This window comes from Anguilla rostrata, chromosome 8, assembly GCF_018555375.3.
Source record: "Anguilla rostrata isolate EN2019 chromosome 8, ASM1855537v3, whole genome shotgun sequence".
Classification (NCBI taxonomy): Eukaryota; Metazoa; Chordata; class Actinopteri; order Anguilliformes; family Anguillidae; genus Anguilla; species Anguilla rostrata.
Genome location: NC_057940.1, coordinates 48,173,069 through 48,233,965, shown reverse-complemented (window position 1 = coordinate 48,233,965; position 60,897 = coordinate 48,173,069). Strand labels below are relative to the sequence as shown.

Genomic DNA, 60,897 nt, shown 5'->3' with positions numbered 1-60,897 from the left:
TTTTGGCTAAACCTTAAAATGTTGCAAAACTAGCAACATTAATGATAAAAAAAATTATAATAAATAAAACAATGGACCTCGAGCAGTTTCTGTTTAGTACTTGTTCATTTTATCACTCATTTTTTAAAAAGATGCTCAAAGTTGACAATAGCTTAGAAACCTTACATACTGTAGGTCAGTGGTAACCAACCATGTTCCTGGAGATCGACCATCTTGTAGGTTTTCAACAATTTGGCACACCTAACTCTACTAATTTGCAGCTCAATGCAGACCTTTAGCTCTTGAATGAGTGTGCTTTGTTAAAGTTGGAGTGAAATCCTGCAGGACGGCAGATCTCCAGGAACAGGCTTGGTTACCATTGCTGTAGGCTGTGTATGAGGGTTTGTACGATATTCTTCTACATATCCACAAGAGGGCAGCAATGTTTTGTTGGAAAGTTGTACTTGCTTTGGCTTTTTACAGTTCAGACATAGCTTAACCCAAAAAACCACAAACCCTCCCCAGTCCCAACACCTCAGACATTGGTAGCTCATTACAGTGTATGCAATATTGGACATAGAGAACATACAGAAGCACCAACTGGTCCTTCTGCTAGTATTTATTTATTTATTTATTTAGATTTTTGTAAACATATTTCCAATTCACAGTATTTACAATGCAATGTAACCAAGAGAGTTAGAGTACATTTAGTCCTCTGTCCTCCTACTGCACAATACATTACTGGGCACATTACAAATTTGAATCTGTAGATCTCTAATTCAACTTTGATTCTGCATAATTATAAGTATTTAATTGTATTAAATACAAAAATATAAAGCCCACACTAAATTCAGTCCGCTTGATTAGTAGTGGAGTGAACAGTCTCATCTGGCTGGTTGCTGTAGGTTGTGAGGTTGGGTGTGAACCAGCAGGAGTGTGAGTCATGGGTCTTATGACCAGATCTGAAAAATGATTGTCCTTGCCCTTATAATGGGTAATAAGGACCAATCCCCTGCTGACACATTCTAGATCTCCATAGCATCACAATAGAAGAACATAAGAACATTTAATGACGGCAACATTCCAAAAGGCCTCTTGTGAACCCAGGTGTGCCATTTGATGCTTGAATAACTCAGTTCAATTCAAATATGCTTCATTGGCATGCCCAGTTGCCACCACATCAACAAGGATTACCCTGACACAAAATGTAAACAAACCATAACAACATCAACAATACATTAAATGTTTTATACCTTTTAAGAGCCTTAGTAATGAACTAACTGTTGGGGTTCATATAAATGAAAGAAAAATGTTGTATCAGTGAAAAGTGTATGCTGAACTCATCTCTTCTTATTTTGTGAACAGAATTCTGAACATCATGAAACAAACAATAAACAAAATAAACAAACTGTTTAGGTCTGGATTTAATTGTCAAGTGTTTTTGTTTATCAATTTGTGATTAATATGGATTTGGGTTTAAATAGCCTGTTTAATTTGGTTCAAGAAAAATGGAGAATGAACAATCTGCTGGCATCTTGTAAAGAGACAATCAGGTGGAATATTACATGAACACAAGAACATTTTGTTCTCATGAATACTATAGCAGTATCATCACAATAAATACATACACAAGAAAAACACGTCAAAAAGCGGTAGGTCAATGAACAAACAATTTCCCAATTGTGGGCCCAACCCACATTGGAAACATTCCATACTTCAATAGATGGGATGGTGTTGGTTATTACATAGGGGTGTGTGGTTCTCAGTTTTGAAAATAAGGGAATTCCGGATAAACAGACAAAACCGGAACAGGCGACAGACGACGCCTTCCTTGGCATGCATCCCGTGGCCATGGTTTAACAGTCATCAGCATAGTCATTCTATTTCCATTTTACAGTCTGTTATGTAGCCTCTGCACCTCTCCCTCACTCATGACTTTACCCGTGGGAGACATATGTTTTTTATTTACTATGCCTACCCTCATGCAAACGGTCACTGCAATAATCATTACTAATGTAGGCCAAAGAGACAAAACACAATGCAAACATGCAGTTTTGGCTTCTATATGTGATTTTTTTTTGTTTCCCAAGAAGTCATCTTGAGCCCTGTAATCATTAGCAAAGCCGCTGTTACGTAGACATTTTTAAAAAAAATGACTGGTACACCATACAATATAGCTGTACAATGAGTAACTATTAATGTGTTCCTTAGCACCTGGCTATTCTTTAATGTAATAATGTTTGTCTGGTTTATTCTTTACCTGCCCAACAGGCCATGAAGAAAAAAGAGACAAAGTTTCTTAGCATCTGTTTTTGTCCAAGTCCATAATACTGAACTTTGGTGTCAGGCTTGTCATTTGTCACCATAAAATACACCAAAAAATTTAAACACCCCCCCCCCCCCACACATTTTTATTCATCACTGAAAACTGTACTTTTAAGGAGGCATATTTTAGTGACGCATTCACAACCTCGGTCCAATTCCCAAAAGAAAGTTTTTTGCAGAATAATACAATACATTAATACAGGTACTGGTATCATGTTTATGCCATCTACTTTGAGAAATATTTGGCTATTTGTATATGTTTCTTCTATCAGATTTTTCACTATTTAGACGTTTTTGAACAACCATGCTTTGCTTGTTGTAAGCGACTGATTCACAGCCTTTACAAAATTCATGCATATTTCCTTCAGAGTGGTGAATATGAATAATTACAAGATGTCAATTCTTCTTATACTTATTGTCCAGAATTTGTACAATCATACAAACAATCATATTTACAGTTAAATGCAAAAGGATCGGGACAGTGTTTGTTGTTTTGGCTCAGTACTCGAGCACACTAGATTTGAAATAAAACAATAAATATAAAGTTAAAGTGCAGACTGTCAGTTTTAGTTTGAGGGCATTTACATCCATATCGACCGATCGGCATAAGAATTACAGCCCTTTTTATACACATTACATTACATTACATTACAGGCATTTAGCTTATCCAGAGCGACGTACAACAAGTGCATCAGTTCAAGGTGCAGAGGTGCAGAAAAAACACACTAGAGTGAAGTAAAGATCGTAGTGCCAGAAGTGACCACATAGATCCGGACTCCAACCCTGTAGGGTAACCTGTTCAGCAAACAAACAAACAATCCTGCCAAGTACAAAACTAGCACTGAAATCACATTTGCCTAATCAGAATCAACAAAACAATCCTGCCAAATACAAAACTAACGAGATCGCATAAGCCTAACTAGGTACATTGAGCTAAACTAGAGGCTAGGGAGGGGTGAGGGAGAGGTGCAGCCTGAAGAGATGAGTCTTTAGTCTGCGCTTGAAGGTAGTCAGATTCTCTGCTGTTCTGACCGCCACGGGAAGGTCATTCCACCAGCGAGGGGCCAGGACAGACAGCAGACGCGAACAGGAAGTACAGACACGAAGAGGGGGAGGTGCCAAGCGTCCAGAGGTGGCAGAACGGAGAGGTCTGGCTGGTGTGTAGGGTCTGATGATCCTCTGGATGTATCCTGGTGCTGACCCCTTAGCTGCCTGGTATGCAAGAACCAAAGTCTTAAATTTGATGCGAGCCATAACAGGCAGTCAGTGGAGGTCAGTGAGCAGGGAAGGGGGGTGACATGGGAATGTCTGGGGAGGTTGTAGACCAGACGCGCTGCAGCATTCTGGATGAGCTGCAGGGGTCTGATGGCGGATGCTGGCAGACCAGCCAGCAGCGAGTTGCAGTAGTCCAGGCGGGACAGGACCATCTCTTGAACACAGTCTCCCCATTTTAGGTGAGCAAAACTAATGGGACAGTTGGATGTTCTTGGCCAGCTGTGTGTGTTTGCATCATTAGTTCAGGCACAAGAAAGCTAACCAAAGGTGTACAGTTGATTCTAGGTGTGGAATTTGCATTTGTAGTCTGTTGCTGTTTCTCAACATGAGGACCAAATGAGTGTCAGTTTCAGTATAGCAGGCCATCATGAACCTGAAAAATCCAAATAAATAGACTAGAGACATAGCCAAAAAACTGGATGTGTCAAAATGAAGGAATGAATAAATCAATTAATTTGTATAGCACTTTTCTATATACTCCAAGTGCTTTACAGTGTTGAGGGGGATCTCACCTTACCCTCCACCAATTTGTAGCACCCACCTGGGTGATGCACGGCAGCCATTTTGGGCCAGAACGCTCACCACACATCAATTAAGGTGGAGAGAGAAAGAACAATTTTTAGCCAATTAAAATCAACTGTCTGATACTTTGCTAGGAACCAAGAATGCACTGGTAAGCTCAGCAGTAGCAAACAACCTGTTAGACCACGGAAGACTGTAGTGGATGACCAAAGAATACATTCAGTTGTGAAGAAAAACCCATTTTCAGGTGTCAAACAGACCAAGAACACTGACCAGGATGTAGACATAGATGTGTCAAAGAATGCCATAAACAGAAGACTAGACCAGCATAACCTCAGAGGGTTCACCGTAAAGTGCAAACCACTGGAAAGCTGCAAAAACAGAGTGGCAAGGTTAGTCTGCTAAAAAAAAAAAAAAAAAAAAAAGTACATACAAAAAAAATTACCTTTGAGTTCTCTCTCATGGACAGATGAGATGAGTATTAATCTGCACCAGAGTGATGCAAAGGGAAAATAGTATGGTAGGAAAAGAAAGGCACTGCTCATGATCCAAAGAACCCCCTCGTGGTGGAGGTAGTGTTATTGCTTGGGCATGTATAGCTGCCACTGGAACTGGCACGCTTGTGTTCGTTAATCATATGACTTCTGACAGCAGCAGCAGCAGAATGAAACCTAAATGTAAAGAAACGTTTAAAATGCTCAGACCCAACCAAATGCCTCAAAACTCATTGGAAGGGGTGTAGCCTACAATCCAGAAAACCTCAAAATATTAAATTCAACTGGACGCAAGCAGATCGATAATACGGTAGGGTCGATTTACTGATCTCTCATTGGTTATTAGCACAGATGGTTTCTCGTTTCTTACTGGCCACTGTATTTGTCTCTCCCAACCTGGCGATCCCGCACAATGATGTCACCGTTGTCATTCGCCATTTTGGAAAAGAATAGAAATATTATAGAGGCGAACTGGGCGCAGGAGAGTGGGGTGATTACGTAAAAGCCCCCTTTTTCAGACGAGAAAAAGGCGCGTTACTATTTTGTATTGTGCTAACATGTCGTCAGAAAACCAAGAGTCGGAGGCTCATCTGGAGTCTGGCGAGGAAAAACAGGCAAGTTATATTTGATGATTTTGTGGATGATGTGTAGAAATTGTATCAACCTGCTAACTTTGTTGCATTCGCTGTATTGGTTTATGCTTTAAGTATATAAGTATGGCTAAGCGTTGGTCTCACAAGGTACCTAGCTAACCGCCCGCACAAACGCAAAAACGAATTGCAGGAATATTTAAAAATGCAGCCTACAATTTTCGAATGTCGTGTTCGACGTTTTGATCGTAAGGGATCTACAAGGAAGTCCCGCCTTCTGCACGGGTTATCCCAACTTTGATAGGTGTGTGGGTCCAGCAATCCAACAAACCCCTCTACCCCATTGGTCAATATTGTTTTCTGACTCCAAAGTGCTTTCCGGTTTTGGTTGTTAAAAATATTGTAGTTTGCTAACTTGCTAGCTATAATCGTCTGTTGTAGCGTTAAATGATAAAAAATCAGAAGCTGGTAGTTGGTAAAGCTAATGCCAAATGTTAATATTGTTTTAGCATGAGCTAATTGCCTACGTACTCAATAAAACAGTGCACCAAGCTTCAGCGCAGAATCCAGCAGCTAGCTGGTTATACCAACTCGTTTGCACACTGACTGTATTAACTAAGCCAATGTTACTGTCTTTAAAGCTGCGGTTTCATTGAATAGTACTTCGTAGTGCAAGCTGTATTGCCGAAGTTGCGTCTGCTGTACAGGTACCGCAGCCATATAGCGTCACTGGAAATACGGTTTTAGCTGTCAGACATTACAACACAGACTCCAGCCGATATTACGCGAGAGGCGCAACATGTACACCTAGACATGTAGCTTTCTATCCTGGGTGATGATTGGATATACAGCCTTGTTAAATTGTGATTTCTAAGCTATAGCTGCTATGAAATGATATTCTTTCAGGGCTCACCTTTCTGTCTGTCCTCATGAGGGTACTCATTTAAGCATCCTTGATGACCAATTAGGTACCTTTCTGGACCCCCTTCCTTGCAAGGTCATATTTTTACATTAGCAGTTAGCCTGGTAGGTGACCCATAATGATTGTATTCGTTCATGTCAGGCTTTTTTCGCAATAACTATGAAACGATAACGTTAAAGGTGCTCTTGGCACGACGCCGTGATTGCTCGGGATCTGGTGCAGTTTTTACTGTATGTAGAGAAAAAAATGAGTCATACCCTATGCTTTTTATTTTTCCGGTTTCTGCTAGAGGTGACGGAGTCCACTGGTCCGGGATTCACAGAACCACGTGGATTTCTATATAATCGATCTCAGCGAGCGGGTTTAGTGCAGTCATTTGGCTGAGTCGGCTCAATGTCGTCATTTCCCCGTCGTTGTGGTTCAATACAGCAGCTAATATTTATTTATTTTATTTTTTACAACGCCACCAAACCTGGGAAGCTCCTGTGGTGGATTATTAAGGGGTGTTTTACTTTAGGATGCTGAATCTTTTTCTCTTCTCAGCTCCTGTTGTTCGCTTTGGTTAAAAAATAAAGATTAGGACCAGGAAGTCATCAGTAGACTGCATTTTGCACCTGTGTTGGGGGTGGGGGGGTGATTGGCTGTGAGTCTCAGCGATTATTCAGGCATCGGAGGGCTTTGTGAAGGTTACCTGGATCAATGGCGCTGGCCTGGTCTGGTCAGGACGGGCCGAGGCAGGTGCTGTCAGAGCTGAATACTGATGTCTGAGTGGATTACCTTAATGGGCAAGGACACACTGAGCTGTCAGTCACTGGTATGAACCAATAACAAGAAATTTCACCCCACATGAAGAATGTGACTCTGCTTATATAGCTCCACCCACTTTGTGGGTTCATGAAGCCCTACTGTCCCAATGCCACGTGGGTATTGTGGGCACAGGGTGTTACAGCGGCCATGACAGTGTCCCCTGGCTCCAGTCATTCCAGCGCTTGGAATATATTAACCCGTGGGAAAAACTGGTATATATAAAATAAACCGTGCAGGTCACGTGATGCCACTGACAGTTATATGGCTAAAATATTACACTATGAAGACAATGACAGTGGAAATGAAGGGCAATGTTCATGCATAGTTGTATAGCAATTAATAATTAGCCCACGTTTTTGGCTTAGGCCTACATTCACAGTAGGTGGTGGCTAGTGTGCTTGGCCAAACTGCGCACCCCTGTTAGGAACTTGAGCCTTCGCTGAGATAATGTTCAATTGTGTGCTGCGGAGAAGGGACCTGGTGCTCATTTGTGTGTTGCAATGGTGGTTTACCAGATCACCTGCCCCTTTCCGTCATTTGGCTCTCCGCGGGAGCAAAAGCGGGCGGAGTCCGTCGGGGTTCATCGCGAGCGTTTCGCTAAAAGCGCGCGCTCGGTCGGTTTCGGGACGAGAGCGGCGCGTCTACGGCGTCCGGGTCGGCTTTGAGCTCGCGCTTCGTTCTTAAATCGGAATGGGCCGTCCGGCGGCGGGAGCCTCCTCCTCCTCCGCGCCCACATCCTGTCAACAGCGTACCGCAGGAGGAGCGCCGCTACCAAGGAAAGACAAACGCGCAGCCCAGAGTTTATTCTCGGCTTATTAAACGACTTCCTGTTTCAGAGGGAAAAAAAGTGACCTGATGTCCTTTCTCGTGAGCTGCGTTTGGGTTCAGATAGCAGAGAATCCCTGCCCCCCCCCCCCTCCCCCCCAGGGTCCCAGAATTGCTTGATTCGTAGCGCTGAGGCCTGGTCTGTGGGAACCCAAGGACCGTCTCATGTGGCGAAGCCGCACGTGTGCCAGAAACGTTCCGGAATGTTCCAGAACGCCTTCCTGTGGTTTGAGATTCTAGAATGGCCGTACACTTCAGTGCGCCTGAGCTACCTTTGCACTTGGGGAAGAGGGAAAGAAAAAGGAGAAGTTAAACAACAACAAAAGTCTTTCGTCAGCAGTTCACATCTACTCCCCCTCTCCTGTCCCTGGGGGAAATTTTTTCCTTGGCAAAGCGTCAAATATTTCTGCTCAGAGATAATTTATTAAGTGACTGAGGTGCGGTTGTGTAAGCGGGGTGTGTACGAATTCTCCAGGCTCATCAAATTTTTTTATAAAAATTTTTTTTTTTTTGCTGCACCGTGCTTCCAGTGAGTAAGAATTGTGTACGAACTGCACAGCCCCACTCATTGCAGATTGTAGAATTTGCTCAAATCCCATTTACTGTCTGTTTTCAGTCTCCATACCAGGCAAAGACTTATGAGCTCTGGAGACTCCTGCACCTCATCCAATCAGATAGCTTGATCTGTGGGAAGCTGGTGGGCTGTAATTCCTGAGAGGCTCTTCAGACCTGCTCTCGTCTCTGAGCTTTGTGCTCTTATAGTGCAGCGCGGAGCCTGCGTCTGGATTTTGGGTCAGAGGTAAAGGAGGATAAAGCACACATGCGCTCTCAGCCTCTCACCTGCCGGCTCCTGCATGATGGACATGTATAGGCAGATCAATCCCCTCTGGTTGGGGTGAGTCAGTCATAAGGCACGTTGTTGTGCCATGCCAGGATCTCCCTCTCCCTCTCTCTCTCTCTCTCTGTGTGCTCCTTGGCAAAAACGTTAGCATAGAGCCCTGCATTAGCCTACATTACAGGCATTTAACAGACGCTCTTATCCAGTGCAACTTGCACAACTTTTAACACAGCATTTACACTGCATCCATTTGCGCAGCTGGATATTAACTGAAGCAATGCAGGTTAAGTACTGCGGTCAGTGGTACAAGAGCAGGGGCCGGGCCTGAGAGTCGAACCTGCAGCCTTTGGGTTGCGGAGGTGGAATAGCCAGAGTCTTTTGTTGCTGTGCTTTGTAAAAACACGAGCCTCACTCATTATTCCAGGAAGTATTTAATCACGGGAGCGAAACTGACTCTTCGGGTCGAAACGGTGACCGTAGCATGACTGTATGATACGGATGACATTGCCTGCAACCTGAGAAGGGTTCGGCGATTCAAATGCACGGCGATTTGGTGCAACTCGATAAAAACCGGGAATGTGCTGCGGTCGGCCTTCACGACCGTGCCGCGTGCCGAACGGTGGCGAACGGGAGCAACGAGGGTCATTCGCGACGGACGTCGCATTCTCCTTCGTTTTTAAAAAATTAATTTGGTTCATTTAGTTTATGACCTAATTAACAGCAAGCAGATTTTTTCTGAAGGTCTCGCTCAAGATTAATGAAAAACACATGAAAATGAAATGGCAAACCCTTTACTTTTTATTGTTTTGTTAAAAAATAGGCCTTGTGTGTCCATACTGCTTTTGCTGTGATTGAAACATTAGCACCTGAATGTTTTTAAGGCAAAAAAAAGTATGTGTCCATACTGCTTTTGCTGTGATTGAAACATTAGCACCTGAATGTTTTTAAGGCAAAAATGAAGTTAATACTGATTGAATCCAGGCTAATGCTGAACGAGTCCATGAATCCTGACTAATGTTAAGGGATGATGCATATTGAATCCAGACTAATGTTCAGGACTAATGCGTGTTGAATCCAGGCTAATGTTCAGGACTAATGCGTGTTGAATCCAGACTACTGTTCAGGACTAATGCGGATTGAATCCAGGCTAATGTTCAGGACTAATGTGGACTGAATCCAGGCTAATGTTCAGGACTAATGTGGACTGAATCCAGGCTAATGTTCAGGACTAATGTGGACTGAATCCAGGCTAATGTTCAGGACTAATGTGGACTGAATCCAGGCTAATGTTCAGGACTAATGTGGACTGAATCCAGGCTAATGTTCAGGACTAATGTGGACTGAATCCAGGCTAATGTTCAGGACTAATGTGGACTGAATCCAGGCTAATGTTCAGGACTAATGTGGACTGAATCCAGGCTAATGTTCAGGATGAATGCTGATTGAATCCAGACTCCTGTCCCATTTTCTTGCCCTAATCAGTCCTCTCTTTGGGGAGCAGCAGCAGTGTGTGGGTTCAAGCCCTTTTTCTGCATGACTGTCGGGATTCCACGTTCCCTTGATTAAATCAGATTTGTGAAAACACGGGGCTTGTTCAGAGTTGAAAAGTCAAGACTTTTTTTTTTTCCTGCAGCAAGACTCTTTCTGCTGAGATTGATATGGAATGTGTTCACACACCCCAGCTCGTTAAAAACACTGCGAGTTCAGACACGTCATATTTTTTTCTCTGCTCGGGGATCCACAGGAGAAGAATGCGATGCAAGGAATCGAAAGCGTTCGATATCAAGAAGGATCAGGACGTGATTGAAAAGTTAGCAAAACAGACACAAGCTACCGGGTCACCGAGAAGGACAGGGCGTTGTATCGTACTGAAAGCCACCACAGGAAATAGCCTAAAGCTAACGCAGTCCTAGTTCGGTTATTGTTTTCTTAACTTACCACTGATTTGATTATTAGTTATTAGCCCAATTTAAACTCCGGCTCATAGAGTTACTAAAGGAGACGAAGTTAAGTGAAGTTAAGCTACAGTAACATTCACTCAGTCAGTTGAGAATTCTTAAGATTTATATCTCATTGTGATGTCATAATTTAGGATACGGACATTCCAAACGATGTCCATTGGCCATCTGTTTGTTTTATTTGAGCTTCTGTGTATCAGATAGGCATTACATTACATTACAGGCATTTAGCAGACGCTCTTATCCGGAGCGACTTACACAACTTTTACATAGCATTTTACATTGTATCCATTTATACAGCTGGATATATACTGAAGCAATTCCGGTTAAGTACCTTGCTCAAGGGTATAACGGCAGTGTCCTTACCCGGGAATCGAACCTGCAACCTTTTGGTTACAAGCCCAGTTCCTTACCCACTGTGCTTTTTTCTCGTTTTTTTTTTCTCTCCACCCTCTTCGTTCAGGACTCTCAGGAGAAGGACTCTAACCCACTGAAGTCGGAGGAGGCCAAGCTGAAAGCCAAGTACCCCAACTTGGGACAGAAGCCCGGGGGGTCAGACTTCCTGATGAAGAGGCTACAGAAAGGGGTATGTGGAGAGCCAGCATGGGGGACCGAGGTTCCATCGACCTCATTCAGTTGTGGAGCTAGAGTGAGCTGTCAATCTTTGGCTTGTTTGAAGCGATCATAAGATCTGTCTCTTCACAATGATTGGTTGAGTTCTGTGGGCCACTGATACGGCGTGGTAGCTCCGCCCATTTTTGTGTTTCATGGCGCCACGTTCTCTCATCAGTAGGTGCACAGCACCTGGGTTTGTCCCACGATGAGTAGCCGAAATGGTGAGAGAGCGCCACGTGTGCACCCCTGTCCCACTCACATAGCAACCCCCTGACTCTCTCTCTTTCTCTCCTTCTCTCTCTCTCTCTCTCTCTCTCCTTCCTTCCCTATCTCTCTCTCTCTCTCTCTCATACCCCTCAGCAAAAGTACTTTGACTCAGGCGACTACAACATGGCCAAGGCCAAGATGAAGAAGCAGCTGCCGTCGGCCGCCCCGGACAAGAACCTGGTGACGGGCGACCACATCCCCACGCCGCAGGACCTGCCACAGAGGAAGTCCTCGCTGGTCACCAGCAAGCTGGCGGGCTAGGGGGAGCCGCCCGACCATCGCCTAGCAACGACCCCACACCCCACACTCCACCCCCCCGCCCAAATCTACTCCTTCCCGCCCTGTTCTCCCCACCCCCCGCCCCATCATTTCCGCCAGGCTGCGCTTAGACATCCCGCTTCATTTTGGGGTTTTTTTTATTTTTATTTTTTTTATTATTGTGCAGCTCGCTCTCCAGACACCCAGCATTGGAGGTGGTGCTATAATGTACCAGTTCTGGAAAGTCTTGAAGGAGGGGGGGAATAGTCTTCCTCGTTGGTGACAGTTGGGTGAACTGGGGGTGCTCTATTTGACGGTTAGGGACGTATAATCACTGGATCGCTTGGGGAGGAAACCCAGCTTTTTGATGACCGCCATTTACAAGCCAAAGATTAGAGCAAGGGCAACAAAGAAATTCAAAAATTTGAATAATAATAATAATAATTACAGTCCTTATTTGTCATGTTCAGGACTAAATGATTCAGATACTTCAACAGTCGCACCTCTCTCTTTGGGGGGTTTGCCCAAGGAGTCCATCTCGATTTGGGTCGTTGACAAGCTTTATTTTCTGTTTTGAGCAAGGTGCATGCTTGCAGTTACTGTGTTTTTTCCAGATGTAGTGGGCTGTAGTTAGCGGCTCTAAAAAGGCACTTAATTTCTCCTGGTATCCTTCCACCTTAGTTTTTACCTGGTGGGCCCATCAGCCCCGCCCCTGTCCCCCTCATCCCAAGCCGGCCCCCCCATCCCGAGCCTGCCCCCCCCCCCCACGTACACCTGTACCCAACATCGCTGCATATGAGAAAACAAACAAAACAAAAAAAACTGCAATGACAAAACAGAACTGTATCTTGCCGTTATCTTATTGGCTGGGACAAAGTGGCATTCATTCTTATTAGTGCTTATATTATTGCTATGGGTAAACTGGGGATCCTTTTTTTGTTCTTTTTTTTTTGATGTCGGTTGTTACCAGAAACCGGTAGAGATGGCAACACTTGAGCGATGGAAGCACATCACGTGTAATCGCCGTGGTTACGCAGGGGAACGGGAGCAGCGGAACCTCCCCAGGTGTGTTGAGCGAGTGGAAGCCCAGACGGGCTGTTTGGTCTGCGTGCTCTCTGTCGTTTGGTCTGTGTGAAGCCTCCCACTTTCCGACTCGCATTTATGTTTTTGTTCTGAAAGGCCACGTAGACGTAACACTCCAGGGCCGTCAGGACGGGAGAAACTTGTGTGAATGAGGTGACATACGAGTGGGGAGGGGAGTGCTTTTGAGGGGGGGTAGATTTTTTTTTTTTTTTTTAAACTGCCTGTCTCATTTGCAGTTCCGTTCAATAGATCAAATGTCTCTGGCAAGTCACGCAGAGGGTCCTGTGTGTGTGTGTGTGTGTGTGTGTGAGAGTGAGAGTGTGAACTGACATAATTTGTGCTCTTTGCTGTTGTATTTTTTTTACGAGGCCAGCATTGTAGAACAATCCTGTGCGGAATTGTCAGAAATCTTCCCGGTCTCTCAGTTGGGTGTGCCGGTTCAGCCAAAAGGAAATGGGTGGTCCAGGAACCTGTTTGGGGGCCTGTGGCTCACCCTGGCCCCCTGGCCTCTGCTCAGATTCATGAGCGGGATCAGGCCGCTGCAAATGCTGTAGAATTAACTGTTAGGTAACGGCGTTCCGTGTGATCCCTTAATCCCCTCCTGTGTGCCATTTGCGCGCGCGTGCAGTAGGTGGCGCTGTGACGCTGGTTCTCGAGCTCGCCCGGGGAAAAGAAACGTAAGAACGCAGGAGTCCGATTGAGGACAGCGGGATGTTTTTGCAAGAAGAAGAAGAAAAAAAAACAAGATGGTGGTAGACCTTGCTAATCTGGGTCAGGTTTTAGGGCGAGTAGGAGAGTGGATGTGACTGGTGTTGTGGATGTGACTGGTGTTACGGATGTGGTGCGTTACTGATGTGACTGGTGTTACAGATGTGACTGCAGTTACGTACGTGGTGCGTTACTGATGTGACTGCCGTTACAGATGTGACTGCAGTTACGTACGTGGTGCGTTACTGATGTGACTGCCGTTACAGATGTGACTGGTATTACGGATGTGACGCGTTACTGATGTGACTGCCGTTACAGATGTGACTGGTATTACGGATGTGATGCGTTACTGATGTGACTGCCATTGCAGATGTGACTGTTGTTACAGATGTGACTGGTATTACGGATGTGACGCGTTACTGATGTGACTGCCGTTACAGATGTGACTGGTATTACGGATGTGACGCGTTACTGATGTGACTGCCGTACGATGTGACGGCGTTCGGATTGACGTCAAGGCTAACTGCGCCTAGCAGCCGCCGCTCGCTCCTCCAAGACAGCTAATGGGCTAATGTCAGCGGCCTTATGCGCCAGGGGCAAAGCCTCAGCTGGGTAATCCCCGCTCCCTATCTGGCTTTCTGGTGGCCGAGCTAATCTCGTAATGAGCCGAGTTCTTCCTGAGTTGTGTTGGGTCGGGTCGGGTCTGGTCAGGTCAGCGTACGTGGAAAGGGCGCACCTCCCACTTAGTTTCTAATTTAGTCCAAATGGTCAATGAAAAGCCACAGTTTGGGGGAAAATGGTGTACGTTGTGGTGCAAGACATTTATATGTTGATTGTAGGTCTTGGATCCGTATGTCTTGCATATTAAGCACTCCAGGGTATTTTTTATTATAATTTTTTGTTGACATTTTTATTGCAGATACCCTCTTTTTGGAGAGGGGTCAGTCTTTGTGTATTGGGGATGAATTGGAAAATGACCAGGTCATATCACATAGGCATTATAATTATCATTTAGTGTAATGGAGGTTTGTCAAGTGGCAAGATGTAGGTAGGCACTTAAGTGTTGTGTTTGGGGTGCAGAAAGAGCAGGGTAAGCTACTTCTACAGGCCAAATGTGACCCTGGGGGAGCAGATTAAACACGCCTCCCACAATGCCTTGCGGGTCTGTAATCGCTTGCCTAACGCCTTCCGCGTACAAACGCTTTTAGGGCTAATTCGTGTTAGCGTAGCCTGGCGGAGGTGGCCCGTACGGTGGCGGGATTGTGACTGCGCAGAGCCAGGAGACAGAATGGCGCTGCGGCGCAGGCGAAGGCAGGTGAAGGACTCCATGCGCGCGGAACGCGCTTCCTGTTCGCGGGCGGCTCGATGGCCAGTCGCTTTTTTTTACGGTCGGGAGAAACTCGCCGTGCACTGAAGTGTGCTGGAGGCCGGCAACTCCTTTATCTGGGGGTTCGGAGGAGCGCACCGACGATGTGCAGCCCGTGGGGAGCCCACCCCAGATGATGCGTTGTTGGGGTGAATTTTGCATCAAGGGGTCACGACGACTGCTCTCCGTCAGCACCTGTCGCTGAGACCGTTGCCGTAGTAACTGGCAGGGTAGGGTTAAAAGAAGCGAGAATATTCATTTTGCGTTTAGCCGCTGTCGTGGGCCTGCACCTGCCCAGTGCTCTTCTCTTGGGCGTATATTTCTCCACCTCAAAGCTTCTTTCGTTTTTGTATGACGCCGTGAGATAATCTGCTCCAGTCCCAGCCGAGTTTTGTACATAGACGTGTATTTATTTGGATTGTTTTTGTCTTTGAAATTGTTATGGATCCTCTTTAAACACTCTCTCGCTCCTGTTATGTGTATGAAAACACTTCTTCTGTCGGTTTTGTGTTTTGCTTTCTTTATTTCTCTTTGCTTTCTTCATTATTTATATTTTAAATTCTATCTCTTTTTTTTTTTTTTTTTTTTAATTCAATTTCTGCTGCACCGGTCTCACCAGCAGAACGAACACTACCGTTGCTGCCGGCCAGATTTCAGGAGACCGCGAGACCATGTATGTATAAATATAAATAAGTGAACGTGCTGCTCATTAGATAGCTGTAACTGACAAACGAGCCAATCGTCTGCGTGGCGCGTGGCCCCAGCGAGGGTACCTGTCCACCGGCAATTAGAGCGACAAACAGACCTCGTTCCCACAGCCCAGATCCCCCGTCGCCCTCCCACTCGCTCCCCCCCAAATTGGAAGTCATTTGAATTCGGTTCATTTTCTCACAGCTTTTCATATTTCACGAAGAAAGAGTGGCTTCCTGTCTGGCGACCTGCTTTGTTTTTCACTCCCAGACCGGTTGTTTCGGTTGCGCCCCGTCGGCGTTGCCGCTGGGGAAGTGAGCCGGCACCTCAGCTGTGAAGAAAGAGAAAACCTGCCTGCCTGCTGTTCGCTCTTCGGCCATCGGGGGGAGCCCGTGTTCCGCCTCTCTGGCGTAATGTTGAGTGACGCCGACGGCGGAAGCGTGCGGCTGTCCTCTGGACGTGCGCGCGTGCGTTTGTTGCAGAGCATCGTGGGTGGACGGTACCCTCGACCACTATATCACCGCCAAGATAAGCCTACGCCCGAATGTAAATCTGACGGAAAACCTGTATGACAACAGGTTGTCAAATTGTCTTGCTCTGCCAGCATAACCTCTTCAAATGACAACATTTCTCAAGTGTTTGTTTTGTCATTTTCCTGTGTAAAAGCTCCTTGTATTGTTAAAAGATTTTATCAAACACCCCCCCCCCCCTCCCTCTCTCTCCCCGACCCCCCCATCCCAAAGAACAAGTCAGGGATTGCGGGGGTGACCCTTGCTTCCCGTCAGTAGGGTTTACATGTCGAGTCAAAAGATGATTGTTTGAGACAAAGAGGGAGAAAAGGAACTGACAAAGAGGAAACACACCTGATAATTAAATGATCGCTTAAAAAAAATTGTACAGAGAATGTCTTGATTGTGTGGAAGAAGTGCAGAGAAGAGATTTTTTTTGTCAGTATTTGAAATAAAAATTTTACATGAACTTCGGGTGCTTTCTGTGGGGTTCTTCACCTTGTTATGTCTATGCACACCAGTGTTAAAGGATATTCGCTGTGTCAGAATTGAGCAATGTGGCACTAGAGGCCATGCTGTATCGTGGATACAGTCATGCCCACAGGGGTGTTGCTAGGCACAGCGCAAAAACGGTGTGTTTGCAAACCCCCTGTTGCCGTGACTATGCATGATACAGCACGGCCTTGGAGTGCCGTATTGCTTTTATGCAACTGTTACAACATACAGTAACAATAATTGATGATGCAGTATTACATACTTCGTAAGATTATTTGTAAATAACGGTTTGTGCAAGGAGCTGTTTCATTAACCATTACTGTATCGGATTTACAGTCACTGTAGAACGTCTCAGCCAATCACCATGGTGGTTAGGGTGGGGGGTTTCTTTGGCATACAAAAAAAAAGTGGATTTCAGGAATCCTGTGACACCTCAAGGGTGGACGTAGTATTTCCAAATTCAGTGTGACACCACTATTTTCGTCCCAATAATTCAACATATTTTATTGCTGAATTGAAGATCCTTATCTCTGCGTGAGTTTAAATAAGACTGACTGCAATGCCGGTGGGCAGTGGCCCTTTCTGGCAAAATCTGACATATTTGGATAAATATCTGGATAAAATGACACAGGAAGCATTTACTGGGGTTGTTGATTTGTTTCCTGTTCAGCACTGGTATGGCATGTTAGCGTATTTTTGGAAGATGACTTGTACAGTCCTGTCTTTTGGACTACTCTGTTAAAAAAATATATTTGATTTCAGGGTAATTGGCAATGCTGGCCACTAGGGGGCAGCAAAGGATCCCTCTAAAGGTTCCAAGCACTTCTGGAATTCTCTGCAGGTTTTTCCTTGCCAGGTGTGTTGATGGGGAATTTTCCACAGAACTTACCACCAGTGGAAAATCCAGATAGGTTCTGTTTCAGTAAAAGTCCTCCCCAGAATTTTGTTCCAAACGACTGGTTTTGCTAATTGGCACAATTCTGCAGCCAGGAGGTAGAACTGATTGGTGAAATTGGCTGGACGTGTGGGTGGAAGAAACGTACGCGTTTCATTTTCTTACCCCAGGACTTTCCACCTCTGGAACTTACCTTGATTTGTGTTTTTGGTAACTCATGGTAGTGGGCAGCATTCAAGATATTTGACCTGCCTAAATTTGATATTGTTTGCTGTTACCTGAAATGTAAAAAAAATTGATTTAGTAATGTCTGACACAAACACACCTTCTCTCTCTCTCTCTCTCTCTCTCTCACACACACGCACACACACACACAAGCACTCACAACCAGTTATAACAGGTAATCTAAAACTTTTGCATGTTAACAAATAAATATAAGTTTAAATATGTCTGCCTTGGGGTTTTTAAAAGTTGCTTTGGAAAGTTGCTTTCTGCATTTAAAAGTCTGGTTGATTTCCTCGCTGTGTATTTGGTTGTTTTAAGTGCCTCTGTCGAGCAGGTCCCAGAACTTTCCAGCCCTCCAAATACAGAAAAAAGTGCATTGGTACAGACTGTACCATTGCCTCCAGAAATGATGTCACTGGGCAGAATCGCAGCACTCCACCCTGCCTTATCAAACGCGGCCTGCGTGTAATCAAGTCGCAGTGTCCAATGAAATTCCTGAGTGAATGAACCATTGACTGATCAAAGACCCGGCACTGGGTATCTTATCTCAGTGTAAAGGGGGGGGGGGGCGGAGGCTGGAACGGGGACAGAGCTGGTTCAGCAGAAGCTGACAGCTGGTTTGTAGCTTGCAGACAGTACATGATGGCTCAGGGGGGGTCTGTGGAGCCCAGAAGAACAGACTTCTGAAGCCCACTTAGATAGGCATCTGCCCTGCCAAAGCACCCCCCCTTCAGAGGAGGCTGCTTTCAGCAGTCGTGGTATTCACCCAGTCGGCTGAAGGAGAGCAAACTTTCAGCCTGGAGTCCTGAAAGCTTGCTACCTGGAACAGTTAATCATGGAATCATTTATAATATTATTTGCAACAAACTGATGGCAAAAACCCAGTGCCTCACAATTATCATGAAAACTGAGCAAGATGTGAACGTAGCTTCGCAATTGATCCGTAAAACAAGTAATGAAACTGCCCTTCGTATATTAGTAGCTGAGAAACCAAATTATCAGAGAAAACGTCCAATCAGGACACGCGGCCTACGTCATGTTTGAACCCTAATAACGAGACGCTCAAGCCGGCATCGCACCATGAAGTGAATTGTTCAGTGATATTGATTCCTCGCGGTGATATAAAATATGTTAAACTCAAGATTTAGTGTCCAGTATTTACTCCCAGATCGTCTCCGAGGAGCTGTGTATCCTGACGTGTTTAAAAAGAAATAAGAACAAGTGGCAGTCTTGTTTCCCCTCAGCGTTAACAGTTTTGTGCCCTAAAGTGTAACAGTAGAATGATTTGTAAATCTCATCTCGTATTCGCGACGGTGAAACGCGACATTACATGGGGCCGCATCCACAGGGGTTAATTACTGACTCACCAACGTGACTGCTGGCTCGGGAGTTCACGCTGTGCCCTTTCACCTAGATGTAACGCCGGTCAGCCGGTCAGCCTCCCCTGTCACGACGATCTCCCACCCTTTCACAATAACAGTAGACCTCGTAATGCAGGGGAAAGGTGAAAGTAACTGTGTCACAACACGGTGGGGGCGAGTGACGCATTCCTCAGGATATATTTGTACAGTCGCGACATATACCGGTTTATTGTGGATTGATGACATAGGTGGCCACAGACAGGAACTGCCATTGAACGTTATCGGCTGAAAGTGCCCAACTGGACGAGGGCAGATAAGCAATTGAATTTCAACCATGTATGCTCCTCAAATGGAGAAACACTGTGAAAACGAAATCAACACAAGATAAAAACATGAACTAATTCACCCCACAAAAGAAAATTCATTCTAGGCTATTTCAAAATATTTAATATGAATACACCTACGTTCGTAATGTGTGGAAATGCAGTAATTATAGAACATAGATGATTATAGTTATGATGATGACGATTATTATTATTATTATTATCAATTCCATGTGATTTATTGCGTGCTGGGCAATGATGTTAGGACATGATTTAACATGACATGATAAAATGTATCTCACTGGAGTCACACGAATAAAAAAATAAACGTAGCAACCTGGAGCATCATCATGCTACCACCCATGCTAAATTCAAAGACTCGTATCCTCTCAACAGCGCATTAAGATCAAAAAGAATCTATGAACTGAAAAGAGGGCTAAAAGTACAGCAGTTGCTTTTCATCGCGCCTACAGCAATAAGCAAGGCAGCTACAGAAACGTCCAGGTTGCCACGTTTTGGCAAGGCTACCGCCTGTTGGCATATGAGGCATATAGTCCTCTCATTCGCTGACGTGAAAAGAAATTCATGCTCCCATTCTGGTGGAAATAATACGTTTTTGATTCCTTTTTCACCGAACCCTCAGCCATATCGATGTTGTTATGTTAGTTAAGGTGCATTCAGCGTCAATATGTTTATTTTTTACTTCCAAAAGTAAAAATTAAACTATAGGACTAACATGACAAGGTATCTGTAAATGTGAATATTATTCATTGAATTGAGAAACGAAATATTGTGCATTGAAAAGATACTGTAAATATGAATATTATTCATTGAATTGAGAAACGAAATATTGTGCATTGAACAGATACTGTAAATATGAACATTGTGCATTGAACAGATAACTGTGCTGTCTCTTTATTTGTGTGTATGTATGCACGTAGGCTACAGCCTGTCGTAACAGAAATTGCAAAAATAAATATGACAGTGAACAGTCTTACTCGTGGTAAGTGGGTTTTAATTGGAAGATATCGGAGTGGTAAATCTCGGCTTACATTTTGGAATAAAAAGTGATCTTGGGCTTGAAAAGATTAGTTACCACTGGTTTAGCTGATTACGTAGACAACTACGCAGTGTAGCCTACGAACATTCTGAATGAGTCACATAATCTGTTCATCCGTTTCTTAGTCTTGTTTAAATTTAAATTTGATCCCTTTATATTTGTAGCAGAATACATAATGCAATTTCAGATAGATCATGTCTATGTATATCATCATATCACGTATCAAGAGGTCAATGATTTCCCATAATTAGAAATCCCCTGCTGGGAATTGTTTAGGCTATTTGTATTTCCCCCAGTCAGACATAATCCGTTACATAACCTATAAATAAAACATTTGAAAAATGTTGAGTTTTTTCTTATTCCCACCCACGGAAGGAACCATATAAGGAAAATGGGCGTTACTCACAGGTTTCATATAGCACTCACCACCCTTCCCACAATCCACTTTCCTTCCGCACATAGGACAGACTTCATTAGAACGGAGTCGAGAGATCTAAGGAGACTAGTTTGTATTACTATCGCAGATTCTTGCAAATTTAAACCCGTTTTTATTGTGAGCTAGATCAGGTACCTGCTTTGTAAATATGAATCTGTCTGCGATGAACCGCGCTACGACGAGTGTCGTTAGCCTTCTCTCCCCTTATGGTCAAAATGGAGGCTCTGAGAATGGCATTTACTCCTGCACCATTTACCAGCATGGGGCCTCTAGAACGCCTATGGTCTCACCAAAACTGCAAATGGAGGACGAACTGGATAACTGGTCGGATGAGGTGGAGAGTCATCAAACGGTCGCCAAGCCTGTAAAAAATGGACAGAAGAATAGATTAAAGTTGGAAAGTCACTTCCTAACGAGTGGCAACGAGGACGGGTCCCTGCCATCTTCCCCGGACTCGCCGTCGGACTGCGTGAAATTGGCTGATTACCCTGTTGGCTATAACCGACTGGACTGCGAAACACGGGAACTACTTGGACATTTCTTTCGGATTTACACCGGACTCAGTCAGCCCGGGCGGAGCAGGAGCAAGGCTTTGCCGACGCTTACGCGAGTTGTGAACGATGTCATTGGAAAACATCAGATCGCTTACAATGGTAAATTATGTGGATGAATGCGGATCACTATAGCTAGGTTGCAAGAACGGTTAGCTAGCATTGCTACACTGGTTATGTCTATTCAAAATTGCTAGCAAATTGCAGAATTGCTTTATTTGTCCAGCATGAGTAGGGGAGCTCATTATTTATATTGCTCATTTATATTTCTGGGTCATGGTCGCTCTCTAGATTACCCTTTGTTGGTTAGATAATTTATCTGGTTTATTTAAAGGCTTCATTATATTACTTAAGTTATGGTGACTGCAACAAACTATTTTTAGTTTTGGTCGGTATAATCACTAAGAATGTCAATTGGCTGTTTCACTACCATGAATTTAGGAATAACTCGTAATGCATTTTAGTTGGCTAGCTATTTGATTTGCATAAATTCACACAAAAGAATCGCGTCACTTCCGCACCACCCGATGGCAATTAAAAAAAAAGAAATCGGTCAGTCGGCGAGTGCTATTTGCGAATCCGCTCGCAAATTCTGCATTTTGAACGAAAGCAGTCATTGTGAATCTCTGCTCAACTCACAAGAACATTCTAGAAAATGTGTTGCCAGACCAGTTGTGGCCACGCAGATCCACAGTTTAGGCCAGAATAGTGTTCATTGTTCTCGGCTAGAAATAGCTGTACAAAATAAGTATTGTACCTTACTGAACCCATGTTCAGCAGTTGTCTACGACCATGAAATGCACTTTTGTACGTCGCTTTGGATAAAAGCGTCTGCCAAATGAATGTAATGAATAATGAATGAACATAAAGCTGGGGTGCACGAAGCCACGTTTTGCAGCACTTGGTATGTGTTAGTTGCTCTTCAGTGTAAAAGACAACAAATAGAATTTTTTAAGTATTAGTGTACGTGCTTGCAGACACGCTCTGTCACGCCTTCGGCATCCACAACCCTGTTGGCTATATGGCAGGCTTTTAACTTTCAAATCAGTCTATCGCTTTTTTCTCTCAAGGTGACTGTGATAAGGCGTTTCGCACGTCACTGAAGCTGCCTGAGGCCTTCTGACAAACGAATGCTGGTATTTGGTTGTGACATTGACGTATCCATGCAATTTCCAGTTTTCGCTGACGTATTGCTCTAAAGTTACTTTAATAAAGTTGAACCACCATGGATTATGATTGACAGTTTGGTGTGCTGAAAACCACGATCGGGTATTCCTTATGGGGTTTGTGGAATCTTGGGCGGTATATAGACGATTGCCTAGTGAACCCCCGGAAGCGGAACTGTAACCAGAACTTAGACTATAAAGCTCTTTCCATAATAACAGTCGCAAGGCTTCCACGGAGTTGGAACTGTTGGCTTGTGTTGATGGTGCTTGTAATGGTAACCAATCTGATTCATATACGAGCGGACGTGTATATTTGTATTTTACCCCACCACTCATGGAATTCTTCTAAAACCAGACTTCCCTTTCGAGTCAACCGCAAGCATCTGCTTTGCGTTTTGTGGATTTTTTTTTATACCTCCCACCGCTTAACTTGGTACTCAACGGGCTATTCATTTTGTTGACCGTAGCGCTGCTTGGGATAGTACGGCTGTATTTTATTCCGGTGAAAACTAGCTTTTTTTCCACCCCGCTAACACCCGGGGACCAGGAAGCCTATCACTGGTGTGCATCTGAACGGTTCATCCGTGCGGTCATTCTCTTTCTCTGAAATCTGTATTTTTAGCTAGCCAGCCGAGCGGCCTCCTGTGCAGACCACAGTAACCAGCGCCCCCCTCAACAGTTTTCGGAAAGCGCTTCTCGGAAATCTGGGGCCTCCCCTAGTTCCGCTTAATTGGCTCGCTTATCAGTACCCACCAAGCTGCAGAGGCGGAACTAGCCGCAATGGGGGAGAGAAGCGCTTCACGCAGTTTTGAGATCACTAGCTCATCCATTCTTGGATTTAAAAAAAAAAAAAGAACTTCACGTTAGACCTTCAGATTTCAGGTGGCGTGCAGATACAAACACTGCTTTGTTTTTTGATCTGACTACACTGCAAGTGCCTGCCTCGTGGATCAAACTGGAAGGCGAATGGAAATAGCGAATGGCTTGTCCCGATTAAATTTATTTCCCCTTTTTGTTATCCCCATGCACCAAATAAGTGACAAAGTTGCATCTGTCTATATTTAGCTGTTGCAGATTATACATTGGCTTCCCCATAAAAAAAACATTCTGTTGCAAAATCTTGCAGAAATTTTAGACAGGACCAGCACACGCAAGACTTTGGCTGTGATAGTTATTTGCTGCCTTGGATCAGTTTCATAAAATTAAAAATTCAAAAAAGAATAAGTGTGGACTTTGTATCCCTCATCAGGCATCGTCTGCAGAGCCTGGGAACCCAGTAATGCAGTCAGAAAGAATTTGTATAAACTAATATGTGTATATTAGCATTGGGTCATTTGAATGTTTGAGTGAAATGTGGGTTTTATCTAGATGGCAACAGGGTTCTATTTACACAGAGTTAGTTTTGTTTCAGTTTCACATTGTGCTTTCAGGATGAAAGGGAAAAACAAACCAACAACACAAAAGAACGAAGTTTGACCATTTGAATATTTGCCCTTAGGAGCTGGTGGAATATTCAGACTTGTTCCCAAATTGTTCCCGAGGCGCACCAAAGCTTGAAATTGTGACAGTGGCTGGGTGGTTAGTTTGGTTGTAGCTCCTTGTCTCTTCCCCCATGGGGTTTGTTTTCTTTCTGCTAATGTTGATATTGGAAAAAGGGCCCGACCGGTGGCTAAGATGGAGGAAGGAAACAGGAGGTCAGAGATAGGGTTTTACAGACATGTGGTGTGGAGTGACGCTAGCAGTTTTATGCAGTGCTCCATATAAGCCTGTTCACTACATTTCTCTCTCTCCCTGCCCATTTCAGGCATGATCCAGAAGCTGTCTCTGGACCAGAGGGAGGATGACATGAGCTTTGTTACCACGGTGGCGGAGAACCTCTTCAGCGACGGCACCACCAACTGGGGCCGCGTGGCGAGCCTGGTGGCGTTCGGTGCCATGATCTGCAAGCGGCTGAAGGAGAACGGGCGCGACCGGTGCGTGGACACCGTCGCCGACCAGATCTCCTCTTACCTCCTCGCCAACAAGCAGGACTGGTTGCTAAGCAACAAAGGATGGGTGAGTACGGGAGTCCCTGAACGTGAATGGAAACGAAGCTTCTCGGGAGTTTGGCTCGCCTTAGCTGTGATTGCGAAGTGATTCTAAAGTGTTTTTTTTTTTGGTTCCGCAGGATGGATTTGTGGAGTTCTTCCACGTGGAGGACCCCGAGTCGGTGGTGCGGAACGCGCTCATGGCGTTTGCGGGCGTGGCCGGCATAGGGGCGGGGCTCGCCTTCCTGATCCGGTGAATCCGCCCAGCCAGATAGGGGCGCTGCCATTCAAATCTCCTTAGGGGGTGGTGTCTAAACGGCAGAGGCGGGACGGTCTGGGGGGGGGCGTCACGGCGCGTATGGAGTGAACGATGACCGCCGAACGGACCAGGACATCCCGCCAGAGCTTGTGGGATGTCGGGAAGTGTGGGAAGTGGGTTTCCATGGACTTCCGAAAACGCTGTGGACCCGCCGTGCCCCGCCCGCCGCTGATGGGACTGTGTGTGTGGCCGTTAGCTTGGGTGGTTATCTTAATGAAACTTTCTGAAAGGAGCATGATGTGGAAGCTTCCCAGGAGCTGCGGAGTCCTAATATGTTGATTAACAGAAGAGACTATGACTGTAATCATGACAATTTCATTGAATTTATTATTATTATTATTATTATTATTATTATTATTGTTGTTGATTTGATCGTATTAATACAAATGGCATTTTTATGATAACCACCCACTTATTTTTTTTTGTTGTTCAGCTAAAGCATCTCTGTAAATAAAAATAAATATTTATATTTTTTGGTGCTTTGCTTGATACAGGCCATCAGTCTTTTGGGACCCATTGCCCCTCAGAAGCCGTTTGCTTTTTGAATAAAAAAAAAATGACATCAAAATTAAATGTCTACTGGAATTTTCTTTTGGACAGGATGTGTGTGTGGGGGAGGGGGGGGGAGGGGGGGGAGCAAACCAATGCCTCAGTATTGGAGTTGGAGATCCATAACCTCTCGTCCTGACCCCCATAACATGGGTCAGGTATTTCAGTCGGTGGTAAGTCCTTGGAAGCGTGTGATTTGCCTTTGATGAATCGGAGAAGAGCTGAATTCATTTCCAGTCGTAGAACGATTCGCTACAAGCTCTCGAGTTGCACCAACCCGCCACAGTTGTGGCATTTTTGTCCTCCACAGAGTACATCAGTGCCCTACGTTTGTCCACCAGATCAGAAAATGACGTCCACGAAGGTTACGGGCACACTCCCTGTGACACGTTTATACACAAAAAAATGTGCCCGTCTTTGAAGGGTACTGTGGGATTGGGGACTCTATAAAAAAATTCTATGTATTAAAAAAAAAAATTAAACTCATTTTACTTCAGTCTAACAAGCGGCTTATGGTTCCGGTGGCCCATTTTGTCTTTGCACAGACTGAAGCAATTTCCTCCAAAGTTTTTAGACATTACAGGGATGGGGAAGGTCCGAAAAACAACCACGAAAATGGGCTGAAGTTTCAACATTGTACTGCTTGCTGCAACTGGAATGTGTGTGTGGTCCCGTGGTCCTTTGGCTCTTGTTGCGTTACCATGGCAACATTTGTGGGGGAAGTGAGGCAGCCGTTTATCCGAATGTTCCATTCCATTTGCATGCGATCATTATGACATCATCGGGGGCCCCTTTTCCTGTAACAGGCCCAGTCTCCATTCATAGCTCAGTGCAGACTCCAGACTCACGCCACCTCCCCCCCCCCCCCCCCTTATTTGAGTGTGGTTCCTGGGGAAACCGTAAACTGCTGTGGGTTGTGTTAAATATGTGACCCTCTGAACAAAAATGAGTCTCACCGAACAGCAACCAGGGCTTAGACTTCAGACAAAGAGACAATATCTGTGGTTCTTCTTCACAAGTCTTTACTGGTTACATTTTTACATATAATCCATTAAAACATTTGGGTGTGTGACTGAAGAAATTCAGGTTACGTACTTTACTCCAGGGTACAAATGCTGCGCCTCAGCAAGGAATCAAACTCACAACCTTTCAGATACAAGCGCAATTCCCGACCACATGCCCTTCCATTATCTTAACCCGGGCTTTAAACCAGTCTGGAAGTGGTGTGGGGAAAAATATGTTACAAATTACAAATGCCGATTTAAGCGAACCCTTGCGAAAGAGGTTTTCTTGCATTGCCCCTTTGAAGAGCAGGTTTTTTTGTAATGTTTTTCAAAATTCTAAGCTTTTTAGAACTCCATTTCTGTTAACTACCTGGCTTGTTACATCAGCGTTAGAATGTTTAGTTAAGAACATTCTAATCACATATTTGTGATATCACACCTTAAAGGGTTTAAATAAACAGTTCCAGATTAGTGGCCCCACAATCATCACTCATAAAATTTTGAGAATGTAAGAGGTATATGTAATGCTCAAGTAGATTCACTAGTAATGAGCTACTCTTCATACAGGACTTTACATAGATTATTCTACACCAGAGAAAACTACTAAAGATGAACCAATATGCCACAGGCTTGTGTTCAAAGCATTCTGACTAACAGGTCATTCATTTACCAGCTGTGGGTCTGCAAATATCTTCAACACCTATGGACAGTTATTGCTAAAAAGATACTGGATAATCTAATGGTACAGATCCCATTCACCACATTTGCACGTATCCTGGTTGATTTGTCAAGTTAAAAGGTCCCAGAGAAACAAAATAACTTTTGTTCCGTGTTGGCTCCTTACTTGTTTAAAGCGGCAGAGAAAGTCGACTCAGCCTTTGAGTTTGAAAAGTACAAATTGTTCTGTGTGTGTGTGTTGCTAATGAAACCTGGCGATCACATGAATGGAGTGTATTGAGGGAAAAGTGGAAAAATGTGACCCTGTCTCCTGTCCACATCAGAGCCTCACGTGCGTACCGACTGACGTCTTGCGACACTGTTGACGTTATTTCCAGTGGACAAACCCCCCCCCCCCCCGACAATCACCCGGATCCTAGCCAATCACAGTGCAGAACTGCCACGTGGCGGTGATTCACCCTCGCCTTGTCCAGTCAGGCGGGCCATTAAAACGAATGAACACTGAATTAAACTGTCCTAGGTATTATCATTTCCCACAATCCCTTTCACAACCTGGAAAGGGAATCCCAGAAGGATCCTCCTCCTGTCCGTTCCCCATTCAGGTGTTACTTATTCGTGAATAGGGGTCACTTTTTTGTTACCACTTTGGACTTTAGAATTAAACTGAAACTTTTTCCAGTTAATTTTCAGTTTTCTGGAAAGAATGGGAAGTATTTGAATACCATTTCCTTCTCTCGCCTCCCTCCCCTCCCTGCTTGGAGGTGTGACTGTGGTTGGTGTTAGGATGAGTTTGGGGATGTATCTTCGGAATCGGTAGAAGGAGACAGCAGCCTCCGAGGGCCAACCTCCGCTCTTCCCCCCCAAAATAAATAAAACAAAATACACTTAAGTTCTTGGTCTTTGCTGATTCAGGGACCACAGATGCAACGCATATCATTTTCGATCAGCTCTTGCAGTTGCACAAGTTAAGGCTTACCGTAAAGCGACAATCTTACACCACACAAGCTGCAATCAAGATGTTTTGAAAGTCAAAAAAAGACCAGACCAGACTTCTGCATCACTGAACTCAGCCTGCTCTGAGAAATTTTTTTTTTTTTAAATCCATGGTGCCGTGGCTACCAGCTGATTCGAGTTTTTGGATCTTGTCGTCATATTCATGTCAAAATTTACTTCCTGTTCTTTTTCGCTCAGATGAAATAAGGACGTTAAGCAAATGTGTTTGTGTTCTGACATGACCCCAGGTGCTACAGTTGTGTGTTTTTCTTTTTAATCGTTGACAACACAAGCAAGAAGCAACTGCAATTATAGTTTTTTTCAGTGAAAAGGTTTACTGTACTTGCCTGGTGCACTAGCTTTGATGTGATCAACATGGTCTTCATGCAAACTGATTCAGGTTGAAAACAAGGGCCCAGCGATTCGGATGTGCATGCTATACAGCGTCGACGTCGAGGTTGCTGTTCTGCATGCGCGTCCGTTTATGTGCTTAGTGCGCTCTTTTTTTAACCAGAAAAATTCTTTCCGTTCAAGTTTACCGTGTCAGCGTTCCTCGGTCTTAACGCTTCCCATATGACCAGCAATTTCTGCCTTTCAAAGATTGCCGGCCCTCGTATTTTTTAAAAATCCTTTGCTTTTAAATCTGTTGCTAATTCCAATGCTGAAAACAACACGTGAAGCAGAAAGAAGCGCGATTTTCCTCTTTCAGCCGGTGGTAACCAACCCTGTTCCTGGAGATCTGCCATCCTGTAGGTTTTAATTTTAACCGTAATTTGGCGCACCTGACTCTACTAATTAGCAGCTCAACAATTAGCTGTTGAATGAGGTGTGCTTTGTTAGGGCTGGAGTGAAAACCTACAGGACAGTAGATCTCTATGAACAGTGTTGGGTAGCCCTGTCTAGCTGTTGAATGAGGTGTGCTTTGTTAGGGCTGGAGTGAAAACCTACAGGACAGTAGATCTCTATGAACAGGGTTGGGTAGCCCTGTCTAGCTGTTGAATGAGGTGTGCTTTGTTAGGGCTGGAGTGAAAACCTACAGGACAGTAGATCTCTATGAACAGGGTTGGGTAGCCCTGTCTAGCTGTTGAATGAGGTGTACTTTGTTAGGGCTGGAATGAAAAGCCACAGGATGGTAGATCTCTATGAACAGGGTTGGGTAGCCTTGCTCTAGCTGTTGAGTGAGGTGTGCTTTGTTAGGGTTGGAATGAAAAGTCACAGGACGGTAGATCTCCAGGAACCTGGTTGGTTACCGCTGCTCTAAGCTGTTCTGTAACTGAAATACACTGAAACCAATAATAAACAGGGCTGCTTGAAGCCAAACCCCAGCTGCTCGCAGCCCCAGCTGCATGCATCAACTTTAACTTTCACCCCCCCCCCCCCTCCCCTCGGCTTGGCTGAACCTGCAGAAGTAGGCCAGTCTGTCAGCTGTGTGGTGCAGCCTAGCGGTTGCACTACTTTCAGGTGCTGGAGAGGTTTATTTTGAGAGAGAGAGAGAGAGTGAGATGGAGAGACAAAAAGAGAGAGATGGAGAGATAGAGAGAGAAAGAGAGAGTGTGGAGGCATGCAGTGTGCATGCTGCTGCGTTTGGTTTCTGGGATTCTGCATCCCCCCCAACACACACACACACACACACACACACCCTTTGCATAGTCACCTCAATTTTCTTTTTTGCTTCGGTCAATGCAATAAAAGGCTGAGGGCACACTGAGGGTATTGCAGAGAATGTGTTTTTTAATGACAAGCTTTCGGTACGAGACCTTCGTCAGGTCTTTCTTGCTTCGGTCCCCTTCACCTTTGTTCACTGGAGCTCAGGCCGGAGTCCAGGAAGTCCTGCTGTTTCATTTCATTTGCATATCGACCTGGCAACCTGGCAACCCCCCCCTCCTCCCCCCAAAAAATAAATAAATCATTTACACGGCTTTGTTACCGTTGGCTCCTTGTTCAGTGCTTACATGGGTCTCCCCAGGGTTCCATGACGAAACGCACTCATCCCGTTCTCTAGTGTTCCACGGCATTTCCATTTAGGCACGCAGCCGACACGCTCGTCCCCAGCCGCTTACAAAAGCCCAATCAAGGTCCCGACTGAAAGGCCGTGATTGGTTAATTAGTGGCAGGCCGCAACAAAAGCCTGCAGCCTCATTGGCCCTTCTTGGGTGAAACTGAGGCTCCCTGTGTTACAAGTTGAGTACATATGTGATGCTGTCTTCTTGGCTGCTACGAGTTAAGTAATATTGAAGGAATCTGCATGTCCCAAACACCCTCCTCGCCCCCACCCCACCCGTCAAGACGGTAAGTAGAAACGGGGGGGGGGGGGCAGCCTCTTTATTGCTGCCACAATGCCCTTCGATTGTAGGATTGTGTTATGTGAGACTTCCGGGAGGAGATTTGATTAGGAAGCACACTGGGGTCATTCAGCTGAGGCTGGGGACAAGAACTTTCCAGAAATAAACACGCTTTTGACGCACCGAACGGAACTTTCTCCAGCATTCTCTGTGTGTCTTAATTACCATGTCTTTCCTGGGGAGGGGGGGGCAGCCCTTTTGTTACCCCTTGAATTTTCACAATGAGATACTTCCTCAAACCCAGGGAGAGGCGATGGGTCACGTTTGATACCCTGGGTGGTGCACCAGATGGATGTTAGTTTGAGTTCACTCATGCAGATCACCAAGGGCTGCTCAGTTGAACCACAAAAAAAAAAAAAACAAGTTGCAAAATTAGTTTTGTCGACAGATAACCGACAGATCAGGCTTGGCGTAATGGGGTGGCGGTGCAGTATAATGGGTGACGAGTTGGTCTTGTTACCTAAAGGTCACAGGTACAATTCCCAGGTAGGACCCTGCTGTAGGACCCTTGAGCGGAGTACTTATTACCTGCATTGCTTCAGTATACATCCAGCTGCATAAATGCAATGTAAATGCCAGAGTTGCGTAAGTTGATCTGGATAAGAGTGTCTGATAAATGCCTGTAATATAATGTAATGTAATGTAATGTAATGACTTTTCCAGAAAAGACCCCAACGTGCCGCCATGCCCTCTCTACCTCTCTGCCCTGCTTTCGACGGCTCGTCAGACACAGACGCCGCGCTCGCGGCAAGATAGCATCTCTCTTCGCCTCCTGGCGGATGTCTGTTGCCACGGTTACCTGAAAACCCTCGAGCACCTCTGTCACCCGAGCAACGCCGCAACCTGGCAACCATGTTTGTGAGGCGAAGAGAAGCCTTTTCACCTATTTCTCTTTCCTGTTACATTTGTTTTCATCAAAAACCATTTTAAAATTTTTTTGTTTAATGAAGGCCTGGTGATTCTTGAACATAGGCCATTATCCCTTTTTTATGACCAAATAATCTCATAATTAGTTTTATTTTAAATACGTTGGCATCATTCCAAGGACCTGGTTTCTCAGTCCTGTTATCTAACACGTAAAGGCTGGTACCACTGTTCACCCTCGCCCTACGGGCCCGACTCCTCCATTGGTCAGGGTTCAACTGAGGCGGCAGTGAGGGTAAAAGTTATTTGCGAGTTCATTGGAAGCCCGTAATATAACACATGTATTGTTCTTCGAGTTGCTGCAGACACGAGAGGGAGGCCAAACAGCGCACGGCTCGTTCCTCGAAAACAGCCGCCACGGTCGACTCCAGCAACACCTCTTCTTCTCTTTCGATATCTGCTTCGCGCATCTCTCTCTCGAGCTCGAGCTCGAGCTCGGCTGATGACCGCAATCTGTAAAACTCGTATCTAGAGATACAACATTTCACCCACCGCCACCACCCCCTCCACTCTCCTCCTCTGCCCCCCCCCCCCCTTCTTCTCGCCATGCCCTCAACACCTCCGCCCCTCCCCCCGATGCGAGCGCTGATACCAACCCCACGATCAGCTGTTCACCTACTTTCGCGAGCGGTTCTGGGGAAGCGAGAGGAAGACGAGGCGTGCGTCAGAGGCGAGGGCCGCTGAAGCGAAGCGCGGGTGGGTAAATAACTTCCCCCCACAGCGAACACCAAATTCAGCTGTTTTCTTTTTGCAGTTGCACACCCCCCCCCCCCCCACCTCCCAAACCCCCACCCCATTGTTTGCCTGATGTCATATTTTTTTGTTGCATTGTTTGTCTTCAGCCTTCTATAAAGTGTGACATATGACCATCTGTATGGAGGGCTGTGTGTTCAACTTTTCTAAACCAAAAAAACAAAACAAGTAAATGTTCCTGATGAAGTCAACACATACTATTTATGTCTATGTTAATAGGTCAATAAATTGCATTCATTAATTTTTAAATGACATTTATTTAATGCATTTAATTTAAATTAAAAATACACATAATTACAAGCTAACATAATAAAAGTATAATATAATGTTTTAAAAAGTACTGCAATTGTTTATACACTGAGCACTATGAGTTCAGCTGACCATCTGCACTCTGTACGAATGAACACAGAACATTTTGCTGCGTGTATGCAGCACTTAAAGTGTATGTTGGTACCTAGCACGTATCTAACACTCCTGGTTATTGTTTACAGTCAGTGCACATATCGCACGAGACAACTTGGATGGAGTGCTTTTTCGGCAAATTGTTTATTGTCAAGGAGACCACGCACTGCTTTGGCTTCACAGCACGTTCCGCTCTGGCCACCCTACGAGAGGGACGTGCAGGACGAGGCTGACGTGCTCAATCCTTGCAGGAACATGTTCTCGTCTTCATATGTCTTGAGCGCCTCTCATAGATGCACGAGGGGTAGACGCGCGAGACACTGAAAACTGGCGACAACTGGTTTTGGGGGCAGGTGGGTCAATGAGTTTATTATCCCAGGGTCCTCGGGTTCCTTTAACAAACAAATAGAGCAGTCCAACTCGTCTTTGACACCGGAAACTTTTTTTGCAGCGTGAATTCACCTGACGATGCGATGGAAATATACAAGAGTTTTCGGTTAGTCTTATCTACCGATCTGCTTATATATTTCAAACCGATGCATTGAAAACGGCATATAACATAAAACACGCATTTTTAATAGAATACAACATTTTTAAAACACACACACATACGCACGCGCAAAACAAAGATATACGAAGACCTTTAACCCAATGTTTTAATGCTGTCATATTGGCTTTATTGCGTATTATTCCAATACGCTGTTGGTGCCTAAAATAAATCGAGTGCTTTCCTTTTTCTTTTCAATATTATATATAGCCTATATAATTATTATTACAAGGCTGTGCCGTTCTGTGAGATTCTATACCTGTTAGGATTTCTTTCATTTTCACTTTGAATTCCATGTGCATGCTTGTTGTTGAGGGTAGTTGCACTGCCACATTTGCACTGGTTTCCAGCTCGGTGCTGGGGAACTGGTCTTGCTGCCAATCTTGTTTCTCTTCATACATACATTACAACATGTATGAACGCTTCCATGTTGCCTGTGAAAGTCAAGATCATCCGCCAAAAACATTATCATTATCGGTAGAAATTATAATGATAACCACACTGCTTCTACAACTGCTACTGCTACTGCTAATAATAATAATAATAATAATAATAAGATAATAATAAGAAGAAGATAAGATGACAAAGAAGAACATGAAGAAAAAAAAGAAGAAGATCATGAATGAACACTCAAATGTCAATAATGGGTCAGCAAGTCTCCTGTCCTAATGTAAAAAAAGAAATGTAGGGCTGTGGCAGAAACCTTATTAGTTTAATTTCATATCATTTTAATGAATGAGTCCACGTTTCGTTTTCAGAGGTAAGAGGTGCTGTGTGCTAGTTTCAGATGGAAGTGGTCATCACAGATGGGGCGACTTCCCCGTTTGGCACGTCCTCCCCAGCCTGACGTTCTCACTCCCACCACGCTAAACGCTCCTGTGACGTCGGTGAACCACATCCCCGAAAAAGCAGTTCATTTTCGGGCATGGAAATGTCATTAAAAAGCTGACGGCATCGCCGGCGTCTCCACGCTCAGGTTTCCCCCCTCAGTCGGAGAGGAAAAGTACATCGCTGATGATGATGAGAGCTGTTTTAGGGTCTGGTTCAAGTTCCATGGCACCAAGGGTTTCAGCAAAGCCTTTCAAACAGCAGCTGCCTGACATCCAGATCAAAGGGACTCCATTGCAGTAATTAAGTCCCAAGCCCTATCAAAGGCCAAACCCGAACTGGACCCCATATGTCGCCCCACCCCCAACTGGTTTGAAATATGAATTTATATCCTCCTAAGACCCAGTAATTAATTTCTGTCCCCTGCAGGGGACATGTGTCTCTGGGCTTAAACTCAAGGACCTTGGGAGGGAGTCAAAAGGAACGAACCGGCCTCCTGTTTCGCCATATAAGCGCTCTGTTCCCCTTTTTCAAAAGTCACGTGAACACCAACCGACTTTGAGGCGAAAAAACTTGAATGAACAATGAGCGGCATAAATTCCAGGAAAGTAGAAGTAGCGACCGCACGTTCTGACCTCATGACCAAGAAGATGGGTTTTCGGGAGGGGTTTCGGGGAGGGGGGGTGTTGCGTCACAGGGAGACGCCAGAGGGTGGCGAAACGTTCACAGAGTGGAGGCACGCGGGTTCTGAGCTCGCCTGTTGATGGCGGAACCACCCCTTGTTTTCTGACTCCCTGAATCAATCCGCCCAATGGCTCACAATTAAACCTCAGGCTGTTATTTAGGTCACAGTTCACCAGCCAGTCGGTGTACAACAAGAACGTTTTTGGTAACTAATAGTTTTTGTCATACGCATTGAGGTGAGGTAACCTATTTTATTTTATTTTATTTGAATATCGGTGCCCAATTTGGGGGAAGTTCAATTCCCGCCCTAATTTGGAACGCTCATTGCATTATGAGCAACAACAGCTGCGTTTGGCGGACCTGAAATTGCGTGTCACCCTCTGGAGTTATCGTCCACGGTCGGCACTGTTACGGTCTGGATTCGGCTGTGGTGCCCATCCGTGCAACACAACGTGGTGCCTTAACCGAACGAGCCAACTGGCATCCCTGAGCAACCTCGACTTTTGAAATAATCAACTGAATTGACCAGGTTCTTGGTTCTTGGCCCAGGGCGGAGGCTGTTATAGGCTGAGTCAGTTAGGCAGAGGCTACGATAGGCTGAGTCAACTAGGCGGAGACTGTGATTGGCTGTGTGGTGGTCAGAGTGGGGAATCAGGTACACAGTCTCTCCTTGACATTTCCTCCTCAGCTGTTAACCCTTTCATTCTGCTAAGGGTACATTTTAGGGTCTAACAATGGGCCCCAGTCAAATCCAGCTTGATGACCAAATTATGGTGCATATGGTACTTTAGGCTTGGCTATGTCAGATTCCTGTTATTAGATCAGTTCTGCAGAACTTTTCTGTCTTTTTGAAGTATCTCACTTGATTTAATCTGACTTCATCACTTTTCTATGTCATGGTTTTAGTCTTAGTGAAACCACTGTTTGCTCTTAAGAGGCATGTTACTAAATCATCATGGAATTTTCTTCATACATTTTCTCTACAGGAGATTGCTGTAATTACATTCTGTTGCACTCCTTTAAGAGCCTGTCAGTCTCCAGACTCACACACATAAAAATGGTACAAATCTTTTAAAACTATGTATTTTATAAATACCCCCCCCCCCCCTTCTACTCAATGTCTCGTGTCTTGAGTAAAAAGTACTACAGGCATATGCATACAGTAGGTTTGGAGGGGGGCGGCGGCTGGAAGACATGTTGCTCCCAAAATTTTTTTATCAATTGCTGGATTAGCTAGAATGTTTGCGAGACTTGATGCAGCAGGGGAGAAGTGTGTCTTTCCCTGACCACCGCTGGTAGCCTGTGGTAGCCTGGGAGAGTGCATAGCTAATGCAGCAGTATTCCAGTACATCAATCCGGATCAAAGTATCGGTTCGAAGGGCAACGATCTGATCCAGTCGATACAATGTGCAAAAATTGATCCGTATCTTTATGGATCGTAGCAAAATACTTAATTAAATGTCCGTAATCTCATGGTGGTTTTCTCTGTAGCAACTCTGCCAACATCACTGTTTACGTTTCTGGCTCCACATCATCACTCAAGATAGTGCCATTACATTACATTACAGGCATTTAGCAGACGCTCTTATCCAGAGCGACTTACACAACTTTTACATAGCATTTTTACATTGTATCCATTTATACAGCTGGATACATACTGAAGCAATTTCAGTTAAGTACCTTGCTCAAGGGTACAACGGCAGTGTCCCACCCAGGAATCGAACCTGCGACCTTTCGGTTACAAGCCCAGTTCCTTACCCACTGTGCTACACTCCGTCACTGCCGTTTGTCCTTCTGTTAAACGCGTGAATACAGCCTCACTTTGGTTGTATGTGTAAATTGTAACAGGATTGCTTTTGCTGGATCATATATATTGATTGTTTCTTACTGTATCTGATAGTTTTGGATCGTACCGTAGCTAAATTCGATATTGACAAATATCGAACGGTTGCCTCCACGAATCAAAATCACATTCTTTCTGGGTGACGCCTGAGGTTTACACCCCTACAGCGAACCCCACGATAGGCTGGGGCAGCGGGGGAGCTCACGGGCCGATATCCCAGAATTCCCGGGGCCATTCAGTAACCCGTGAATGGGTGAATGAGAGGCATCGATTGTGAAGCGCTTTAGATAAAAGTGCCATATAAATGCGGTCCATTTAACCCAGGTAACCCAGGTAACCCAGGTAACCCTGCGCCAGCGTCCTCTGCTCACACCGCCCCCCTGCTGAGAACCTGAGATGAGCCGGCCGGCCTTGGCGGCGGCGACGGGTGCTCTGACCGCCCGGCGGAAAAGTAAAAATGCTGCCAAGGTTTTTTGACAGACAACCCAGACGGCGAGAGAGAGAGAGAGAGAGAGAGAAACAGCGTCTCGTCTGTCGCCCGAACCGTGGAAAGTCCCGCGAAGACGTCACGTCATTCGCGACCTTTCATCCCGGCAAGTTTTTTTTTGGCTCCAACCCCCCAACGCGCTAATGACTGCCTCTGCTGGTTTTTGTGCTGCACCTTTTGAACAGTAGCCGACTTGGGCCTTAGAAACTAGGTGTGTGGGCTCTTCAGCCAATCGGTGACTTGAATTGAGCAGTTTAAAAGCCGAAAAGTGCCAAGAACCAACAGACTCCTGGACTGGACTCCTGCTGTAGAGTGCATGTGGGTGAGAGGAGGAATGCCGAATAAGCCGATTTAAACTGGAGCTTTGTCTCAATTTGCACACTTGCATACTACATGCTGCACTCTGCACGTATTACATACTTTGAACGCGCACTGCGTGCAAAAATGTGAATTGCTATGCGCTACGAATTATGTTACTATAACATTGAGTTGCATCAACTCCCAAGGCATGATGGGATATCGTAAGTGAATAGTACATGCTGTCTCGTACTTAATTTCTCACCCATGCCCAAAGACATAGGACTGTGATATCAAACTAGCACACCAGCTAGGACGCAAGCAACCGCTCCTGTCTGTGGTGCTCCTATCTTCCACAAGGCTGGCTGGTAGACATTGCCCTAGATGGGGTTACACTTTTCCCCCTCTATCTCTGTCTCTCTTCTCTCTCTCTCTCTCCCTCTCTCTTTCTCTTTCTCTCTTTCTTTCACTCACTCTCTGCACTGCAAAAACCAAAAACATGTAAATCTCAACAATTATTTTGGTATTATGTTTACACTTAAAACCTTATTTCTATTACTTTTTTGTTAAATGAGACAACACAAATATTGAAAATGAGATTAAACGGTTTTGTCTCATTTCAAGATTTGCCAATGGGGTAAGAATATTCCACTTGTCAAGCAAACAGTTGCTTAAAACAAACTAATACAGATAATATTTTAAGTCTCGTTACAGGATTTTGAGCCTCGTTACAAGACTAAAGCACTTGTTAAGATAATTCTTTCCAGTGCTCTCTCTCTCTCTGTCTATCTATCTGCCCCTCTCTCTTCCACGTCCTCTTGTCTACGTGTTGCTCATTAACGCGTGGAATTAAATAGAATCTTCTGCAGGCCGCGGCCAGACTTTGGTCTCACACACGCTCTTCCGCTGAGTCAGCGTGGCTGGGTGGAGATCAGGTCAAGCTGCGCAGAAGTGTGCAGAAGTGTGCAGAAGTGTGCAGTGTGTGCAGAAGTGTGCAGTGTGTGCAGAAGTGTGCAGAAGTGTGCAGAAGTGTGCAGAAGTGTGCAGTGTGTGCAGAAGTGTGCAGTGTGTGCAGTGTGTGCAGAAGTGTGCTGTGTGTGCAGAAGTGTGCAGTGTGTGCAGAAGTGTGCAGAAGTGTGCAGTGTGTGTGGTGTGTGCAGAGTGTGCATGTGTGGTGTGTGCAGCGTGTGCAGTGTGTGCAGAATGTGCAGTGTGTGTGGTGTGTGCAGAAGTGTGCAGTGTGTGTGGTGTGTGCAGCGTGTGCAGTGTGTGCAGAAGTGTGCAGTGTGTGCAGTGTGTGCAGAAGTGTGCAGCGTGTGCAGTGTGTGGTGTGTGCAGAAGTGTGCAGTGTGTGCAGAAGTGTGCAGAAGTGTGCAGTGTGTGTGGTGTGTGCAGCGTGTGCAGTGTGTGCAGAAGTGTGCAGAAGTGTGCAGTGTGTGTGGTGTGTGCAGAAGTGTGCAGTGTGTGTGGTGTGTGCAGCGTGTGCAGTGTGTGCAGAAGAGTGCAGTGTGTGCAGAAGTGTGCAGAAGTGTGCAGCATGTGCAGTGTGTGTGGTGTGTGCAGAAGTGTGCAGTGTGTGCAGTGTGTGCAGCGTGTGCAGTGTGTGCAGAAGTGTGCAGTGTGTGCAGAAGTGTGCGGTGTGTGCAGAAGTGTGCGGTGTGTGCAGCGTGTGCAGTGTGTGCAGAAGAGTGCAGTGTGTGCAGTGTGTGCAGAAGTGTGCAGTGTGTGCAGTGTGTGCAGAAGTGTGCGGTGTGTGCAGAAGTGTGCGGTGTGTGCAGTGTGTGCAGTGTGTGTGGTGTGTGCAGTGTATGTGGTGTGTGCAGTGTGTGCAGAAGAGTGCAGAAGAGTGTGGTGTGTGTGCAGCGTGTGCAGTGTGTGTGGTGTGTGCAGTGTGTGCAGAAGTGTGCGATGTGTGTAGCGTGTGCAGTGTGTGCAGAAGTGTGTGGTGTGTGCAGAAGTGTGCGGTGTGTGCAGCGTGTGCAGTGTTTGCAGAAGTGTGCAGTGTGTGCAGAAGAGTGCAGAAGTGTGTGGTGTGTGCGGTGTGTGCAGTGTATGCAGAAGTGTGTGGTGTGTGCAGTGTGTGTAGAAGAGTGCAGAAGTATGTGGTGTGTGCGGTGTGTGCAGTGTGTGCAGTGTGTGTGGTGTGTGCAGTGTGTGCAGAAGAGTGCAGAAGTGTGCAGTGTGTACAGAAGAGTGTGGTGTGTGCAGTGTGTGCGGTATGTGCAGAAATGTGTGGTGTGTGGTGTGTGCAGTGTGTGCAGAAGAGTGTGGTGTGTGCAGAAATGTGTGGTGTGTGGTGTGTGCGGTGTGTGCAGAAGAGTGAGGTGTGTGCGGAAATGTACGGTGTGTGCAGTTTGTGCAGAAAAGTGTGATGTGTGCGGTGTGTGCAAAAGTGTGTGGTGTGTGCAGTGTGTGCAGTGTGTGCAGAAGCGTGTGGTGTGTGTGGTGTGTGCAGAAGAGTGTGGTGTGTGTGGTGTGTGCGGTGTGTGCAGAAGATTGTGGTGTGCGTGGTGTGTGCGGTGTGTGTGGTGTGTGTGGTGTGTACAGAAGTGCGTGGTGTGTGTGGTGTGTGTGGTGTGTACAGAAGTGTGTGGTGTGTGCAGAAGATTGTCGTGTGTGCGGTGTGTGCGGTGTGTGCAGAAGTGTGTGGCGTGTGTGGTGTGTGCGGTGTGTACAGACGTGTGCAGCTGGACTCGGTAAAAGTGCTGATCCAGCCCTACGCTGCAAAAACAACAAAAATATGTCAGCCTTAGCAAGTATATAAAAGTCTTATATTCAAACTTTTTTTGCTAAATAAGACAAAAAGAGGTGAGTCAGTTTCACCCATTAAAAAATGTGGCAATACAGTAAGACAGTTTAACTTGGAGACTGGAGGGGGGGGAGTCTTTTGAAACCCTTTTCTTCGGAGAGCGTGTCATTTGTGCACACGGTCTTTTTGGATTTTTTATGTCTTCTCGATGGCTCTGTTTTCATCAGAGAGGGAGGGGCAGACACGCCCCTTTCTTCCCATCTGTGATAGCTCTCCTGCTTAACGATGCGTAATGTTACGTAACGTGCAACATAACATAATGACCAGAACAGGCCACTTAGCCCAACATGCTTGCCATTTTCCTCCCACTAAAGTGTACCTACCTGCTTGGTTTACCTACAAACTACATAGTATCCAACCCCGTATCAAGCCTGGTCTTGAAAATCTCTCAGCCTCTACTACGTGACCTGGCAAACAATTCCACACATTGACAACTCACTGCGTGGAAAAAAATATTTCCTAACATCTGTGCAGAACTTACCTTCTGCAAATTTGCATTTATGTCCCCTCATTCTACTACCAGAAGTCAGCCTGAAGAATTTCTTGTCGTTCACTCAGTTAATCCCTCATATGAATTTTATGGCCTAAACCAAAGAGTCTCCTTTTACTAAACCATGTGGCCAAGCCCGAGTTCTTCGGAGGAGCACCTGAGCTTCAGCTGGACTCCTGCTCCTACGGGTGTGGGCAGCGAGTTGAGAGACACTGTTGACCCGCCAGGAACCGCCCGGCTGGCCCCGTGCCTTCGCACCTTCAACCTGCCGCTGAGGAAGACGAGCTGCGAGCGCGTGGGCGCCGTCTTCGCCCTAACCGCTCATTGTTCTCGCGGGCGTGCCCGACGCTCGTTAACGCTCGCCCTGTGCGGTTATGACAGGTGTGCCTCACGCTGTTGAATTTGCACAAAGTGCCTGTCGATGGCTATGAACGCAAACACACCTTGGTTGCGTCCACGCAGTAGAAAGTCCCGACGAAATCCTTCCAGGGCAAACAGGTTTTTGCAGCTTTCCTGTAACCTGGCCCGGAATGATGTCTCAACGTCTGGCTCGCTTCAAACGAAATTAAATCAAATTAATTTGGATGGGGCATTTCACTCTCATTATCACCATCAGTATCATCGTTATCATTAACATGTATCACAATGCACAATTCACAACAGACCATGGGCTCCTATTAAAACTAGTGTAGGGCCTCCAGCTGGGTAGCAGTGTAGTTTAATGGGTTCAATGGGTAAGGAACTGGGCTTGTAACCTAGAGGTTGCCGGTTTGATTCCCAGGTAGACACTGCTATAATGCCCCTGAGAAAGCAGCAGCGCTCAACCTGATTTGCTTCAATGTATATCCAGCTGTGTAAATGGGTACTGTGTAAAAATAATCACCCAATTTGTACCCGACCTCACTAATGCTCTTCTGGCTGAATGGAAGCAAATCCCTGCAGCATTGCTCCAACATCTAGTATAAAGCCTTCCCAGGAGAGTGGAGGTTGTTATAGCAACAAAGAGCAGACCAACTCCATATTAATGCCCATTGCCTCACAGCTAGAAGGTCTCAGGTACGAATCCGGCCTGGGTCTTTCTGTGCAGAGTTTGCATGTTCTCTCTGTGTCCGCATGGGTTTCCTCCAGTCACTTCTGTTTTCTCCCACAGTCTAAAAACATGCAGGTAGGCTAATTTGAGACTCTAAATTCCCCATAGGTACGAGTGTGTGAGTGAATGGTGAGTCACACCACCTGTGACCCTGACCAGGATAAGCAGGTGTAGATAATGGATGGATGTTATTACTACACTAATGGGCTCTGTGCTGATTCAACTCAGACAGTATTTGTGTGTTTGTGTGAGTACACAAGGGCTAAACATGTACTCTGTCAGAGTGAAATGAACTCTATCAGAGGCTGTCGCTGCACACTAGCGCACAGCACTTCTACCATATTTTGTTGTGTGGTAGAGAAGATTTGTGACATTTTTTTAGGGTGTGATGGGGCTTGTGGTGACGCGACTGTGACTGCTGAAAATGAAAATGAAACCGATCGCTGCATTTAAATTTTTATTTCACACGAATGAAAGCAGGTCTGTGTGCTCAAAATGTGTTAACGTGAAGATGTGTGTGTGAGAGTGTGTGTTAGTGTGTGTGTGAGAGTGTGTGTGTGTGTGTGAGAGAGTGTGTGTGTGTGTGTTTGTGTTTGTATTAGTGTGTGTGTGTGTATTAGTGTGTGTGCGAGAGTGTGTGTGTGTGTGTTTGTGTGTGTATTAGTGTGTGTGTGTGTGCGTATTAGTGTGCATTTGCGTGTGTGTGTGTGTGTGTGTGTGAGAGAGTGTGTGTTAGTGTGTGTGTGTGTGTCAGTGTGCATTTGTGTGTGTGTGTATTAGTGTGTGTGTTAGTGTGTGTTTATTAGTGTGTGTGTGTGTGTGTGTGTCAGTGTGCATTTGTTTGTGTCTGTATTAGTGTGTATGTGTGTGTGTGAGAGAGAGTGTGTATGTGAGGGTGTTTGTTAGTGTGTGTGTGTGTACGTGACAGTGTGTGTGTGTGTATTAGTGTGTGTGTGAGAGAGTGTGTATTAGGGTGTGTGTGTGTGTGAGAGAGAGAGTGTGTATGTGAGAGTGTTTGTTAGTGTGTGTGTGTGTATGTGACAGTGTGTGTGTGTGTGCGTGTGTGTGTAAAAGTGTGGGGGTGTAACTAGGCAGCTGTTTAATAGGTGACTTAGTTGATGCGCCAGTCTTAACGACTACTTGTATTTTTATTTATTTTTATTTTTTCCATAGATTGCGTTGTTGCCGTTCTCGTTGTTAGTGTTAATCAGTTTAACCACCAGGGTCCAAGTTGAACTATGCGGTTGTTCCCTGTACTTGGACCGGTACTTCTCTCTAGGGGTTTCATCATACTTGTTCCTGGTTATGGTTATACACTTTGTTGTACGTCGCTCTGGATAAGAGCGTCTGCCAAATGCCTGTAATGTAATGTAATGTAATGTAATGTGTGTTAGTGTGTATGTGTGTGTGTGTGTGTATTAGAGTGTGTGTGTGCGGCCATCCTCACCTCAGGCCCTATATAAACCCTACAAGGCCACGGATGGTGCTGGTGCTGGTCGGGGAGCAGTTGTGGGAAATGGGCCGTGTGAACCACGCCTGGGCGGCTCACAGCACCTGTCCGTTTCCTTTCAATCAGCAAAAACATATCATAACACTAGAAAAACACACCCGTGTGTGCATGGGTGGGAAACGAGTTGTCTGCATTTGTGTGTGTGTGTGTGTGTGTGTGTGTGTGCGCATGCATGTGTGTGATACACGTGGGAAATGAGGTGTGTGTGTGTGAGTGTGTGTGATACACATGGGAGTGTGTGCGTGTGTGTGTTTGTGTGATACATGTGGGAAATGAGGTGTGTGTTTGAGTGTGTGTGATATACGTGAGAAATGAGATGTGTGTGTGTGTGTGTGTGTGATATACGTGGTTAATGAGGTGTGTGTGTGTTTGTGCGTGCGTGTGTGTGTGAGTGCATGTGTGTGCGTGTGTGCATGTGAGTGTGTGTGATACACATGGGAAATGAGGTGTGTGTGTGTGTGTGTGTGTGTGTGTGTGTGTGATACAGGTGGGAAATGTGTGTGTGTGTGTATGAGTGTGTGTAAATGTGTGTGTGCGATACATGTGGGAAATGAGGTGTGTGTGTGTGTGTGTGTGTGTGTGATACAGGTGGGAAATGAAGTGCGTGTGTGTGTGTGTGTGATACAGGTGGGAAATGAAGTGCGTGTGTGTGTGTGTGTGTGTGTGTGTGTGATACAGGTGGGAAATGAAGTGCGTGTGTAAGCTCTGGAGTTGTTTGACAGTCTGTCTCCAGAGGTCTTAAACTCGTGACTAATGGAGTATATGGTGACAACAGCGGCCTGTGTTACCTTTCACCCGGTCCCTAACCCATCTGAAACCCTGCCTCTGTGTTACCTTTCACCCGGTCCCTAACCCATCTGAAACCCTGCCTCTGTGTTACCTTTCACCCGGTCCCTAACCCATCTGAAACCCTGCCTCTGTGTTACCTTTCACCCGGTCCCTAACCCATCTGAAACCCTGCCTCTGTGTACCTTTCACCCGGTCCCTAACCCATCTGAAACCCTGCCTCTGTGTTACCTTTCACCTGGTCCCTAACCCATCTGAAACCCTGCCTCTGTGTTACCTTTCACCCGGTCCCTAACCCATCTGAAACCCTGCCTCTGTGGTACCTTTCACCCGGTCCCTAACCCATCTGAAACCCTGCCTCTGTGTTACCTTTCACCCGGTCCCTAACCCATCTGAAACCCTGCCTCTGTGTTACCTTTCACCCGGTCCCTAACCCATCTGAAACCCTGCCTCTGTGTTACCTTTCACCCGGTCCCTAACCCATCTGAAACCCTGCCTCTGTGTTACCTTTCACCTGGTCCCTAACCCATCTGAAACCCTGCCTCTGTGTTACCTTTCACCTGGTCCCAAACCCATCTGAAACCCTGCCTCTGTGTTACCTTTCACCTGGTCCCAAACCCATCTGAAACCCTGCCTCTGTGTTACCTTTCACCCGGTCCCTAACCCATCTGAAACCCTGCCTCTGTGGTACCTTTCACCTGGTCCCAAACCCATCTGAAACCCTGCCTCTGTGTTACCTTTCACCTGGTCCCTAACCCATCTGAAACCCTGCCTCTGTGTTACCTTTCACCCGGTCCCTAACCCATCTGAAACCCTGCCTCTGTGTTACCTTTCACCCGGTCCCTAACCCATCTGAAACCCTGCCTCTGTGTTACCTTTCACCCGGTCCCTAACCCATCTGAAACCCTGCCTCTGTGTTACCTTTCACCCGGTCCCTAACCCATCTGAAACCCTGCCTCTGTGTTACCTTTCACCCGGTCCCTAACCCATCTGAAACCCTGCCTCTGTGCTACCTTTCAAACCCTGCCTCTGTGCTACCTTGCAAACCCTGCCTCTGTGCTGGAACATGTAACAGCCGGGCGGATTATTGACAGCTAAACTCTGATATGACTCGTGTGAGTCATTGACACTTTGGCGTTCCTTTACAGAACTTAGACTCCAGAGGCCCCCGAGCCAAGTTTAATTTTGACAAGCCCCCCACACGCATCTCTCACAAATCATAAAATTGAACTTTCCAGTCCCTGGAAGATTAATTTCTCTGTTTTTCTGTTCCATCCTAAAAATGACTGGATAGTATTTCTGTATCAAAATAACCAACGTGGAAAATTTCCAATCGCTCTTTGTTTTATCTGACAGATTGCATTGTTTATCTTTTGTATCTCTTCCGAGGCCCACACTACTTTCACACTGAATCCGACGGACCAAGACAAGCCATTCCCACTCCTGGTATATAAAATATCCTAAATTCAATTCAGAGATGGATGCGGCTGAAAGTTTAGGGTATTTCCCCGGGTCTCTGAAACCGTCCCTCCACCCCCAGGTGATTTGCATTCTACTATCAATCAGCGGCAGCTGAGTTTCACCCTTATTTATTTATTTGCAGAACAGGAAGCTGGAGTGAAGGAGAAGCGGAACCGAAGCTGGTAGACAGAAGCAGGTCTGACCTCAGGCACGGTGAGGTTTAAAAAAATACAAAACTTTTTTTTTACGAGAATGGGGAAGAGTCTCTGACCCACTGAACCAAACCATTGGCTTCTCTTTTTTTCTGTTTGCGTCAGACAATCAGAGACATTTTCAGGTTCCTCCTGCCTGTTAATGGTGTGTGTAGTGTCGTGGGGTTTATTAAAATCTTTTAGCCGAGGTCTGAGAGAGAGAGAGGGAGGGAGACAGAGAGGCAGAGAGAGAGAGGGAGAGAAAGAGAAAGAGAGAGGGAAGGAGAGAGAGAGAAAGAGGGAGGGAGACAGAGAGGCAGAGGGATAGAGGGAGAGAGAGAGAGAGAGAAGTGGGACACATCGTATTGGATGTCCCACTTACTCTCCCATTATCGTAAGTAGGCCATTGCACGCTGCAGAGAATCTGCACAATCCGGCGTTTTTGTACCGAAGGGTAATCGGGTTCTCCAAGTGCTCCATAAAAAAAAAAAAAATTCTGTGTTACTATAGAAACGTGTTTTGTTTGTGGTCCTGACATGGAAAGGACCCCCATGAGTGTCCAGAAAGGGTGACGTTACGCACCGGGGGGATTCCCAGGGGAGGTAACGGGAATGGAGCTGCTGAAGGCATCCATACAGGTGAGCTGATCACATACAGGTGAGGAGATCACATACAGGTGAGGAGATCTCATACAGGTGAGCTGATCACATACAGGTGAGGAGATCACATACAGGTGAGGAGATCACATACAGGTGAGCTGATCACATACAGGGGAGCTGATCACATACAGGTAGGAGTGCACAAAGTGACTGATCACATACAGGGGTGTCACATAAGGTGAGGATCCAACAGGTGGCGATTCATACAGGTGAGGAGATCACATACAGGTGAGGAGATCACATACAGGTGAGCTGATCACATACAGGGGAGCTGATCACATACAGGTGAGGAGATCACATACAGGTGAGCTGATCTCATACAGGTGAGCTGATCACATACAGGTGAGGAGATCACATACAGGTGAGGAGATCACATACAGGGCATTTTCAGTCTCTACCATTAAATCCACTTTAAAATACGACTATTTAAACACAAAATCCTTTGCAATTATTTTCGACTTCCTGCCCCACCTCCGCCCCTGTTGTTATTGTTGCGCGAAGCATGTGACATTCGGCAAACAGAGAGGCGGAATTGCGCCACGAGACGCAGCGGTTGAAAATATTTTCGATATGGGCCTGATGACCGGGCGCGAGCAGGATCCGGGTGAGGAACAGAACGGCGCGAGGCGGCGCCGCGTGTTTGCGTTTCCGCCCTCTTCCTGTTTGCCTTTGGTGTCTTGGGCCCGGTCATGCGGCTCGGTTTTCCAGGGAAAGCCAAGTGCGCCGTGGGTAAACTCTGCCGCTGACTGCGCCTGCACGGACAGGCAGAGCTCGCGGGGGCCATTTTAAATCTGCCTCCAGAAATATCTTAGCACACCTTCAAGCGCTCAGCTACCTTAGCACACTGGACCTTTTGCATCTTGGACTTGTTACTGCAGCATCAGGCAGGCCCAATATGTGTCCAGTGCCATCTTAAGCGCCATCTTGAAATGAGTCAAACTGTCTCACCTTATTGGTAATATCTGTGTCTATTCATGTCTCAACCCTGGTCCCGAGAGCTACAGGTCTGCTGGTTTTGTTCACTTAAATCAGCACCATTGAGACCGGACACCAGGTGAGTTGCGTTAACTGTGTAATCAACTGCTCTAATTGATTCATGAAGTGCAGAGTCACTATGAAAACCAGCAGACCCTGTAGCTCTCCAGGACCAGGGTTGGAGACCACTGCCCTATTTCGCAAAACAAATAATAGAAATAATTACAAAATATAAGGCAGGCTCCTGCATAACTTAATATGATAGTGGTGGGGCCCAATATGAGATCCTTTCATGGGGCTCAAAATCACTAGTGGTGCCCCTACATGTGTCTAAATATGGGATAATTAAATATGGGATTAAAAAAAAACCAAAACAAATTAAAGGTTTAACATCTAACTTATTACACTATGCTTAATAATTTTCAGCTGTCACCAGCATCCTTTGTGAGTAACCATTCACATCAGTGTAGTGACGTGCGACGATTTTATCAGTGAACATGCATTTTGCGTTTGCCAATTAGCCTACTCCGTCCAGGATGGAGACTGAACATGGGTCTTATACATCTGCAAGCGAAAACCGAAGAGAAAGGTGGAACGACGTCAGATGTTTTGAGACACTCGGCCCGCACCCATCTTGAGAGATAAATCAATTCAGATGGAAAAAATGTGACTTAGCCAGCTACCGTTAAAGTAGCAACCCATACCTTTGCTAACCTGGCTGATTCATTTGCTCACGTTGCTAACCAGTAAGTTTGTGAGCACGCGTTCCAACTATAGTAGACGAGGCCCTTAACGTTTTTAATTTCACACAATCAGTATAAATATTTTGATTCAAATATTCGCTGACCTTCAATAAACGAGTTCATATTTAGTACGAGATTCCTTTTGATAAACCGACTTTTTCTGCGACATTAAAATGAGTCGGCTATTTCTCCAGCATGCCGACAATAATAAGAGAATTGCTCTGCCTGCACCAGAAACGCAAAACCTTGACTGAGTATGCAGTTGGATATTATCGGGTTCTCAAACACTGGTCTGCTTACAGCTTAATGACTATGGTATGTCTTTTGGTATGTCTTCTGGTATGAGGTTAAGCAATCATCTCTCGCTGTTGCAAAAGATTATGCATTGCTATACAGTGAGTTGACTGCATGCTTTACACTGTTGACATAGTTTGTCCTTTATCATCTCATAAAATAAAGCAGCATCCGGTATCGTCGAAGTCCCCGCTCCTCTTTCTGTGTTGTGTCGTAACAGCGGAAGCTTCTTCTGCACTTTTGCAGCTAAACACCATTTGTAGATTTGTGCATTATTTCACACCCATGCCCCACTCAAACTGACAAAACTATCCAATTCAATCATTTACAAAGAAAAAAAAGGAAGATACAATTTTGATTCAGTGCCCCTTTCTCTTCTTTTGTAATCTCAAAATTAAAATTTGACATCATGGATAGTGGGGGCTAACCCTAACCACACTTCTTGACATAATTGACACGGCTTCAGACTGAAGCTTGACTGAAGAAGGACGTTCCAGTTGCCTAATACACGTTTCCTCGATTCCTCCATCCTCAATTCCTTTCCTCGCATACTTTCCTAGCATCCTCCGTTGGGTGGAGCTAAGGAAGCGAGGAAAGGACACGAGGAAAGGATACAAGGAAGTTATATAGGCGATCGGAAAGAGCCCATGGCGGTGGTGGTGGTGGGGGGGGGGTCCTTTGTTCTGTTAGGAGCAGATAGGTGGCCAAGAGGAAGCCAGTCGTGTATGTTTCAGAGAATGGAGGATAGCGGGACCCCTCTCCACCAGAGGTGAGTTGTGGGAGTATAACAGGAGAGTAGCGTTTGAATAGTCAATGTGTGGAATAGCCTGCCAGGTTTTCAAGACTAGTCTTGATACGGTATTAGATACTATCTAGTCTGTAGGTAATCAGAGCACTAATTTAGTCAGGAAAATGGTGAGCATTGTTGGGCTGAATGGCCCGTTCTTGTCATTATGTTATGTTAGGTTATGTTATGTTATGAATATCCCTATCCTTATCCATGGGAATGAGTTAAAAGTAAACTTCACGTTGACACCAGGAAGTGTTTTATTGTCCATAGATCTGGTATGGAACGGCCTGTCAGGTCACGTAATGGAGACTGTAGAGGCGCAGTGCTGGATGCTGTCTAGACCAGGTCCTGAAGCAGCTGAGATGTTTTTCTCTCCAGCCAAACCCCAAACTGCACACTTGTATTAATTATTAGGCTCAATGGACGCAGTTTGACATGTGCTGGAGGACCCTGTACCGGGGGAAGGGGGGTGTGGACGTGGGGATCCCGATATAAATCGCCCCGTGACACTCCGGAGAGCTTTGGCAGGACAGGATATCCTACCGGCTGCTGTGTCCGCTCGTGGCTCCGGTCCAGGAGAAGCTGCACGCTCTGCCAAGAGCTGAATTCCTACGGCTGTCCGGTGCCTCCGTGGTACCACGGCTTGAGATGCGTTCCCATTTTATTCTTCTGAGTGTCTCTATGTTCTTTTCTAGTTGTGTCTGATGCCTGTTCCCTTTGTGATTCTGTGTGCTGTTCCTTGTGTCTAGCTGGCGGTGTGACACTTGCACCCTTCTCCGAAGAAGAGTTAACTTGGAGACACTCAACATGTTCTTAGGTCTAGATGGGCTGAATGGCCTGTTCTCCTCATTTTGCATTTTTATGTTTTTATCCATATTTTCCATTTGAGTCCTTCCTGTCTAAAGAAGGGTGCATTTCCTCTGAGTTTCACAGTGTGCGATCCCTCAGACTGACGTATGAGAAGGTTGACGTGAATGCTGTCGTGGCCGACCGGGCACTCGACCGCAGCCTACCTACACTGCACAGCGCTGCGCCCGTACCATAGACATGCACATTTAACTAGACAGGCAGGTCAGGCACACTTTCAGCTAACCTAAGCTTGTGAAGTCGCGGAAGTAAGACTGTACTGTGCATGTTGAGGGAAAAACATTGGAGCTCTGATTAAAGTGAATGGGGAATATCTGACTTTTGAAGGCAACACAAAATGTCCTCGATTGTATTTTGAAACTCGATTTATGTCTGTTCCATTTCATATGAAAAGCAGATTGAAAAATATGCATTATGTAATAAAATATGCACAATTAAATAAATATTTTCCCAAGACATCTGGACCAAAACAACCATTGTTTCAGAAACTGCTGCTGCACATAATGAAATTTATGACCACAAAAAAAGGGCCGATGAGGTTTTCTTTGGTAGTTAAATCACCTCGGATTTCTACACTGAAGTCAATGGGCAGCAAGCGCTTTTGCCCTCAACATGCGCAGTAGAGGCTGTCTCTCGTTACTTCCTGGACTTCACCGCCTGGCCCCTCCCACCCTGTCCGGGCTCTGCGGCCCGTACGGTGGGGCGCGTGTGGTGAACGCATCGGAACACCTCCGATTCTCCCTGTTTACACGCTGCCGAAAATCTGACCATCACGCGGGCCTATTCCAGCAAGGCTGTCAGTAGCCTGCAGGGAGGGGGGTGGGGGGGTGGGGGGGGGGGAGGGGTGTTTCGGGAAGGGGGCGGGGCAGCCGGGGATAAGCGCACAAAAGCTCCCATTTAGCCGCGCTAGCTAGCCGAGGGAGGACAGCACGTCCTGTTTCTCCCAGTCCGTGTGACAGATGGCGTAATGTTTATTTCTGTTTTACGTCAACCCCCCCCCCACCCCCACCCCCCCCCCCCCCTCACTTTGAGGCCCACGTCAGCCCGTGAGAGGAATAGCCGTGCCGCAGCAGGGCTCACCTCTATTTACACGTGGTCTACTGGGCACATTGCTGGTTATTGCTGGTAAATGACACCTTTGGGGGGAAAAAGGGGCGGATTTAACCCTTTGAAATGAGCACGGCCACGGATTTATTTTCCTCTTTGTCCCTGTTATTGGGTAATTGGAAAATAACTGCCATTTGCCACGGTGCCGACAGGCTGGGAGATGCATGGCTATTGGGGGGGGGGTCGAGGGGTGGGTGTCGTGGGGGCGGGACCTCTGAAATCAAATCAAAAGCGTCTTGTGCTGTTTGCACACCAGCGAACGTGACGCGTGGCTATTGCCGGTATGTGTCATGTGCAAGAGTGTTTGTGGACATGCATGGAGCAATGGGCCTTGACAAGCCTCCTCCTGCTCCGGTCCCTGTTATTTGTTACCTTTTTTTGGCGGATGGCGACACCGCGCAGCAACTTATTTATTATTAAACACTGCGCACGCTTCGGGAAGCCGTTCATTTTAGGAGCATGGTGACTTCACGGTTTGGGTATTTGATTTCAGCTCCTTGGCTGGCCAGCTTAATGGTGTGCTAGAGAGAATTTTTAACAATAGTCACCCGTTAACCCCTGCTGGCTGTTCATTGGCTCACAAGCTGACCTGCACTTGGACAACTGTGACATCACGATAGCAGCATCGGTTCATTGGCTGCTGATATTCAACTGACCTGCTGGTAAAAAAAGACAGAGGAGAGCTAGAATAACCCCATAAGGTCTCCAAATAGGTTGTGTTTTAATACCTTACAAAAGCATAGCAAGGCTTAAATCGTAAAGATGTAAAACGATACGCAAAGATGTCCGTCTCTCAGGACAATGCTGGCCGTGTCCTCCAATCTATTTCTGTCCTTATGGTGTTTTTTTATTTCTGACAAACCACAGCGTGCTGAAAGGTTGGTAAATATTTGGTAAATAAGTTATATTTTGGAGCATAAAGAGTGTGCGCCATTCTTTTCCCTTTTTAATTATTTTTGTTCATCACACAATTTCCCACATGTTATACACAGTGTTCTTTTCAGGTTTACAGAGGGCAATTTCTCATTTTGTTAATCTTTTTGGTTCAACAGATGGGTTTTTTTGTTTGTTGTTTATTTCATGTCTTTTATTCTCAGGCAGCAAAGCGCTCCCCGCTCCTGCTGCACGTCGCCCGCGCATACGCAGAAAAGCCCGCAGACTGAGGGCGTGTCTCCGTCCTCGCCGCTGGCCCCGGGTTCCGGAGTATTTTGGGCTTTGCCGCTGGGGCGGGCACCGGGGAACTGGTCTCTGGCGATTCGGGCGTCTGAGGACCTCGGTCGATTGTTCTCCCTCGTTACACAACCTCGCCGCCGCGTTTGTTCCAGTGACGTCCTTTGTCTCGCCGTGCGACTGGTAACCGAGGCACGCCTGAGATATAAATGCAGCTCGGGTTCCTGAGAAGCGAAATGCGCACCGACCTGAATTTGGACTTAGCGCTGAGAACGTCCGTTTGTCTTCCAGTGCAATTCGAACGCTGCCAAATCCGCGAGGGTGGAGATGTGACTATCTTAACTGACCTCCCGCCCTTGTCACGCACGGCTCGAGATAATCATGGCCTGACAAACCAGGCGTGTTGTCAAAGGTTGCAGCTGCACTGGGAAGAATTTCCTTATACCTTCCAACCGCCGTAATCAAGCAACCAGCAAACAACCAGCCGGCCGATCAATGAAGCAACCAACCAATCCCTCACTCAAACAGATGAAGCAACCAACCAATCCCTCACTCAAACAGATGAAGCAACCAACCAATCCCTCACTCAAACAGATGAAGCAACTGACCAGTCATCCAACTGATCTGTTTTATTTAGAGTACCTACAGTATAATTGCACAAAACGGAACATATCATATAGATATTCGTGCAGCGCTCTTCACGAAGAAATAGCCCACGACATGCCAAGTGTGGCTGACCCTATCGCAGGGTGGAGTAGGCCCTGCGCCAGCTCCCAGCATGACTAGACAGTTAAATACACAGAACCACGCGGTCTGTGTGACTGTCGAACAGCAGGCACCTTCAGACATCCCAGTTATTAGTGGAACGGCGAAGCCGTGCTGAGGCCAGGCTCTTATCGGTCATTGGCGGTCGATAGCGGGGCCTTTGGTTTGCGTCTCTCCGTTCAAAAACCCGGCCGACCGGGCGCACGCATTCCTGCCTGCATTCTGGGGCGCGTGACGTCACTGTGACGTCCTCTTCCTCTTTTCACCGGGGCAGCGCGTTTGTTTTGGTAACGGGAGATGCATGACCTGATACTGCGCGGTTGCTGCCGCAGCGCGGGGGGGGGGAACCGCAACGCGCCCGCGAGCTGCAGCTGCTGTGGCATGCGCGTCTAAATATGATTCACGCAGAAATATGGTTTTCGCAGAAATATGATTTTCGCAGAAATATGATTTAAAAGCATCTGACCCCGTTTTTTAAAAAAGAATTCACGGGAAATTCCTCGATGGTGACAACAAAACACGTGTGTCCATGGCGACGCAGACAGCCTCGCTGGGACGGGCCGAGCCACACCCCCATGGTACGCGTCACTGGTGGTCGGCCGAAAGGTTCGTGTGCCTTTTTGAAAGTTATAAAATCTCCAATGCATGACTACAAACACGTTGTCTGCACAATCCTCCAAAAACAACGCCGCCATCTTTAAAAATACAAGACAGCACTTGCGTGGCAAAGGTTTGCAAATCTGCTGCATTTCCATTAAAACAACCAGCAAGGGAGAAAAATAAATAATAGAATTTGTTAATTCACTTGTTAAGTGAAAAATTGAGAAGGGAAGTGGTTTAGCCGGTTAGTCGGCGGGCCCACAAGCGCGAAGCTGCATCGTTGGGTTCCTGAGTGTGCGCGAAGCTGCATCGTTGGGTTCCTGAGTGTGCGCGAAGCTGCATCGTTGGGTTCCTGAGTGTGTGCAGAGATGCAGCCGTTGGGTTCCTGAGTGTGTGCAGAGATGCAGCCGTTGGGTTCCTGAGTGTGTGCGGAGATGCAGCCGTTGGGTTCCTGAGTGTGTGCAGAGATGCAGCCGTTGGGTTCCTGAGTGTGGGCAGACATGCGCGTGGTTCCTGAGTGTGTGCGGAGATGCATCGTTGGGTTCCTGAGTGTGTGCGGAGATGCAGCCGTTGGGTTCCTGAGTGTGTGGGGAGATGCATCGTTGGGTTCCTGAGTGTGTGCAGAGATGCAGCCGTTGGGTTCCTGAGTGTGTGGGGAGATGCAGCCTTCCTTGCCTGTAAAGGTGGAGAACATGCAAACTGCAGCCTTTGTGCGACTGCAAACGTGCACTTTCGCCCCACTGGAATTGAATGGGGAACCAGACATGCTGGATGTGTAACCCCCCCCCGCGTGCGCGAGCTAGAACCAGCCCTGCGACTGCAGCGCAGTCTGTAATTGTTTATGTGGGTCAGGTTATATAACACACCCCCCCCTCCCCACCCCCACCACCACCACCACCCCCCCTTTGTGCATCCAGGAAATGCTGAAAATAGGGAAGCGGTGAAGGAGGAAGAGATGAGATGATGTCGTCTGGAACCAGTGGGTGCTCTTCTTCCCTGGTTTTATTTCTGTTCCCTGAGGGGAAAAAAACAAGAGAAGAAGAGTCCTGTTAAAAATGATCATTTTTTTTTAAACCACAGGTACCTCCAGAGGAGGAAACCAGCAGACCTGGGAACGGCTTCACCCGCGTGCCTCGCATAGCTTAGCAGAGGCCGCCGCCAACGTCTGTTTCAGTGAGACGGGCGGTATGCGGTGGTGGAGTGGGAGGAGGAGGAGGAGGAAGATAATTTGTTGGAAGAATGTTCTGCCACAGGTATGCGCTTGGGTGAAGGATGAAAAAAAAGACTTTGGCATGAGAACAAGCCCCCCACCCCCCCAACAGCCATCCTGCAAGCCCTGCCATCGAGCTCATATTAGAGAAAGCCACACTGCATGAAGTTCTCCCTTCGGTTTGACTGCGTGCACATTGTGCAAGCGGTGGCCAGTTGCAGTTTCAAAGAAAAAGAAAAAGCAAGAATGCGTCTGACTAGCTGTTGCATGACAAGTGCATTTTAGGTGCTGTTCTTTTTAAAATTATTTTATTTACTTCCAGTTCAAAAAAGATTTAGCCTTGCTGCAAAACAATTTACAAAACTCTGGTGCATACTTTGCAGAAGTACCTACTGGTAACTTGCTAGTTACTCATACTTTTTTCTTAACATACTGCTGCAGGTCATGCACTTTCACCAAAACTTTTCAAAACATGTTTCCTGTCCTTTCAGAAACACGAATGGTACAAAATCAACTTTTCTTATTTGAAAAAGAAAACTGTACCACTTATTAAGCAAACTCTCTCTAGAAAAGTCTTACAGGGAGGTTGGGCGGAACTTTTGGAGGAAGTGGTTGCTGATTGGCCAGTCCTTGTCTGCCTGGCCTAGCAACAGCCGTCCCATGTTGCTTTAAAAAGCAACGAAAACAACGTTTCCCATAAGTCAGCTGACCGAAAAGTTGCCGGGGGGAGGGGCTGACAGGTTGAAAATTGAAAGATTTGGCTCTAACTTCTAAACTGGCCCTCCGGGGGCTGGTCTGTGGATTGAAACCAGAGCAAACTTGTGGGCTTTAAACGGTCACCGCGACGACAGGGAATGCATCCACGTGTTCCATGACTCCTGGAGAGTCTGGGGAGAGTTATAATGCACTGCAGGGCTGGCTGTCTGTGAATGTGGAAAGTTTGTGTTTGCAGTCGAATGAAAGTTTTCCAGCTGTGATCTCAGCCTTGCAGTCATGTGCAAAGATCTTTCTTTATTTATTTTTTTTAGTGCTGCTGGCTTTTAGCTAAAAGCATCAGCAACCAGCATGAGATATTATTAACATTACTGTATTATCTGCACTTTATATGCTGTATGTTTGTTTTGGTTATTTTATACATGACCTTGTACTTAGTGACTTCACCTTCCATTTCTGCTAATGTAACATGAGTGCTGCTGCTATTACAACAACAGCAGCAACAACAACAACAGCAGAAATGGTGACCCTTAACATACATAGCTAAACACCCCCAGAGTTATAACCTAAAGTTATCTCTGAACTGCTTTTTAAATAACTGTCATATATCTCAAATAAACCGCTGCTCATATCACACGGTCGTTGAGCCCGGGTACTTATTCTGTCGGTCTGTGTCCCCATACTGTTTTGATGGATGATTAGATCCTGCTCAGAGGGCGGTGCTGGTGAGCAGTGGACGATAAGCTGCAATCGAGGAAAAAAAAAAAAAACTTTCGTGTGTTACTTGTACTTCTGACTTTCAACGGTTGAATTTCTTCCTCTGAATTGGAAGAGAATGGGGACTGGATTTCCCGCTCATTAGAATGACGCAAGCATCCAAAACCCTCAACTTTCAATTTCAATTTCAAGTCGGTTCAGTTCAATGTATTTATCTATCACGTTTTACAGATACGCTGTCGAAGAATCCCCCCAAAAAACCAGCAAATGAGAACTCCCCAGTAGAAAGAAGGAAAAAAAACACTGAACTGTGGTGAGAAAATACTCTTGGTTGGGAAGAAAATTTTTTTGGGAGGGGGGTGGTGGGGGCAGGGGTGATTAGGGAGTGGCTAGAGAGTGACAGTTACCCCTAAATACACACAGTGAAGTGCATTATGGGATTGAGACTTAAATTATTGCCCCAAACCACCAAATCACCAAATATCCTCAGAAGGGTGTTATTACATAACATATAAATAAATAATATTTCAAATATGTATAAATAAGGGCTGGGCTTTTCAGTGTGGATTCGTCAATAGAGAGTGAATAAAAAAAGGTGTTTATGTGATTGCGTTAGGACTGTGATCGAATGAGAGCAGGAGGACATGAGGCTGTCATCACTACGTCTCCTAATCAGTCATACTTTACTGTTATCTCAACAGTGATGCTCCTTACACACACACTGGCTAATGTTTGAACAGAAACATTGTTGTACCAATGGTGACATGGCGCTAGGCGTTTACAGTATACAACGCACATAACTGTGTGTGTGCGGGTCTATTAGAACACTGCCAGCCTGGATCGCCACCGGTTTTAGTGGGTGTGGCCAGTATAGTAGAGTATAACGGGTGAGGAACTGGTCTTGCAACCTAGAGGTTGCAGGTTCGATTCCCGAGTACGACCCTGCCGTTGTACCCTTGAGCAAGGTACTTAAACTGCATTGCTTCAGCATATATCCAGCTGTATAAATGGATGCAATGGAAATTTTGTGTAAGTCGCTCTGGATAAGAGTGCCTGCTAAATGCCTGAAATGTAATGTCTACAGTATTGTAACCAGTGTGGTTGCCCGGCGACCAACCCGACTTTGACCCCACGAACTTCGCTGCCTCTCGCAGCCTCTTAACGCTAAAAGCGGGTAAAACCTTTGTGTCTTAAGCAGGAGGGACATCGAGTCAGAGAAAGAACAGCGCACGTCGCCTATCCGTCACACCCAAGGCGGACCCGCCCGGTTTCAAATGTTTGCGTGAAAAAGCACGCGTGTCCAGCAAGGTTCCTCGCTGTGCGGTGCAGAAGAAGCCATGTCCGCTTTACAGCAGGAGTTCAGGCGAGGCTGGGAGACACACCCAGGAACTGACCCTAGCCTGTCTGTCACCCTGGGCGAGATTTCGGAGTGGGGTGGGAGGTATGGGGTGTGGGAGATAATGATTGGACCTGTTTGGCACCCCCCTGGCACCCAAGGCAACCGCTATGTTGCGTATGGCTAGAACCAGCCCTGGCAACCGCTATGTTGTGTATGGCTAGAACCAGCCCTGGCAACCGCTATGTTGCGTATGGCTAGAACCAGCCCTGGCAACCGCTATGTTGCGTATGGCTAGAACCAGCCCTGGCAACCGCTATGTTGCGTATGGCTAGAACCAGCCCTGGCAACCGCTATGTTGCGTATGGCTAGAACCAGCCCTGGCAACAGCTACACACATAAGTGCACCAGCTAGCGGGGCCCTATAAACAGACACTGACAGTGTTATGGGGTCTTTTACTGAAAATGCAAAGCAAAACAGAAATGCTACTCTTTTTTTTTTGCACTGAAATAATTACATATTAACGTACAGTATTCATTGTGGTAGTTTCATATTTGTTCCACCTCAGCTTCAACCTGTATTCTTTTTATCTATTTATGGAGCTTTGCACATGGATCCGCACACACCTCTTATTTGCACCCAAACTGAGACCTATTTTTGACTCAGCCCATTCATACAATGATAGATTAAACGCTTATGAATCATTGCATTTATTATCGAGGGTTCTTATCTTTACAGGACAATAAAACAAAATAAAGAAACATGCATGTGACATTGCAAAGTTAACTGCATGTAGTCTAGAGTTCATTTTCTGTTTACCACCCCCCCACCCCCATTCCCTCAGGCTGCATTGTCATTCCAGCATGTTTAACCATTTTTAGTGTGCGATCACAAATATGGGATTAGAATGTTCTTAACTGGACATTCTAATGCTGATGCCACAATCACTGCTGGTAACTGAAAGCAGTGGAGTCATAGAACACTGACTTAAACTTTTGAAAAAACATTTTGTAGCAGTCGGTCTGCTGGAGAGGCGGGCTGGTCTCGGCTGAGCCGGCTGGTGGAGAGAGCACACGCACCTGGGCTGCGTTAGCTAATCAGCCCAGGTGCTTATAGGTGCGCTGCTCTCCACAGTTCGGGGCCGAGACTGGGAGCTAACACCGAGAGCGCAGTTATGATTTTCGTTTCATTTTTTTTTTTTTTGAGCGCTAAAAAAAGAGAAAAATCACCCTCAGCTGGGATGCTGGAGGAGCTGGACCTGGGCTGGGTCAGCTACGGGCGGCGCGCGGGGAAGGGGTCGCACCGTTTTACTTTCCTTTGTCTTTGTTATTTTAGCTTGTCGTTTTAGTTCATTGTTTTTGGTCGGAACCCGCGAGGGGGAAGGGTGAAGAAGGGCGTTTATTTTATTTCATGTTTGTGAGGGTCCTCTCTCTCTCTCTCTCTCTCTCTCTCCGTGCGACAGACAGCGGTTTTCCCCGGCCAGGGGCGTCACGCTGGTTTGTGACACATTCCTCACTTTTCAAAGGGTTAACTGACATGGTGCTCGGTAGGACCGCACTGTTAACCTGCTATTCGGTGCAACGTTCTACTTGACGCTAGTTCTCGCAGTTTAGCTGTTTTTTTTTTCTTCGAACAGGGTCAGGTCTCCTGTACCGTATCTTCTTTTGCCCGTGCCCTAAAAATAGCCTTCCGAACCTGCCATGGAAACGGGCCAGAGGCCAGGGGGGGGGCAGATTCTCTGAAACCTGGCGCAACCGTGAAATCGATCCCCGCTTCCCCTCGTCCATAATTCAGTCTCGAGCAGGGGACCCGTCCAAATAGGCGCGCGTCAGACTGCATTAAGGCGAGCAGGGCCGCTGGCCAACCTCGAGGAACGCCAAAACTGATTTCACAGCTCTTTATGTGAGGTAAATGTCTGAACGACGATGGACCCTCGTTCCATCAGCCTTTTTGAATTATTTTAACTTTAGAGCCATTTACAGCGTGAGGTGTTATTCACCTCTCTGGCAGGTCAGGTGAGACATAATCATGCACATTCTTGTCTCAGTCATTGACCGCTGTCTCTCTTTGTCTCTCTATCTCTCTCTGCATCTCGCTCTCTATCTTTCTCTGTCTCTCTGTCTCTCTGTGTGTGTCTCTCTCTATCTCTCTCTCGTTCTTCTAAGAAAATTGAATCCTAAACCTGCAAAAATAAATAAATAAAATGTAAGAATGCGATGACGCGGGTCTGTGTACAATGGAACACCAGCGTCATTGTGATCCTTCTCCACTGTCCTGGCGGCACATTTCCAGGGTCCAGGAGTTGCCAAGGAACTCGCCAACGGAAGAAATCTGAAATAATAGCGGACAGCTGTTGTGCTAAGCCGCCATGGAGACTGATTTATTTATTTATTTATTTATTTTTTTGGTTTCTGTGGTGTGGACGGCAGAGCCCATAAGGGTGATGTGAGGGTGTGAGATGTTTTGAAACTTTGACCCGGGGTTAGAAGACTCAGATCATTCACTTTGCAAAATAAAAGCGCAATTTGCCAACCTCTGCACGCCCTTATTTGTGGAAAGGCCAGAGAAATACAGGCGGGCAAAGACACCAGCTTACACAGCTTAAAATTAAAGCCTTTTTATGGATCTCTACCTGCTGAATGAGGTGTGTTTTGTTTGGTTTGGAGTGAGAACCTATTGGATGGTAGATCTCCAGGAACAGGGTAGGGCAGCCCTGCTCTAGCTGCTGAATGAGGTGTGCTTTATAGGGTTGGAGTGAGAACCTATAGGACAGTATATCTCCAGGAACAGGGTTGGGCAGCCCTGCTCTGGTTATTAAATGAGGTGTGCTTTGTTAGGGTTGGAGTGAAAACCTACAAGCCAGTAGATCTCCAGGTTTGAGAGCCTCTGTCTTAGAATATGTCCATAACTTTAGATACAGATAAGTGGGCAGTAAATATTTCTTCATATTAATGTTGTTATCATGGAAAAAATAAACTTAATATACAATCAGCATAGTAACCCACTGAACCTCTTATTTGAGTGGTGCTTGATCCTGCTCTGCCAAATCTGAACGGGCAAACTCAGCGGCCTGGTGGCACGGAACACAAATTCGGCGGCTTTTGTTTTTCGGATTTCCAGGGAAGGTTCACGGCCCCGGTGTTTTTTCTTTTGCATTCCAGGCGGGGCTTTTTTTGAGTGATGGTGCCCCCCGCTCCGTGCAGTGTTATGCTGGCTTTAGCCCTTACCCCTTACGGTGCACATTCACAGGTACGGGATTAGAATGTTCTTGACTGAATATTCTAATGCTGATGTAAAAATTGGTACTGGCTACTAAAAGCCAATGGAGTCCTAGTCCAAGGGGCGACATAGCTCAGGAGGTAAGACCGATTGTCTGGCAGTCGGAGGGTTGC

General features: G+C 46.1%; 2 protein-coding genes and 1 long non-coding RNA gene across 3 annotated transcripts; all 3 read left to right on the top strand.

Annotated features, from left to right (window-relative positions):
• The first annotated feature begins 5,025 nt into the window (after positions 1-5,025).
• LOC135260215 (alpha-endosulfine-like) lies at positions 5,026-13,503 on the top strand. Its single transcript, XM_064345437.1, has 3 exons — positions 5,026-5,209; positions 10,999-11,121; positions 11,511-13,503. Exons 1-3 carry the CDS (start codon positions 5,153-5,155, stop codon positions 11,676-11,678), a joined length of 348 nt encoding a protein of 115 aa, XP_064201507.1. The 5' UTR covers positions 5,026-5,152; the 3' UTR covers positions 11,679-13,503.
• Positions 13,504-20,820: 7,317 nt separating this feature from the next.
• On the top strand, positions 20,821-25,462 carry LOC135260207 (induced myeloid leukemia cell differentiation protein Mcl-1 homolog). Its single transcript, XM_064345417.1, has 3 exons — positions 20,821-21,479; positions 24,348-24,598; positions 24,711-25,462. The coding sequence occupies exons 1-3, from the start codon at positions 20,975-20,977 to the stop codon at positions 24,825-24,827; spliced, it is 873 nt and encodes a 290-aa protein (XP_064201487.1). The 5' UTR covers positions 20,821-20,974; the 3' UTR covers positions 24,828-25,462.
• Positions 25,463-32,801: 7,339 nt separating this feature from the next.
• LOC135260222 (uncharacterized) lies at positions 32,802-56,225 on the top strand. Its single transcript, XR_010331510.1, has 4 exons — positions 32,802-32,887; positions 45,509-45,579; positions 54,445-54,506; positions 54,608-56,225. It is a non-coding gene; the product is annotated as an uncharacterized LOC135260222 (long non-coding RNA).
• The last annotated feature ends 4,672 nt before the right edge of the window (positions 56,226-60,897 follow it).

Coding starts and splice junctions, on each gene's coding strand:
- LOC135260215 (XM_064345437.1), top strand. CDS start 5,153: ATGTCGTCAGAAAACCAAGAGTCGGAGGCTCATCTGGAGTCTGGCGAG. Junction 5,210..10,998: donor AGTCTGGCGAGGAAAAACAG/GCAAGTTATATT, acceptor CTCTTCGTTCAG/GACTCTCAGGAGAAGGACTC. Junction 11,122..11,510: donor TGAAGAGGCTACAGAAAGGG/GTATGTGGAGAG, acceptor CATACCCCTCAG/CAAAAGTACTTTGACTCAGG.
- LOC135260207 (XM_064345417.1), top strand. CDS start 20,975: ATGAATCTGTCTGCGATGAACCGCGCTACGACGAGTGTCGTTAGCCTT. Junction 21,480..24,347: donor ACATCAGATCGCTTACAATG/GTAAATTATGTG, acceptor TGCCCATTTCAG/GCATGATCCAGAAGCTGTCT. Junction 24,599..24,710: donor TGCTAAGCAACAAAGGATGG/GTGAGTACGGGA, acceptor TTGGTTCCGCAG/GATGGATTTGTGGAGTTCTT.